This window comes from Glycine max, chromosome 18 (assembly GCF_000004515.6).
Source record: "Glycine max cultivar Williams 82 chromosome 18, Glycine_max_v4.0, whole genome shotgun sequence".
Taxonomy (NCBI): domain Eukaryota; kingdom Viridiplantae; phylum Streptophyta; class Magnoliopsida; order Fabales; family Fabaceae; genus Glycine; species Glycine max.
In genome coordinates, this window is record NC_038254.2 from 45,336,178 (window position 1) to 45,408,266 (window position 72,089).

The 72,089-nt window shown below is 32.8% G+C and overlaps 2 protein-coding genes and 2 pseudogenes across 2 annotated transcripts in view; all 4 read left to right on the plus strand.

Annotated features, from left to right (window-relative positions):
* The first annotated feature begins 33,595 nt into the window (after nucleotides 1-33,595).
* Nucleotides 33,596-34,473, plus strand: LOC100306421 (uncharacterized). The gene has a single exon (NM_001251656.3). The coding sequence runs from the start codon at nucleotides 33,803-33,805 to the stop codon at nucleotides 34,085-34,087; it is 285 nt and encodes a 94-aa protein (NP_001238585.2). The 5' UTR covers nucleotides 33,596-33,802; the 3' UTR covers nucleotides 34,088-34,473.
* Nucleotides 34,474-41,771: 7,298 nt separating this feature from the next.
* Nucleotides 41,772-45,141, plus strand: LOC100787889 (WAT1-related protein At3g28050-like; annotated as a pseudogene).
* A 25,293-nt stretch (nucleotides 45,142-70,434) lies between these two features.
* Nucleotides 70,435-72,089, plus strand: part of LOC121172679 (wall-associated receptor kinase-like 20) — a 2,745-nt gene continuing 1,090 nt past the window's right edge. The window contains exons 1-2 of the mRNA XM_041011823.1: nucleotides 70,435-70,473; nucleotides 70,756-71,503. Of these exons, the coding sequence (XP_040867757.1) occupies nucleotides 70,435-70,473; nucleotides 70,756-71,403 (687 nt within the window). The 3' untranslated portion in view covers nucleotides 71,404-71,503. The remainder of the gene's footprint in view (nucleotides 70,474-70,755; nucleotides 71,504-72,089) is intronic.
* Nucleotides 71,704-72,089, plus strand: part of LOC100788422 (wall-associated receptor kinase-like 20) — a 2,467-nt pseudogene continuing 2,081 nt past the window's right edge.

Below are 72,089 nucleotides of genomic sequence, written 5' to 3' on the forward strand. Positions count from 1 at the left end.
CTTCATTGAAATAGCAAAAGACTTGATAGAAACTTCGAGGAATATCATTTATTGTAGCAACAAGATTTATACAAGAGGAAATAAAAAAAAAAAAGGTCAACTAACACTCACAAGAAAACACTCCTAGAGAAAACATACTTTTTAGAGAAAATTCAAACTGAAATCTAGCGTACTAATCTCTACATGAGACCCCTTATTTATAGCACTCTTTTACAAATATAATAAACACTCATGTTGTAATATTTTATTTGAACAGTAATATTTTGAAATATTTCTTAAAACTTAAAGGTAGTAGTTGTTTCCATGATGACTTCTTTTGAAAGGAGGAGTCTCGGTAGATTTGGGACTTGAAATGTTGTCATTAGGACTGCATGTTCCTGATGAAGGGATAGAGAATCTTTGTTGTATGTTAACAACAAAATCTTGTGCATGAGAGAGAAACTTTTGGCCTTATGCAAGGTTGAATGCTCTTGGTATTCAAATTTTAAAATCTGAAAATGTGTATCCTTACGTGGTATCATTTGGGGTCTTGTGGTGCCACGTAATTTTTACTTAGGTGTACATTTCATAATAGTTATCTTCGTTGTCTTGGGAAACATTTTCAGGGCTTGATAAGGCCTTATCCCTGAGGCCCACCGATGGTGTTGAACTCACCTCCTTTAATCTTTCTTGTCATCTTCTTCAGAGGTTGGGAAGGCCAAGACCATCATTATCTTTTGTTTTTTTGCTAAAAATGATGATCCTTTATTGGCTTGGACTTTTATCTCAAACCTTTGTTGGTATATTTTTACCCTTCATCAATTTTTTTCTTACCAATGAGATATCAAATTTGTTACATCATTTAACTCGATCTAGCTAGGTATTGAATGTCTATCTCACTAAAGAGTTTTATCGAGTCTTGAATCATATCATAATCCCAGGATATAATCCATGTTATGCCTTGGCTGGCTACAAATGATATAAACCTATATCCTTGAACAAAAGTGATTTTTTTCATTAAAATATTGATAATTGTCTTTAGCTTGTTGTGGGAATAAATTAACAGTGTGCCCAATATCGTTGAACCACTTGAAGAACCATTTTGGAAACTTGAGTGAAATTCCCTTTTTGAACCAGAAAAACCACGAACGTTGAAAAGGCCGAAGGTAAAAAGTATTGTATCAAGCATCAATATAATCATAATAATTATATGATTGCAGAGAGAATTGTCTTGAAAAGGCCTTGGATTTATAGAGTTCTTGATTCCAGTTTGAACTAAGAGTACTTTAAAGATCTTTGCTTTTGAAAATATTATACCTTGCCCCGTTGGGTCATCATGATGTATTTCTATTGAATCAATTAGGATAAACTTATAAAATTTTCTTGTTTTTTTCTCATTCATGAGGGATGTAATGGTATTGAGGGGGAAGTGCCCTTTGAGCTACTTCTCTAGGGTGAAACCTCGACCATTCTTTTTCAATTATTATCGGCATAAGCTCTAGTTTTTCTTGGTAGTTTTAAGATGAAGAGGGTTGGCTTCTAGTGAGGTCAGAAGGCTTAACTAATGGTATTGAAGAGGGGTAAATTTGTTGTAATGCAGGATTAAGAGATTTTGCGAGGTTGTCGGTTTTCCATCTATTTTAACAGGAGGTTTTTGAACAACTTGAGTCATAGTGGGTGACTTTTGGAAACAAGTGTTGAGCTTGGAGGAGAAATCGGTGTTGAAGGTCTTATAGGTTGTAATGATATTGGGAGGCTACCACTTAGTGGAGGACCATATTGATCTCTTGACATTGCTTTACTACTCATTTTGATCCCTACAAAAAATCTCTTGTTGGAAAATCTGGCAAAGAATTTTTATTCCCTTTGATATGAATAATATCAAAATCAAAACATGAGAGTAAAGATTGCCATCTGGCAAAAATGTGTTCAGAAACCAAGTTTTTTACATCATTCTTTAAAACACTCGGTGTTGCTTTACAATCAGTCATTAGTAGAAAATTATTGCTAAATAAATCATCCTGAAATTTGGTAAAGCATAAAATAATGGATAAAATTTCCTTTTTAACCATAGAGTACTTTTGTTGAGCTGGATGCCAAATGTTCGAATAATATCTAACAGTTTGTTCTTTAGAAGAATTTTTTGAAACTTGCTTTAGGATTCCTCCATACCCTATGTCCGAGGCATCAGTTTCTACAATCAAGGAGGCTTCTGGATCCGAAATTCCTAAACAAGACAGATGCTTTATAATTTGCTTAATTTTAATCACTTGGGTCATGTCAACATTTCATGGTGGTAGATTTTTCTTAATCTTTTGTATAATGGGGCACAAGTGGTTCTAATATTTGAAATAAAATCTGTTACATAATTTAAGCATCCTAAAAATCCTTGTAATTGTTTTTATCTTTAATTTCATTTGGAAATTTTTCTACAAACTGTAGAGATCTTTGGATTAGGGTAATCATTCTTTGGTATAATTCATATCCTAGAAACCTAGTCTTTTTGTTTGGAATATTTTTGCTTTTTTTGCTGAGACCACCAACCCATTTTCTTTGATTATTTCTATAAAGTTATTTAAATGTGAGATATGTTGATTTATTCCTTTTGAAAAAAATAGTACATTGTCTAAATATACTGCCGAAAATTCCATATATTGGTAGAAAATATCATTCATAATATTTTGAAATTCACTTGGCACATTCTTTAAGCCTTGGGACATTTCATTCCATTCGTAATGTCCAAAAGGGACTACAAAAACAATTTGGTATCTATCCTCTACCATTGAAATTTAATAATAGCGTGACTTCATGTCAAATTTAGAGAATATAGTTGCGTCATGCAACCTTTTTATTAGATCAAATTTGTTAGGTAGTGGGTATCTTATCCCTTTTAGTACTTTGTTTAGAGGCTTATAATTTTTTACTAACCTTGGAGCCCCTATTTCTTGTTATGAAGCATTCATTACATAAAATCCAGAACAACTCCAAGGAGACTAGGATAGTCTAATTAATCCTTTATCTAAATAATTTTGGATTTCTTTTTGCATTATTTTAACTATTGTTGATTCATTTGTATTGGTCTTGCTTTTGTTGGGGCATCATTCTCATTAAATTCTTCTTCGTAAGCTATTGAAACTTCATATTTTCCGACTCCAAAAGGCTATGGGATTCGTATCAAATTTCTTTTTCTATTTTCTCTTCAAATTCTTTTACTATTTTTTTAATGTTAGGAGTTTTTAGTTGTTCTTAAGTTCTTTTATATTGTATTTCTTTATTTAGCATATTTATGTGTTTTTGTTTCCTTTAGATTAAATTTACTTTAGTTATAGAAACTTCTTGTAACATATTTAATTCCTTTAGTCGGGGGTGTTGAACAAAAATCAAAACATATTTCTTTTTCTAGGGTTTTAGATATTATTCCCTTTTTAGTCAGCTTAAAAGGATATAATATAGTTAAAAAATGGTGTTCCTAAGATTAATTGTGTGGTCATGTGAATAGTAAAACAAAAATTAGAAAACAATCTAAACCAATAAATAGTTAGGAACACCATTTTTCAAAATAAAAAACCCAAAAATACAATATTATAAGGGAGCAGCCTCTATTTCTAGGTCCCTCATTTGAAGTTTTATTCCTTCTAAGGGAGGATACTCAGATTCTACTATTTTGTTGCCTAAAGTTTTCCAGGGTGTTGATATCTTTGATAAAGGGTTTAGTTCTTTTTTCCTATTAAATGGGTAATTTAAATTATTTATTTTACAATAGTTTGAAAACCAATCAAAGAAATATATGTTAATTTCATTTTCTTTCATGTATAGATAAAGCAAGTTCTCTAAATTGATTTGTTTCATCTTTTGTAAAAGTCGAGAAAAACCAATCTCTTACAATTTTATTATATGGAGCTTCAAAGTCATCTCTTATTCATTGCTTATCAATTTTAAAGGGTGGTTCTCTTGTAAGGGTGTTAAGTATTTGAGATGTGGTTGGAGAATAGGTAGGTGACCCATACCTTTTTTTCTCTTCATATACAAGTCTAGAAATTTTTGGTACAGTGTTGTCTAATCCTTTCAGATCAAAACTAATTGTTGAACCATCAACTGAGTGTCTAGAAAATCCTTCTCTAACTAAGTGTTGAGGTTCCAATGCCTTAAAAGATGTTCACCTATTCATTCTTAATTTGATATTAGTGTCTTCTTGAATTATTTCTCTAAGTTGAGTATTAGAAATTTTTTCTTCCTCTATAATGTCTATAAATAGCCAATCTTGTGGAATCTTATCCACTACTTCTTTGTGTTTAAGCTTTTTAGGTACTTGAGCGAAAGATTTTCTTCTACAAGTATAGTTTCATTTTTAGGTGATGATGTTAAGGCCTTAAAATTATAATTTATTTTCGTTACTTTATAATATATTCTATATATTATTTGAAAGGGTCCAATTTTTTCATCTAAAACTTCATTTGGGGATTTTCAATTTTTATGGTCATCCTCCCCTAACTATAATCAAGCATATGAATTTCTTTGTCATAGGAGGATGACCATAAAAATTGTTGTTCGTAAACATCACATTTTTTTAATAACGGGTATTGACCAATGCTACAGAGCATTTTCAATTTTAGCAATTTGTGATTCAATAGGAATTGTTTGATTTTCTTGACTTTGTGAGGCAGAAGAAATATCTTGAGATGAGTGTCTTACTACTATCTTATTTCTTCTTCTTAAATTTAAGTCACTTAAAATTCTTAACAAACTAGTCATTTTACTTATCTTTGTTAGTGTTTCTTGTGATGGGACCACCTCGATTTTTAACTTAGCTGACCAACGGGTTTATTACTCTTTCAAGATAATTATCGAGACCACTAAGTCTTGAAGCTGACCAATGTCCTAACAGCTCTCATTGTTCCAATTAAGACTATCAATGAATAGTTTTTTGACTAATTTATTTTGAACTCTTAGCTTTCAGAGCATTCAGCCTTGGATAAGGCCAAAAGCTTCTCCCTCATGCACAATATTTTTCTATCCACGTAGAGCCAAGATTATCTATCCCTTCATCATGAACATGCAATCCTAATGACAATATTTCAAGTCCCAAATCTTTCAAGACTCTTCCTGTAACATCCCATTTTTTTATAAATAAATTTAAATTTTTTTAGTAAAAATAAATAAATAAATATAGAGCAAATAATAGGTTGAGTACCCTAGGTATAAATAGCTAGGTTAAGTCAGGTGCCTCCTCTTCGCCTCATTTTCGTTTTTCTCTTTTCTTCTCTCAAAATTCTCTTTTTCCCGCAGATCACCAACCTGGTCTTAGAAAAACAATGATCTCGAACTCATTCACCGTTGGATCATTGTGAAATTTAAGCACCTGATTCGCAACCCAATTCTGAGCATTCTCACTGTTGGGAATTTCGATATCATGTCTGAGCTTATAGAAATACCCTTCGTATCGTAGCCTTTTCCTTTCCCACAGAAACCTAGAGTTATCTCAGTAAAACTACGATCTCAATTTCATTAACCGTTGGATTGTCGTGAAATTTTGATATGTTGTTTAAGATCCAATTCCACACACCTCCACCGTTGGAATTTGAAAAAACATGTCTGTGGAGGGAGAAATATGCATCGCATGAAGCAGTATAGAATGGAGGCTTCAATCCCTTCTCCGTCTCCCTGACATTTGGGAACTCTATCAGAGCAGTCAGAGGAAAAACTAGAGAAATCTCAGGGAACCGTTAGAGATGCCGCTATTGCTGTTTGAAGACATGTGAGTCCGCTTAGAGGTAAGGGATGAATTATTTACAATTGGGGATTAGTCAAAACATGTGTAGGGATTCTTAGAGTATCAATTGGAATGAGTTTTGAGGTGTTTCTGCAATTTTTATTTTGTCCTTATAATTATAACTGAATTATATATGTTTGATGAACCATTTGATGTCCCAATGAGAAATTGTTGTGAGATTAATGTGTTCTTGTGTTGAGTGTGAACCAAAAAAAATTGAGCTCTTTTTATTAACGTGAATTATATTCTAAATGATATTATTTTTAATGACTTATTTTATATGAATTATTATCTTATTCTATATTTTTCCACGATGATGATCAACATGTTGTGTGTATATATTTGTTGTAATACTAAAATATTAAATTAAATAAAGTTGTAAGATTAATGCCTAGTGGTAATTTCTTTTGATGTAACATTAAATTAATTATTATAAAAACTCTTTTGATTAAAAATAATGTAGCTTGATTTACTATATATATATATATATATGTTTTGTGTCATGCAAATATAATTATTGTGGGATGTGCATATGAATTATGAGATGTTAAATTGTGGGAATAATATTTGGTTGCAAATAAGTGTATGTGTTTAACACTTATGTGACAATGATTACGTTGTGAGCTATGAATTGTATAATAACCCGACCAGTGTTGATATTGAAAAAAAGTGTTGATGCGCAATGTTAAAGAGAAATTGTATGTTTCCTATTTAGGAACCAGTGTTAAATTGTAGCGCAATGTGTTAAACGTGTTTGAAAATACGAGTGTGAGATCGTGGGTATTGTATAATTCATGAGCAGTGTCTATGAATGAAATATGTGATGAATTGTGGAATAACATGTTGCTTTGAGATTATAGTATTGTTATTGAGATTATACCGTTGTGATTGAGATCAAGTGTATGTGATAAACTGAGTATGCAAGTGATTGAGATTTTGTGTGCATTAAGTTATGAAGTATGAATTGTATAATCATACGACTATAAGTCTCTTTAAGGGCGACGAGTTAATGTTAAGTCCCTTTTAGGGCGACGAGTTAATGTTAAGTCCCTTTTAGGGCGACGAGTTAATATTAAGTCCCTTTAAGGGCGACGAGTTAATGCTAAGATCCTTAAAAGGTGACAAGTTAAAACTATTTTGAGAACAATTGAGGAGTCGTGTGTTTTGTACAGTTCATAGATAGAGTTTGTGAGCTAAAATGATTTTAGGGGTTGGACCTGAATCAGGAGGGAGAGGCCCTGACGGACTCTTCGGAGTGTAGGCCTTGGGGGTCACCGAGTTTGAGTGCTCCTTTAAGCCTATGCTGATTCCATATGGTTGGAGCATTCTTGCAAAACATCGTGATCCTGACTGATCTCCCTATGATCTTACTTAGTGAGAGTGACCTGACAAACCCATTATGTGGTGTGTCTTGTTATGTACTCCTAAGTGTCCCAGGGTGGTTTTTCATTGACATGGTACCACATTGCATATAGGATTGAGTCTTAGCATAAATGTTGCATATGCTTGCTAATTGTTTATTTTGAAATTGATGTGTTATTATGTCTTGATCAGAGTGTGTGATTCTTGTGTAATGTGATTGATGATTGAAGATTGAAAGGTGAATTTTGAATGACAAAGTGGTGGAATTATGTGAGTTATATTTAAGTAAGTTTTATTTTGTTTATATGATATGTGTATCTAGTTGTCTTGCTTCTCTATTAGTTAGGAATGTGATAACTCACTCCCTGTGTGTTATTTGTGTTTGGATCCTGTGATGATCTTGAACTTTGTGTTCGGGGAGCAGATGACTAGGTGAATCGCTTTAAGGAACCTTATGCTGAAGGACGTCGGGACACAATGCTCTGATAGGATGTGACAGTGGGACATAAGTTTTTATATTAATTGCATAATGTTAGTCTATTTTATTTTATCTCACTGATTTAACCAAATATTTTTGTAAATTTTGACGGCCTTATTTTGAGCCGAATATGTTTTAATAAGTTTTAATTGATAATAGTGAAGTGAATGTGAACTTTTACCCGTGTGAATTTGGTTACCGATATTTTTATATATTTTGTTTATTTATATATATGTCGGGGTAGAGGGTGTCACATTTCCTTTCAAAAGAAGCCATCATGGAAGTAACTACTACCTTCAAGTTTCAAGAAACATTTCAAAATGTTACCATTCAAATAAAAATATTAGATAGTGTGCAACATGAATGTTTATTTTATTTGTAAAAAAGTGCTATAAATAAGGGATCTCATGTAGAGACTAGGTCATTAGATTTCAATTTGAGTTTTCTCTAAAAAGTGTGCTTTCTCTAGGAGTGTTTTCTTGTGAGTGTAAGTTGGGTTATTCTATTTTTCTCTTTTATAAACCTTGCTACTACAATAAAATGATATTCCATTGAAGTTTCCATCAAGTCTTTTGTTGTTCAAGATTTCTTATGCTTCTTGTAAGTATCTCATTTCATTTTGCATTAGTTCATTCTTTTGCTTCAATTATTTGTTTACTCTTTAGAGTTGAATTGGACTTGTTTTATAGTAACTTTTTATTAAGCAACTACCAGCTCTATTTCTAATGTATGATCCATCCGCTCTAGTATCAAAGCCTGAGTCGTGGGGAATGCCTTAAAAATACTTTAGTTAGGGTTGCTTTTAGCTAACATTGATCACCACTATTTTTGGTCGACTTCAACTAGGGTTATTTTTAGTCGACCAAAACTATTTTCGGCTAAGGTTGAAACTATTTTTTGTCAAGTTTACTTAGGGATTTTCGATCAATGTTGGACGGAGATGTTTCTTGGCCAATATCAGTTGACGCTAATTTCGGCCGACGTTAGGGACAACTATTTTTTTGGATGACATCAGAAGGTGTTATTTTTTGGTTGATGTTGACTAGGGTTTTTTTCGATTGATGTCGGTCGAGGATATTTCTTTGTCGATGTCGGCTAAGATTTTTTTGGTCGATGTTGGTTGATGTTTTTTGGCTGACTTCAGTTAGAGCTATTTTTTATTGACATCAGCTAGGGTATTATTGGCCAAGATTGGTTATTAGAGGGAAATATTTTTTTACCAACGTGAGTTAGGGCTATTTTCGTTGATACGGGTAGGATTTTTTTAGCCAAAATAGGATGATGATATTTTATAGTTGACATCGACCAAAAAAACCCTAATCAATGTCAGCTAAAAATAGCCTCCATCGTTGTCAGCCATAAGTAAGTCACCCTAGTTGATGTTGGTGAAAAAAAATACATTGGTTGATGTCGACCAAAAAAATCTAGCCAACATCAGTTTCAAAATAGCATTAGCTGAAAAGTAGCCTTGGTTGATGTGGCTCCAAAAATAGTCTCAATCAACGTCAACCAAAAAAATCTCTAGTCGATGTCGATCGAAAATAGTCTTAGTCAATGTCGGTCAAAAAATATCATCAACTGACATCGGTCGAAAATACTCAAAACGACATTAACCAAAAACATCATCAACTAGCATTGGTCGAAAAAATTCTAGATGATGTCATCCAAAAAATAGCCTCAATCGATATCAGCTAAGAAACATCATCAACAAACGTTGGCCCAAAAAAATTTGATCGACATTTGTCGAAAAAAAAGCATAAGTCGATGTTGGCCCAAAATAGCCTTGACCAATGTTAGCCAAAAATTTGTCTTTATCTGACGTCGACCAAGTTTGTTTCTAGATGAATGCTTTAAAATTTGAAAATCCAATAAAATATCCAATTCATATCCAAATTATTGAATTGGATTTAAAATCCAAAAACCTGGATTTGAATATAAAATCAATCCATTCAAATGGATTAAAAGTGATTTTTTGGATATGATCTGTTATGAATTGATTCTATATAACTGAATTTTTTTTAATACCCTCTGGATATTATCTATGGGCATGTATTGTCCTTGTAAGTTGGTTATGTTTTGGGTTTTAGCTAGGTACCTTGTCAATTGTCATAATGATATATTTACTTGCTGACAAAAAAGAAATAGACTAATATACTACAAGAAAAATGACCTATGCCTACGGACGCCTTTTCCCACAAACATGAATTAGTGTAGGTAAATCTCAAAAATATTTCTACCTACACTTGACTAATGTAGGTAAAACTCAACAGTTTGTACCAACCATTATTTGGTGTAGGAAAATTCATTAAAACTAAAAAAAAGACTTCTACCTACAACTATATTGTGTAGGTAAAACTCCAAAAAAACTTGTGCCTATGATTGATTAGTGTAAGTAAAACTCAAGGATTACTACCTACAAAAGAACAATGTAGGCAAAATTCTAAAAAACTTATACCTACAACTGCATGATGTAGATAAAACTTCATAAAACTTATGCCTATAATTGATTGGTGTAGGTATAACCTCAAAAAGTCTTATACCTACCATTGGTTGGTGTAGGTATAACCTCAAATGATAGTTTAAAAATTATAATAATATAAAAGTTATACATTTCAAACTTTAAACATAAGTTACGTGGGATAAAATTAACTTAAAAGTTAATTAAAAACTAAAAAATTAATTTATTAAATTATAAAATCATAATTTATTAAATAAGAATAACTAATAAATTATTAAGAGTAAAAAAACATAAAAAGTTATAAGTTAACATTTTAAAAAATACTATTTCAAGTAATATTTTTAAAACACTCATTACAAAAAAAAGTTTTCCTTATAAAAAATTAAGCAAATTTTTTAGTTAATAATTTTTTTTAAAAATTGAAATATTTTATTCAACGTAATCTTATTATCCGTGCAAGAGAATAAATTTTACAAGTTAAAATAAGATAAGAAAAAAGAAGAAAGTAAAGGAGCAGGGTTTGGGAGATAGAAAATGGTTTCCCTGGCATTCTGTTAGAATCACTTCCCTTTGCAGCTATTGTTGCTGCTGCTTTTGCCTTTGCTCCACCACCGAACCACTTCCCCTGCAAATAGGGTTTTGTTTGCGCAAGGTGCGTTTCGATCACCGATTCTGCGATTTGTGTGTTTCACCTTATATTTTGGATGAATTTTTGTGCTTACATGCTGTTTTTGGTTACTGGATCTGTAAACTTCTGTTGTGTTTTCTAGATCGAAATTCTTTTGACCTCCTTTGCTCTTGTTGATGTGGATCTACTTCGTAGCTGCATCTTGTGTGTTTAGGTTTCGATCTTTGCTTAATTTTGTGGTGAGATGTTTTCTGATGTGGTGAGATGTTTTCTGATGCTTAATTTTGCATAAAAGAATAAAACCTACATACAATATTTTAGGTGTTTTTGGTATTGTATTTTATGTTTGAAAAGAAAGGACCTGAGTGGGAGGAAGTGAATAAAATTTGTAAGCACACGAGCACACTAGGAAATGGTGCAAACTAAAAATCTGAGGACTATAGTATGGAAGAGTGAGGGGTCAGGGGAAGTGGGACAGTGAGAATAAGGTGCATAAAAGAGTCTTATAAGAAATATGAATGGAAACATGTGAACCTCATATGTAGGGTTCATAAGCCTCTAGTTTTTTCTAATAAATGGGCTTATACCAAGTTAATGTAAGTTGGACTCTCATGGCTATTTTATTTATTTATTTTTTAGTATCATTTAGAAGCTGATAGTAGTATAGTACGAGTACTATATATTATTTGTTTCTTGTGGTGCATGTCTTTAAATAATTGTATGGGGTTGGTATGGTTTTGGTTGTTTAATTATTTAATAGGTTGATCAGTAGTTTTTATTTTTATTTTTGCGTCGAACGCCACACCTGGTATGTTTGCTTAATCTCCCTTCATAATTTTATTGTTACTCTAGATTAGGAGGGGAAAAGGGGGACAGGAACCTTAACTTTCAATTGGAATGTTACTTAATCTTTGTTCTGTTATACAGTTTTCCATCACCATGTTGCTGATTTTGTGATGTTCACCCTTTCTAATCTCTTTCTTGTTCAGTGTCACCTCTGCATGTATTTACAAACTTGTTAGGATTTCAATCCTTAAGTTTGAAAAGATTATGTCTATGAGAATGGAGCTGAATGATTTCCCCAAATTAGTTGGGGATTTTAACCTCTAATTTGGGTTGTAGGATATATTGGTACTGGCCTAAACTTTAGTTAATGGCCTTTTTGAAAACCTTTTCAGTTCACACTGTTTCTATTGGCCTAAATTTCACATAATGGGAAAATTTAGGACATGATAGGTGGAATAGTGAATGACTCAATCAATAAATTAGTGCTATGACTCATTTTCTTCTCAATCATTTTGTTCCAAGTTTTTGGAGGTTATTAAGAAACTCTACATGTTTAGTTATTATTGTTCTCGTCTTTGGTTTAATCTATTAGAAATAATGAAAATCTACATGGTGACGCTCTCTCTTATCCAAATTATCTCAATAAATTCACAAGGCTATACTTTTCAAGTGTGATTGGGTTGATATAAACAGGGGTTGCAAAATTGATAACTTCAGTATGACATTAGTGAATTTCAATTATTTGCAACATACATGGAATGATATATGTGACGATCCATTTGTTTTTCCATCTCAAGCTAAGAAAGTATTCTATGTGGAGAATAAAACACAAAATGGTTGGCTTGTTGTTGTGCATGCTAAAATCAGAGATGTATATGATATGGGTGATGAGCAATCCAATGACACGGATCAAGGGAATGAACAAGTCTTACAAGAGATAAATCATAATGATTTGATCAGACCAGAAGTCGATGATAGTGATGATATCATTGAAGTTACAATACCTATGGAGAACATTTTATCACATGACAAGGATGATAATTATATAGATGATGATGAGAGTGATGCATACTTCTTTTGATTTGTTTTTATTTGTTCTATTTGAACATTTGGTTATATTTTGAGTATACATGTATTGAACATTTTGTCACATTTATATACTCTTATTCCTTTCTTTAGTTTTTTGTTCTTATTATTCATTACTCTTGTGTTTATTTTTTTGTTATGTATAAAAATCACTCACAATATAATGATGTTATTCGTTTTTTATCAAAATTTGTTTCATTGTTTCCTCAATAGTTTGATTCTTGGTGATTGGAGATTGGTGAAAAAATAGCTTACAAGCAATCTAAATTCGCATTTTAGGTAATTACTTTATTCTTCTTTTATTTTTTGGCATGGTGTTTAAAAAAATCATAGTCAATAATGTAGTTATATCTAATTTTTATTTTATTTTATTTTTTGGATTGGTTTATTTAGCATACTATGGGAAAGCGCAGAAAGTTGAATATCATTCAGAATGATGGTCAATCACAAGTAAAAGAGCAATCAATTGAAAGCTTTACTGAAGTGAACCAAAATAACAACTCTATACTTGAAGAAAATGCACAATTTGAAGGAGGTATAAAGATTTTATTAACTTAATTTCTTTATTTTATATTAAATTATTTATAACACAATTGTTTATTAACTAAATCAACAATCACAAACAGAACAACACATACAAGAAGATAGTCATGTTCAGTCTCATACTTCTCTTGAAAGTGCAAGTGAAAGTTCAACTAAAGGTATTTATACACATATGCTTTTTTGGGTTAGAATTATATGTACAATTCTGTTTGAGTTGAATATCTTTTAGAATATGATAAGATTAAATTTACTAGTGAGTTTCTTTTTTCCATATAGTTCAAATCTGTGTGTGTGTGTGTGTTTGATAAATGTCATATCCCTGAATGATTTAGGTTAAAAGAGAACCAGAGGTTATACACATATGCTAGATGTGTGGGACTTTCCAGATGGAGAATTCATACTTGTTGAAGTAGATCATTGGGGCAATCCTATGGATTGGGAAGGGAAAACTCTACTGAATGCAATTGAGAGCTTGGTAAGGAGACACCAATGTGCTCCTATCAATTTTCTTAGCTGGAAAGACATGCCTAAGGACTATATTACTGACATGGTTGAATTAATTCAAGTCTGGTATAAAACTTTATAATTGTTGTTTCATCTTGTTTCTTGTAAAATTTTATGTCTTCTAATGTCTAACAAAATGATCTTTTTTGTTTGTTAATGATACTCATAATAGAGTAAATTTCGATTTGTTCCTGAATTAACTGAACAAACAAAGAAAATATTGATTGATGACATGAGTCTGAAATGGAGGCAATTTAAATATGAACTGAAATCAAAAGGATATGATGAGAGCAAAACTAAGGAGGAAATGGTTGCTCACATCCCAGATCCAAGGGTTGATCCTTCTCAATATCGTGATTTAGTATATTATTGGTGTTCTGAGAAAGGACAGGTATACATGACAATGTCACCAACCTTTTGCTAACATAACAATTATATATTATATGTTTATTTTTATTATTGACTTTTTATATTTGTTGGTTATAGAAAATAAGCAACATCAACAAAAGGAGCCGCTCAAAATATGAGGACTTGCATTGTATGGGAACCAATAATCTTCCAAAATGGATTCATGAGATGATTTGTCTTTTTTATATTTTTTATTATTAAATTGCTTAATACAAATATGATGATTTATTTTTTTAACTAATCTTAGACAACAAAGGCTAAGGGAGTGCAACCTTCTAGGGCATAAATTTATATCGACACTAGAACTCGAAAAGATGGAAGCATTGTTACTGAAAAGGCTGCTATTGTAATTGTAAGAATTTTAATTTTTATTTCAATACTTTTTCTTTATTTTGCTCAATTTTCTAATAGAAGGTTATGGGGTGAGGGGGAGTAACTAATGTGAAGATGAGTTTTGTTTAGTGATATTGAAGTATTTAGGATATTGATGTATGATAATAATTTATAAGGTGTATTTATGTAGGATGAACTAAAAAAGAAAATGGTTGAAACAGAGAGTTCGCAAAATTTACAAAACACCCAAGATTCTACTAATTAGACAAATGATATATATTCAAAAGTCAAAGGACCTGAAAAAAGAGGATGTGTGCATTGTCTTGGCAAGCTTCCACATCAGGCAAGTTCATCTCAAAGCTCTTATGCAAACAATGGAATTCAAAAGTTGGAGAATTTGCTTGGAAACCTTGTAGTTGTGCTTAAAGTACGATTTGCAGAAGATCCACAAATTAATCAAATCTTAGAAGCTATAGATCAAGAGGTATGAATTTATAATTCTACTTATTCAACGATTTAACTATGATATGATACTTTACAAAGAAAAAACATTCTTTTAATTTAGGTACCTACAAATGGTTCTACCAGTAAAGATCATCAAACTACAAACAATCTTAACTAGAGGTGAGTTGAAATTTAGATGGTAATGAAGATGCGAGCCGGTGACAAAATGTTATTTCAGGAACATGATTTAGATGGTAATGAAGATGCGAGCCGGCAACAAAATGTTATTTCAGGAACATGATTTAGATGGTAATGAAGATGTGAGCCGACGATAAAATGTTCAAGTGTTTGGTTTTTACTTTGTCTATTGGTCCAGCAACTCGAATTAACTCTTTTATACATTTAGAAATTTAGAAACTTGTTACATTTTAGTGATGATTCCCTCCATGTAAAGAGGGTCATGGTGCACCAAAAATATACACTTAGGAAGGACTATGCACATGGTACTAAAAAACAAGGCAAAGTGAATTGGAAAATTTTCTATAGCACTACTAATGCTAGATCATTTCAAAATGACAATGGATCAAGGACTGCAATATGTTAAAAAGCACACAATCTAGTTACAATAATCACAAATTAGGCTAACAAAAATTTAATTGTATGTAGCAGGTTGTTGTAACTTTTCAAAGGCCATGTTGCAGCAGATCTCTAACTTTGTGCAGCATATTAATAAGCTCATGTATATTTAATTAAAAATTATAATCAACAAAGAGTGTAATTAAGAACTAGTTTTATTATTATTATATGACATTTACCTACAGAAGATCGTATGTACAAGTAAATTGACTTTTACTTAGAGTTAGAGATTATAGGTATAAATTAATATCTTTTACCTACACATTTGAAATAGTAGGTGTTACCTATAGTGATAGTTAAATTTGACTGTAGGTAAAAATATATCCGTAGGTAAAGCCTATAGTGACAGACTATTAGTTGTCACTGTATACCCCTCAAAGTTGATGCAAAACCGTCTGTAGGACAAAGTCCTTTATACATCTACCTACGGATTTTGGACTTCTAGTGATAGATTTTGACTGTAGGTAAAAGTCATTTTCCTTGTAATATATGATGAATTAAGGAAAAATATAACGACAATGGTTTGAAGTAAACCTAGAGCGTCTTATAATTCATTTCCATCCATGTGATTGCTGTAGGAAAGATTATATTTAAGAGAAAATAGATTATGTATTAATAGTGTAAAATAGTATATTGTCATTAATCATAAATTATTGTATATTATAAATTTATTAACTTTTATAATAATTATCTTAAAAGTAATATCAATAATTATTTGTAATTTGTTGTTACATTTGTTATGTTTAACAATTAAACTCTATATTTAAATGTTCTATTTGTAACAAGGTATGTGGTGGGTCAAGGGTTTTGAATTGGTAGTCTGTTACTCAAACTCAAAGGATACTGTTGAGTTGGTTGAATATGAGGTATATATCTGTTTTTCATTAATTATTACAGGGAGGGAATTCGGATGATTCAAGATTATGAGTGTGTTTAGTTTAGAAGATGGAAATAGAAAAGATAAAAGTAGAATAAATTTTTGAATTAAGATAAAATATAAAAGATGTGAATTCCACATAAAAAAATATAATTTTTTTCTCTTATTTTCCTCCTCCCACCTTAATTTAACCGCAGAAACATAGGATACATTTTAGGTTCATAATCATTGTTGTTGTTGAATTTTAACCTTAAAGTACATTAATTAAAATAGAGAAAAATGTGATTTTTTTTCTAACAATTTTGATATAAATTGCTAACATACTGTAATTAAAAAAGAGGTGACAGGGTTAACAATTCTCAAACATATATATATATATATATATTCCTTTGTTTCATTACATTTGAAACTTGAGCAAATAATTTAAGTCGGCAACTATTTATTATTCTGTCCAAATAATTGAGTTAAGACGGCTGTTATGATGCATATATGTGCGTCAAACAATAACTAATTTCTCTGTATTTTAAAATACATAAAGTGAAATTCAATGACCGGATTTGTACTGGGAGATTAATTAAATATTCTTTGTGAATTACTAATATTATTAATTTATAATTCTTGACTAGCTAGCTATTAAATAGATGAAATCTGCTAAACAATTTTTAATTTTTCTTTTATTTCTTGATAGAAGTCTTCTAGTTACGATTAATTATCAAAATGAAGGATTTGATCATAAGATTCTTTGAATTTACAATTAATTAAACGCCAGAGAAAAAAAAAAAGTAACTAGAAGGTACTTGAGGGAACACATGCATGGTACAAAGTGCAAGTTTTGTAAGAAGTAATAACTAGAAGACATAGTACTTACTTAAGCTAGTTTAGTTCATTTGCAACTAGGCTATTAGGATTAAAGTTTGAATAGGCTAGGGGACGTTTATATTAGGTTTTTTTTTTTTGAGAAAATATTAGGTTTAGTTTAGGCAAGAAATGAATTTGAATTTCAACGATTCAAGGTTTGATCATAACGAGGTTTTAGGAATTTTGTCAACAAGATTTTGTTATTCATGACTCAATCAAATGAGTTTATGACTCGTTTAAAAAGACTTTAAAAATATCCTTGAGACATTCTTTTTTTATCAGGCAAAATTAAATATATATTGAAATAGGACAAAAGATATAAGGGATACCCAACACTTACAAAAGACAGTGCCATATGCATGGGTACAACGTACAAGGGGTACTCAATCCTTTAGACATGCTAAGGTATTTAAAATGACATCCATCACATTCCCAAGTAATAAAGAACCATGCATGCCTGAGGGGATTGTATCTAAAGTCACCAGTTTGGTGTTAGACTATAGCTCTTTAAGCTAAGATGATCAACACAATTATATCCGTCACAAAGTATGAATTAGTGCTTACACACTCTCAATCTCGGCCCAATATTAGCCTTTTGATGATGGCTATTTTATTGTTATTGATAATAAATATTTAAGTTTGTGTGTTTGGATTACGGTTTATAAGACATTAACTAAACTCTTGCTCGCTCATTTTGAAGCTAAAAGGTAAAAGAAATTATATTGGTAAATTGAGAAAAACACGAATTAATTATGTTCAATTTAACGTTTTCCCAAACAATTAAACTTTAAATGTAATGTGTGCATCAAGTCCGAAAAGCTCTTCACCTCCGGTAGTCCATGTCTCAAACATATTTGTAACCTATAGAGCAGAACCATAAACTTGGCATGCATGAAGGATATTGGATATCCCAACACTACCAAAAAAGCTTAATTGTAACAAAGTCCGTGATCATCAGAATGGTCTCTCACCAAGCTACCAAACCTTGCTTGACTTAGGGTTCCTCAAGGTACGCACTACTACCATCAACATTAAGAGCTACAGAATCTAATGCAAGCGCCTTGCCAGCCTATCTCACGAGTCACGAGGAACCATGCTTACGATTTGAGATCCCTGCCATGTTCATCCTAAAATTTGATTCAAATAATAGAAGACTATTTTATTATTTATTAAAAAAAATCATTATGTCTGGCATTAGTTGAAGAAACTTAAATACTGATTAAGTGCATTAAGAAAGTAAATATACTCTTTGGTTGAATTATAACTAACTAGGAAACATATGTTGATTTAATATAAAAGCTTTAAAAACATATGTTATAATACTGAGAATGATATATGATTATGTGAGAAAATAAAATGTGTAGAAATGATGATATCACTTTAATTAAAAACTGAGAATTCACATTTATAATATACTATAGATAAATATAAGAAACTTCATGTATTCATGTAATGCATGCAGATGGCTCTTCTTTGGGAAATCGATGCTGGTAATGTATGATGGGGCAATGGAAAACTATGTATGTAATTCTCAATGGTACCACTGGTACCCTGTTTAATGAAATTATTCTTTGGGGCTGACCAAAAAAAAATATAAGAAACTTTTACAAATAAATTATAAAATCACTCAAAATGTTTAAGCCTTAAATAAAGCTTTAACTTTGAATCTAACTTATATCCTAGAGAGAAAAAATGTATACTTAAGGAGTCCAGCCTGTGAAGATTTAATTAAGAAAATTATATATTGTTATTTTGAAAGGAAAAAAAAGACTTATAAATTAATCATAATTTCTAATAATAGTGTAAATTTTAGTGTACGTAAATTAATGTTGAGAGGAACACATTTATTTTTTTCTCTCATATTCTTTACAAATAATTGAAAAACCGTAAATTAAGCATAAAATGACAAATAAATTTCTTAATCATTGAATATTTGTACACATGTCATAAAGGGAATAAACTAAAGTGGAGGATATAATGAGCGGAAGAGAAGGGTGACGGGTGGAGGAGGAGGGAATTCAATTCAAGTGTCCAACAACAGTGATGCTTATGTGTAATGTACGGACCAAGACAATGTGATGGAATTGAAGACGCTAACCTAAAGTGGTGTTATTATTGGAGAGAGGTTGTTGTTGTGTGAAGTGTTGAGTGCAACATAAGGCACAGACCAAAAGAGCATAATTTTGGACTGAAAAAGAGAGGCACTTGAATGGCCGCTAACGTCATCGCCCTCTCACTACTGTTTCAGTGTTTCTGGCTTCTGAAACTCTGCATTCCTTTTGCTTTATTTATTTGCTTGTTAGTTAGAGGCCCATACGCACTTTAAGGAACTCGCACACGCGCCTGCATATCCAATCGGCCATTTTCTTTCCCCATCGGAGTGAGTGAGCGAGTGACCCTTCAATGGTGAGGTGCTACCATGATACTGCTAAGGCTGATCCTGGACCACACCTTGTCCAATTCCAAAATGATGGGTGTCTCACGACAACTCCAGAAACTTTTGCTGCATTTTAAGAGTGCAACATTCCAGTGACGTTGCACAATTATTCGACCTACTTAGTATATTTATAAATATAATTTATATATTTTCTTTGGTGAATCGGATAATTTTCTATCACATGCATCAATCCAATCGTATCAAATCTTTAATCAAATCCTTAAGAGATAATATTATCCATTAATTTTGTCATATTATATTGATAATGTAATTTATATATGCACAACTCTGAAGTACGCACTCCGACACCGACACTGTGATACCAACACCGATTATTGTTAAATCTTAAAACATAGGACACGAGGACACAAAATATATATATATATATATATATATATATATATATATATAATAAGCATTAAAAAATTATATTAAATAGCACAATTATCATTGAAAAGAAATTTTCATAAGGCAAGAACTTTGTCTTTTTAAAAAATAATCTAAAAACAAACTTGTTAATATATTTAATAAAGAATTTCACTTAAAAGAAGTATCAAGATAAATCATCATAATTGAAAAGATAAATAAAAAAACTATTAATCCTAATCTATCTAGGTTATTCCTCTTCCTTCTTGATCGACATAATTGAAAAACACAACTTCTAATTTTAGTTTATCAAGAAATAAATTAGCAATTTCAAGAATTTCATTCTCATCAAGTGATCCAAGCTCATCTCCTGCAATGTCCCACATTTTAGTTTCTTCTTGATAATATTGTGGGAAATTTCTTGAAAGAAGACGAAGATTACTATGAACAAATATTAGATCATCTGCCTTATGATGTGTCATCTTGTTTCTTTTGATTGAATAAATGAAAGAGTAGGTATCTCAATTTCTTTCACAACATGATGATGAACGAGGTTGCCCTAGTAACTTAAGAGCAATCTTTTGAAGTGTTGGTGCATGAGCACCATGAACTAGCCACCAAGACTTTGTCTCTATTAGACCTCTATCCCTTAAAGAGTCAATTTCATCAAAGTCTTCTCTTTCACCAGAAAAGTTTGCAAACTCTACATTTACTTGCCCTCTTTCATTATCATCATCAAAATACTTTTTGAAGCATTTTAATCTTTCACAAGTAAGTTCTCCATCTTGGTGTGGAGGAATTTTATTTGAATCTTCACTTAGTCATTCATGACTATAATATCTATAATAAAAAAATGATTATAAATTAATATAACATATAGAAACGTATGGAAAAAATACACTTTATAAATGAAAGAATATAATGTATCACCTTGGGTTTAAAGAATGAGCTAAACAATGAAGAAGTGAGCTACTCTTAGTCCAACGGTCAATTAATATTTCATGTACTATCTTATAAAAGGTAGATTCTTCACCTTCTCCCTTTCTTTCATGTCGGTATATGACCTTATTCACATTTTCAATCATTGAGTCCCACATTTTATACACCAAATGAAGACAAGCAGCATCCGTATCTGTTTTTCTAAGAACATCATAGATATGAGTAGTGAAAGAAAGTATATAATCAACCTTGTCCCACCAAATGTCATCCAACAATGTCTTTTTCACAGATTTTGCCTTGTTAATATCATCTGCCTTATAAGAAGACCACTGCTCACTAATAACCATCTCTTAAAGTCCTTTTTTCAAATGTTTAAACCTCTTTAGCATCACTATGGTGGAAGCAAATCTTGTGGGAGCAAGAGCTAGCAACTTCAATGTGTTGAATGAATTGAACATTGATAGTCTCATAGAATAACCTATGATAAAATTTCTAACATACATGGCACCGTCAACAATCTGTGTGATCCAACAACATTCTTTATAAATCTCATTATTTTTTTCTGTGTTTTTGGCTGCACATATATTTTTCAATGCAAGATTTAAGGTGTGCACAACACAAGGAGTCCAATAGATGGAAGGAAACTTAGCCTCTATGATCAAACCTGCTGCCTTACATACAAGTGTATTATCAGTAACAATTTGTACTACATTCAAGTGACCAACCTCCATAATTACATCCCTCATTTGTTCAGCTATGAAATCCCTATCTTTTACCTCATCAGAACAATCTAAGGCCTTTAAAAACATTGGTCCACTCTTGGTCACAACCATGAAATTGATAAGAGGTCTTTTTTGAGGATCACTCTGCCCATCACTTACAATGCTCACACCTTTTTCTTTCCATGTATTTTTTATTGGTTGTAATAGGTTCTCTACATGTCTTCCTTCATTTACAAGTAAGGTTGTTCTCAACTTATTGTAACCTAGAGGTTGATACCCAGATATACAATTATTGTTGGCAGCAAAAGAGAACGCCTTTCTATAGTGAGGATTCCTTACTAAATGAAATGGTAGTCCTGAAGAATAAAATATTCTGAAAATTTCATAATCAAGGGTCTCTCTAACTTGCATATTAAAAGAACCTTCAAGAGTCTTTCTGTTTCGGATCAACATTGGTTGTCTCTTGGTTAGACACCGGTGGTAAAGAGACAAATTTTTTCTTTGACCTCTTTATTCTTAATGCAGCCTCATTATCCATCTTTGTAAGTTTCGCAAGCCTTGAAGGAGTTATCTTTTGACAACTTGAAACTCCTTTTCCAGTGATTTTTAACAAGTGTGCCCTTACTCTAGTGTAAGACCCATTAAAAACTATTTCACGGAAAATTAAATCTAACTTCAAAATTTCCACCGCCTCCACTTACACCTTTAATCTGTGAAACATAATTCCATAAAGGTTTGGTGTCATCACCTTGTTCTTTAACTTGATTAGAAGTACTCATCTCTACGATTAATCAATATAATAAAATAAAATAAAGCACAATGACCAATTTAAAAATATAAAAAAAACTATGAATGATTAATTGTTATATTTAAAAACTATTATCAAAATAGCATATAACATTAAAAATCAGAAAGTATTAAATATATTAGTAGATAAGAAAGTAAATAAAAAAATATTAAACTAAAAATTCTTACGAGCCTACAAAAGATGAAGAAAAAATTATAAAAATTGAAAAGTAAAGAAAATGTTTCAAAGGTGAAAACCTTACAAAGTTACAATACACCCAACCAGAACAAAAACAGTAAGTCAGAGGTCAGCAACCACAAACACAACAAACAACAAGTCAGGGTCAACAATCATAGATGCTTTGAAGATCATAAGTTGAACGAACAAAGGCAACAACAAACTCAAACCAATAATGAATAGACATGAATGAGGGAACTAGTGAAGACATACGTGAATGAAGGAGTGGCACAACTGACGTGAATAGGAAGGGTTGTTATTCTAATTTGATTTAATTTAAATTCTAATATGTTATTATAATTTAAAATATAATGTTTTATCTTTAAGATTTAAAAAAAAATAGGAAGTGTAAACGACGTGAAGAGGAAGCGTGAAGAGGAAATAATAAAAAATTTAATCTATTATTATAATTTAAATTCTAATCTTTTATCTTTTAAGATTTAAAAAAATATGATTTTGAAAAGAAAAAAATAACAAAGGTCATGTCGTGTCTGTTGGCTCCCCGAGTCCAGAATCGTGTCGAAGGTTTTTTTAAAAAAAAAGCTAGACACGGCAAATGCGCGTCCGAGACGTGTTTGGTATGTGTTCGACGCGTGTCCATGTTGTCGACTTGTCGGAAACGGGGACACCGCTGTTTGGGCCCGTGGCGGTGCTTCACAGGCATAACTAGGTTATTATTTGGATTTTGACAAGAGTACCAGATCGTTCAAGTAATAATAGTTACAAGTAATGTTGTCTCCATAGGAACTTATGTGATAATTGGGTAATTAATAGTAAAATATAGACCATGAGAATTGAATAATTAAGAGTAACTAAAAGTAACTGAACCTAAATTACAATTTGCATAAAGATAAAGAAATTAAGGGAAGAAATAAAGTAAATTAAGGAAATAAATTAATAGAAGAATTAAGGAAAGAAATTTTAGTTTGAGAATTTTCACAAACACTTGACGTGCACAGTAAATAGAATCTAAATCAATGGGAGAAATTCATTGGTTTTAACTTCATCAAACCATCCTAAAATGCAATCACTATTTTCTTATTCAAAAAAATGTTGTTATCATCAACTCACATGTTTATTCAAACCTTAATCCCTTAATCCCTTGAATTAATGTAACCAAAGTACTTGCATTAGGAATAAGGATTTTAACTATGCCCAATCCTTTATACCTTATCTCAAGGCATAAAAATTACTGGGTGCTCCCTATAGTTATCAATTCAATAAAATTTCCCAATTATAATTGAATAAAAAGATTCATGCAATTGGGTGATCAAACCAAAAACATGCATTAAGCATAGAAGAGAAGCAATAACAATTTTTTATTGAATAATAAAAAGAGTAGTTATATGAAAATATGTCTAATTACATTAAACTCCAAGGAAAGATGAAATTAGCTATGCATAACCATCGGGGAAGAAGAAATCAATGAAGAACCAATTGCAGAAGAGCTCGCAAGCCTAGAAGCGTTGCATGTTCCTCTCAACATCAAAACTCTTCCAAAATCATACAAAAACGAGACCCCTTAGTTTGTCATGATCCCCCGTTAAATAGTACTTAAGTTTTCAACAATTTTGACTTTTATGACTTACTGGCTTAAGTTGTCCCTACAAAAGTTTGCTTAAGTTGTGCCAACGACACTCTTTTTCTCCAAATTTTTATTAGCTTAAGCCATCCCAAATGTGACTCGCTTAAGCCAGCTCTACATCTTCACAAATCCACTTTCGAAGCTCTAAATGGTGACATTAATGCTTCTGAAATATCTCTCACAATTGTCCTTCATGAATTTCACATAATAAACATAAAAATTCCAAAGATCACAAAGAAAAAGCAATAAAAACTAAGCTCCTAACTAACAAAGATATTTATTCAAAACTAACTAAAAATGAGTAGGAACATGGTTCAAAAGCATAAGAAGTATCTAATTATTGCACTGAAGGCATTGTAAAATACAAGTAATGGTGGCAATTACCAATTATCAATTGGGTCTAGTAGAAGGGTTAATCTCTAGTGATGCAACAAATGAAGGTCTAAATTTTCATGAAAGAGATATTCACATTTAATACTTAATTGTGTTTTAGATATAATTGTCTTTAAAAGAATATATATGCGAGAAACAAAAGAAATATATATAGGAAAAACGTATTTTTGGTCTTTGAACTTTCAGTCAAACTAGATTCTGGTTCATATACTTTAAAATCAATGAATTTAGTTCTTCAAATTTTAAAAATATGTAAATTTAGTCCTTCTTCAAGTTTGAACTTAACATTCAATGAGAATTTTTTATTGCAACAAAGTTGGACGAGGAACTAAATTCACATATTTAATTTCAATAGTTAGAAGACTAAGAAGGTGTTTTGGAAAACATACCATATGTGTATTCCTTTGTAAAATCACATCAAGTAATGTAAGGTACCCTAATTTTTTTTTATTTTGAAAAATGTGGAGAAAGACAATGTATGTGTATTGCAAAATTGTATCGAAACACACCCTAAATTTGTCAATATGAAAATATAAGGACTAAAATTAAGTTTAATTGAAAGTTCATGAACTATAAACTCGTTCACAGGAAAAAGAGAGATAGAGCATAATGAAAAGTGTTGATAAAATATTTAAAATAAAGGCATGTTCTAATATTATTACCCTTTATAATTGATATATCAAAGGTACTAAATCTATTTTACTTGGAATAAAACTATTGAAGAAAGTATTACATGTCAAATTTATTATATATATACAAGTTTTTACTTCTCTTGTAAATTTTTTCCTCGAAAACCTTCACCCCCTTTTTTCATACATTTTTGTCTTTCTATATTCCTCTACTGACATTTAATTATTCATTACTCTTCATTTTCATCATAATTACCTAATCAACTATTTTGAATAGCTGTTTTGGACTCTTTAACTTCTTTTTCTAGCCTATGAAAAACATTGTTATTCATGCTCATTAATAACAACACATTTATCTAAATGGATAGTCACAACCATTCAACTTTTTTAATGTTAGTGTCTTTTCTCCATCTCACCTTATTTCATCCATTCAATTTTCTTTTAACTCTTAATTTATTCTTCAATTTTCACTCTCATTTTCACATTATCCATCCCTTTTCCAATTGATATTTCATTTTCTCTCCAACACCCTTAATTATCAACTCAATTCATTTCTTTCTATTTTTGTGTTAATGCTCTGGTGAGTTTTCTCCACCTACACCCCATGGAGGTACTATCCATTTTTTCTTCATTCAGTGCCTCTCTTCAATCGAATGGTTTGTAGCATTTTTTTTTTGTCTCTTTTCAAATAAGCTAACTACATCAACTTCTACAAGATTGTCACATCACCAATTGCATCTCAATCTAACATTGTAGGGCATGCTCTGACATTAGGATCAATAAGAGGAGGTAGAAACCATTGGCAACAAGAGAGAACATGTTGGAATATGAGAAACAAAAGACACTTCTACATTTTTAAGTTCTTTTCTGAAATTATTTTTATCGGTTAAATGTTCCATATTTCACTAAGTCATTGTTTTTGTAACAATTTGAATTTAAAATTTAGGCATTTAAGCGTATCAGGTTGAACTCACGTAATGCATCTTTTCTTCATTTGCGTATCGTTTCTTGGATTTTTTTTATTCTACTAACCTTCTAACACCTTTGTTTTATTAATCTCCATATTATCTTTTAATTTATTTGCAGTATTTGTCTCTTTACCTTTATCAAATTGCATCATCAAAGGCTACTCAAGTTATTCAATTATGTGATTTTGAAGGCCAAGATGGATTTGCAAATTCCAACCATTTGCATTTTGATGTTCCATTTGATTCTAACATCAGAATGTTTGATTATGTCTTTTCTTGATGTTCCCTTTAATCAAAGTTTAAGGTTATTTTTTTCTTTATATTACTAAAGAGTTTTATGAGATGTAATGAGTAGCCCAGCATGTGTTGTTTTAGTAACAAACAACAAATATAATTCACAAAATTAAGTTACATGATGCATTGAAGAGCTTTGGACAATAAATTTATAATTCTAAAACATCGCATTAGTACGTACAAAAATATTGATTGTAGTATAGTATCGATGTATAGTGAGAAAAATATGGATTTCAGGGGTCATTTTTTGATGGACTTGGTAATAATGGTGACTGAAAAATGTAAATTTTTGTTTGTTGTTGGGAGCAAACACGTATATACACAATTTGTGTTTTTTTAATCTTTTTTAGGATAAAATATTGTGATTGTGTTCATATTTGAATTTCACTTATGATGATGTTAGACATTTAATTGTTATCGCAAAACAAGTATTAAAAAAAAAACCCGTACGTCGGATGGCTACCTAGCTAGTTATTATGCTTTGTTTTCTGCTCAAAAACTTTAATGACATTGTACTCGTGCAATGTGTAAGGGTTCTAGTTTTATTAATATGAAGATTGACTGTGAATGAAATGGGAGAAGAATCTGATCGTATAACTGGGAAAATTGTAGTAGCTTGAGCTCTGGACAGGTATTCTTTGAAACTGCACAACTTTTTTTTTTCTCTGAATAAAAAAACGATGAAATTAGGTATCTCAATTTATAATGTTTTGGGTTTGTAAAATATAGATTTAATTTTGCTTTTAGTTCTTTAAATTTATAATATGTGTAATTGTGGTGTCTCAATTTTTAGTTGATTAAGTTTTATTATTTTTCAAATTAGGTAAATTTATTTCCCAGCTGTTTATTTTTCAACTTCAAACGATAAAATTATTATTATTATTATAAATACTAGAGATTGATGAAAAATTAGATTGATGAAAAATTATAAATACTATAAAATTGAGAATTTAAAAGTATTGAGTTTTAGAGACTTACACGATGATATATTCTTGTTAAAAGATCAAGAACATAAATGATCAAATAAATTAAGTAATTGATTTTTTTTTCAAAATTATCTAAATTTTATTTGAGCTCCCTCCACTTTGGGCACTAGGTCATCCAACCCTGGGGTAATGGTCCATGTAGAGTGAGTTGACTATGAATCTCAAAATTGTGACCCACAAAAAATTAGAGTGTCGAGTCACATTAGGTCACAAAAATTGTGAGCAATAAGAAATTTTGGTCAGATCGGACCAACCCACTTTTCATGCTTAGTTTGGGCCAAGCTGAACAATTCATTTTAATATATCTAAGAGTCAATAGAAGGCATAGGAAGAACTTTTTTCTTCAAAATTCAACCAATTCCTCCTTGAGTTTGAACTTATGTGAGTCACATGAATCATTATAACTTATAACTGGCATTATACTGGTAGTGATGACTTACTTTGATTAGTCTAACATACATTATATTTAGGATTAGGATTTATAGCGCATAAAACTGTTTTATATAATATAAGATAACTAAATAAGAAACTTCTTTTTCAGAAAGAAAATCTTTACTCATATTACGTAAAGACTAATTAATAAAGTTAGCAATTAACGATAAATTTATAAAGTCAAAAAATAAAAATTTGTGTTTGGCCCGTCTTGCTTGTCAAGATTTACATAACTGATCTATACTTCTCAAATATTTAATTGAAGGCAGGTAAGTAACAGTCAATGTAAGCAATACATATTATCTGCATTGAAATTTCGAGAACAAAATCAACATCCAATTGCTTGTAGTTGGGAAACTGACTGAAAGGTACAGGATATATGAGTAGCACTTGCGAGTTGATTCTGCCAAAAGAATAGCGTACGCAATATATATGATGTTGCCTGCATTTTCTGTTTTTTTTTTTTTTTTTTTTTCTTGGAGATTACGAGTGTCTCATACTTTATCGGGACAAAGATTAATTTTGGTATGTGATTGTCAATGATTCAAAGAATTTTACATACGAAACATTATTTCACTAAATAAATCATTTCTTACATTTTTGAATCCAATGTAGTTTTAGGTGTATACCATTACATTAATCTTATGGGTTGCATTTTGTTGTTTTGCAAGCTGCTTCAATTTTTCTTTTCAAAAAAAGAAAGACATTAAGAAAGAAGACATACAACACCATATAGACCATATTGACATCACGTGTTCTCCCATTTTCATACAAATCATCCCACAAAACTCAGGCGCACGCGGTTTATGGCTTTTGAGTAGCACCTGCAGCCATGGTGAGGAAATATTTTTCTAAAAAATGACATGGAGAAGCAAAATGCCATATGGTGATAGGGTGTTGATGAATTAATCAGGATTATAAACACATAATATTAAACTCTACGATTTTCCTCATGATGTAAACCATGACTTCATATACGATTGAGACAGTGGAGCAGATACGGTATTTAAATCTGAGAAATGCTAGCATCCTTTCTCTCTTTTAGACACTCTTTTTTTAATATTTTTTTGATTGACTAAAATTTATTAAAAATCATTAATTTGAGTGGATCTTATTTATCATTTATTGAATCTCTCTTTGGATTGATATGAAATTCATCAAAATTCATAATTTTAAAAAATTTCAGTCTATCACAAAACAGTGTGTTGGCATGGTAAGTTTAACTTAGGCTGCAGTCATTTCTTTGAGTCTATATTTGATATGTACGTGTATCAGCTGTAATTCTCAATATGCAAATATCTGAGCATTTTGATTTGGCCATGTCAATTACGATGTGCTGTTATATCCAATGCTCTTGTTTTGAAATGTTGTAAGGATGATTAATTTGTTGAGCTTTTATATCTTTGTAGTTCCACATTTTGAGAAGATGCTTTATGATCAAGGGTAGCCTGCCAATGTTTATCTAGATGCGTTTTCTATCACAAAAGATACATTTTATTTTTATGTATTACGGGATATCCTTGATTATTTAAGGAGAGATATGATTGGTCCAGAAGGTGAAATTTTTTCAGTAGAGGATGCTGATAGTGCAGAGACTGAAGGAGATGCAAGAAAAAAGGAATGAGCCTTTTACATATGGACAAGCAAAGAGGTATTTCATCCATGTCCTATTTGACTTTCCTTAATATATTTCTTATGGATAATAACATTGTAGGTTCATGAAAAATATACAATTCTTCATTATGGTCCCCCCAAAAATAAATTAGTGCAAGTAGGTCATTACAAAATTTATATCTTTCAATTGGGTCCATGTTAGGAACTAGAATTGAATAACCAGAAAATTGATGGTATTAATTACTAAAACCAGCTCAAGGAGCTGTTACATCCCGAAGGTGAAGTCCAGAGCACAAACTTTGTAGTTGAAAGAAAATTTGATATAAAAACAATTTGGCTTGTGTAGCAATAAAATAAAATAGAATATGCATATTAGCTTGCAGCTTTTGTCAAATCATTTGCCACTGTTTTAGGAAATATAATTGAATCAATAAATTTGTGGTTTGTTTAGGAATTTTCTAAGACAGATTTTTTAAAATATTATCTTAAAAAGTTCACTTTTTAAAGATGATTTTATGAAAAAGTGTCTTATAACATTTATTTTTTAAAATAATTTTTTTGAAATAACTATCTTATAAATGTTAATTTTTTTAAGATTTTGAAAATATAAAAACACAGACGGTTTGAAAAAGAATTAGATTCTAGGACGGTTTAAAAATTATTGTAAAAGAACCAATCGGAAACGTTTTTTCTAATATTGCTGTCTCAATCAACATATAAAAGTATGAACAATATTTTATTGTAAAACATTCATGAACTAACATAATTAAGCAATCTATTAATTTCTATCACAAACATATTTTGTAAATTTTGATAAACACAAATAATTGTGTTGTGTAATAACAAAATGTCTCTATCATGAACGGAATATTAGAAGAGAAATATTAGAAGAGAAGGTAGTATCTAAGATTTTTCATATTTAGACTTTCTTTTTGTTTATTTTTCTTTCTAGATCATTGACTAAATTAAAAATTAAAATTAAACATAAAGTAATGATTTCGCTAGAACTTCCTGCCGTTTACTGCCAAATTGGTTTTGAAGAACTTATCGCTTTTGAGTTCTGACGGTTTATGAAAGACAGTTCAATCGATCGAACAATCTGTCGCAAAATGATAAGTATAATGTTTAGATAAACTTAAATGAAAGAAGCTTCTAACTTTTGAGCTTGTAAATTGATTCCGAATTTAATAGGGTATTAAAATTTGCTTTTAATCACTATGATATAGCATAAAATAAGAAATTGAGCTCATTGTACCTCAATTGACCCTGAAAACTTAGGTTTGTGTAGGGGTGAATTTCTCTCAACCACTACCATCAAATTTAAACTTACTTCGTTAGACCTGTCACTATAATAATAATTATAATAATAATAATAATCGTTCCATAAATATAATTCTGACCTTAGCTTAATATTGACATGCTTCACAGATCAACGTTTTATATATATATTGCCCATCAGCCTATTTCATTTTGTATATAAGAAAAGTAATCCAAAGTGTTGTTCTTCACTGATTTTTTTGTATGAATTTACTTTGTCTGTTAATCATAAACTAGACTTTGGGTTAAACCAGCGTTACTTTTTTGTTAATCATAAGTTAGACTTTCAGTTAAATCAGTGTTACTTTTTCTGTTAATCATATATTAGACTATGGGTTAAACCCGAGTTTGAGAAATATTTAATAGAAGTAAAATATTATTATATTTATACTAAAATAATCATATAAGACCTTAATCCTTCATGCTATTATTAGTATTGGGATATTAAGTAAGGATATATTTTTAAAAAAATTAATTAGATTTTAAAATTTTAAAATATCAATTGTTTTGGGATAAAAAAAATGCTAAAACATCTAAAAATACGAAAAGGAGATAGTATTTTTTTTTCCTAAAATGAAAATCTCAATGTATCGTTTAGAAATTGATTTTGTACCTATTTCAGGATATGATGATAATTTTTCCTTATTGTGCCAAGCTCTACCTGTCTATCTGTCGTCTTCAATTGTTCTCTATCATATGCTAGAGGGAGAAAGTACTTGCAAAAGCACTCTGAAACTTAAGTTAAATATCACCGGATATAGTGATGAGAATAATAAAATGAGAATGACTAGTTGTGTTTCCTGAAAAATCTTATCGTATTTATAAATATATTTTAGTGGGACTCCTATTTTTGGATTTTGCCTTAATTTTATCATAATGTTAATCCTTCATTATCGGGTGTTTTACGCTTAATCCACTAATGATATTTTATACTATAATAGGATCCTTACACATATATCCATGTAATGTTTGGTGGGCCGAGATCTATTCGGCTCATACAATTTCATATGGTTAGGCTGAGAGGTTATCGCCCCATGGGATATAAATTTGAATCATAAACACATGCTGGTCGTTTGTTTTTTTTTTTAAGGAATGCATATGTAGTGATCTTGGATTATAGAATAATTGCTTATTTTTCATAGTATATATATTCAAGGAGGGATATTGCTTATGCTTTAGAATAAGATAACATATATACTTAAAATCAATAAGCATGCAAAATTCAAAGTACTGAGAACTGTAAGGAGATGTAATGAGATTAGTTTACTTAAACTCTTCCAAGCATGAGACTATTATTATCTTCCCTTCTTGTTTTTCTAGTTTTTCCTGTTGTCTCTATCACTGCTGTAACATCGGATGTCAATGTGTAATTAAGCTTGATGTATGAAGGGTGCGCAATGGGTCTGGTGGATGGACCTTAAACCTGCGTGAAATCAACCTTATAGGGAAAAGGTTTTTGACTAGTCTTGTGCACATGGGATGGGCAAGAGATACTTTGAAGGATCTGTAAGCTACTATTTGTCAAAGTGAGATTGCTATATAAACCTATGTCAGTGGCCTTTTTTTCATTATAATTATTATAAAGGCCCAAAATCTAAGGGGTATCAACCCAAATCAACAATCTATTAGGAATTAATGTCATACTCAAAACATGTAACTGTAATTTATAGTTACATGTTATTATAGTTACATGTATTGAGTATGAGATTAATTCCTAATAGATTGTTGATTTGGGTTGATACCCCTTAGATTTTGGGCCTTTATAATAATTATAATGAAAAAGTCCACTGACATAGGTTTATATAGCAATCTCACTTTGACATATATATATATATATATATATATATATATATATATATCATGATCTTTAAATGTACAAACCTATATTAAATTGAAACAAAAATGTAAAATTCGATTATCACGTCAAAAAATGATTACAACAAATTTCATTACTTCAAGTAATAAGGATTTTGTTTTCTCTCCCATTTGTTTTTGTACTCTAGTCTAAACTCTAAAGTATACAAACGATTTTAAATAGCTAGGAAAATAACATCTCTAGATATGGATCAGGAAGAAGAAATAAATTAAAAAATTATATCATGGTAGAATCAATGATATCAATGCCATTGGTGAGGTAAGGAAGGTAATGCATGTATAGAGTCAGATATGTTATGTACTCACCTATTAATTACAATATTCATTTATTATTTAATTATAACTGATTTCATCTTATTTTTCATGCACCTACATTCTAATTTAGTCACCTACCAAAATGTGAAGTGATATGTTTCATGAAAATATGCATCTACCAATTTTCATATGCAAAACATGACAATAAATAAAGATCTTATGTCATACTCAAACATCATACACAGGTACAGGTGGCCGCCATTGAATGAACAAATTATTAATTTACTACACATCTTACTTTAAGAGAACATCTAAACAAACAAATAGAGTCTGCATATAATATTCAAAATAGAAAACTAAACCAAAGTACGAAGAAACCAGTGCTCTGTCATTAGTTTCTAGGGAATAAAATAAATTCAAACCCCATCAAACCCAAACCATCCAACCTAGCTTGTTCCAAAAGCTCAAACCCATCAAACAAAAGTTACAAAACAAGCTACACAACACAACGGTAATAAAAGAAAGAAAGGAAAAAAATAAACAGTTTTTGCTAAACTTGTGTGCTATGATTCTATATATGAAGGTGTTGTTGGTTCACACGTAGCTTTCAAGGTCATACGTGTGAGCTTGCGTTGAAAATTTCCTGGCTTTGCGTGAAGAGCTGGACTCTCATCCAAAACTCCTTTATCCAACGTCATCATTTCCTTCCAACCCTTTTTTATACCCAAGAAAATTGCTCATTATTCTCCACTCACATTCATTCACCCAAAACCCAAAAACCTTTCTTTTACTTTCTCTCCAACTGACACATAAAAAATGGAGGGTCTTATTCCTTTTGTTTACAAGGCTATCATGCAATACAAGGGTGACAAAGACGGTCATCCTATAGGATCATGGCTTTGTGAGTCACCTTCTTACTCATACATGAGACTTCCTGCTGGTGACTCAGGTAGGTTTCAAATTCAAGCACCTGCTTCTTCATTCTCTGCAGCTTCACCCTCTTCCACCAACCCTAATTCTTCTTCTGCTACACAAATCATTGTTTCCTCTGGTGTTCAGTCCCCACATCAGTGTCTTACACATCGTCGAATTGCAGCATGAACATGAACAATTCAAGTTTGTGTGCCTGAAGAAAAAGTTGAAGGTGCTTATTGCTTAACTCAGGAGTTCGAGTTTGTGATTTCAAGTAGTGTTGGGAATCTTGGTTCTTTGTTTCATCTTAATTTGGAGTTGTTGTGAGCGTGTGGAAAACAACCAAAAGGGTCTGTCTCATACGCTTAGGTAGTGGTGGTATTTGTAATTAAGTTGTACATATGGGTTTCTCATGCTTAAGAAATTGTTCTTGTTTTATGACCAAATGGTCACTTGAACTATGAGTTTTTAGGCAAAATAATGAACAAAATGTAATGGTTTATTGTAGAATAAAGCATTTGATTAGTCTGCAATTGTTCACCGTTTATATATTCTATTTTCTGATTTCATAGTTCTATTCTTCTTTTGATATTTTATAGGCGTTTGAAGTTTGGTTCTGCGAGAGTTAGGTTATGTTTAGACTTTAGATAATTGTTTTTTTTATTAAAAGTTACAAACGAAGGAAATAAAAAAAAACATAAAATGAGTTTTTTTTATATACTAAAATTAACTTATACACTTAATTATTACAGAACTTCTCTCAACTTTTCTAAAAATTAAAATATATGTTAATTTTAATTTATAAAAGAAGTTCAATTTACTTTAACTTTCTATTTTCTCCTGATTATGGAAAAGTTTATCTGCAGTCTAAACATATTATTAGAGATTGTAATAAGAAAAAAATTATGATTTTATGTACGTGACCAAATTAAGGAGAAATAACTACTGGCTAGTTATTGGAAGTATTAAACTATTCTTCGTTCTAATCAGTAAAATAATTGTGTGGTTGGTTTGTTTTGAGCCCATTTGGTCAAATTTTCGCATCATTATCATCCAACAAGATATTAATTTAAAATGTGTTTTAACTAATAACTTTACGTTTTGTCTCGGGGGCGGCTACAGCTATAGGGGAAATGTCATCTCATCACCAACTTCATTTCGACAACCTATCCAAAACTTCCAATTTGAATATTCTCACAATTCGTTCTTATTTTATCATAATAATTAATAAACTTAATTTTGATCCTTTTTTTCCCCTACCCATAGGATAGAAAACGATATACGTGAGAGGCTGCAAATTTTAGAGAGCTATACCAAAGTATATATTAACACTAGGAAAAAAAAAACCTTTTCAACGAAATCCGGGAATATTTCTAGTCTAGGGGAAAGCCAGAATATCTTTTTTTTTTTATTATTTACAGAGTCTCTTTCACCTCAAAATGGAAACTCCAATTTAATCAGAAGCATCACCCAAGTGATGCATACTCAGAAATTCATCTTCTGAAATCTGAAGAAACCTACTAGTATTCCTCAATCAATCCAGCCCTTCATCTTAGCCCTTCATCTTGAAGTTTTATACACATAATTTTTTTTAATCTTTTTTGGTGAATTTTTCGGACATATATTATTTGAGGGGAGAAGATCGAAGTACTGGGCCCTTTGGGTGCATGTCCTGGGTTCGGTGGTCTTTCTTGGGGATGCTATTGGCCCATTGAAATTGCGTTTGACTCTTATCAAGTGCCTGATTTCTTTTTTTTTTTATTTCAAGAATGTCCTTATGGAATTATGATTTCGTTGTACAATCAAATTTGTGTCCCCTTATCACAACAAAATCATGATTTCATTATTATTATTGTTGACACCCCCTTATCACAATAGAATCTTGAATCCGTTGTTATTTTTGTCCACATTAGAATCGAATCATAATTCCGTTGTAATAAAAAAAAACTTAAACGAAATTTGATTCTGTTGTACTATTTTTAAAAAAAAATGAATAAAAAAGAAAAACAATACATTTTGTGTTTTTATTAATTGAACACTGCTCTTCCTGAGACGTATTGACTGAACACTGCATTTAGTGACTGAGCTTTGCTTTTTCTGAGACGTATTGACTAAACACTACTATTTTCTTATACACATACCAATCGTATTAAATATAGATGCAGTCTAAACCGTCTATATTGTTGGTGTGATCTCAATTGTTCAGTATGGATCACGGGAGAACAACAGATCATTTGATATAAATACCAATAGGAGTTTGATGCAACTCAATACCTTTGCTTGATATTCATCATATTGCTTAAAACATGAAAAATGTATCTATTGTTGTGTATTGTGATGGTGACATATTTCATCATTTGAAGGGATATAGTTTGAATGTCCTAAGTGAGAACATGTCGCTTGATACTTTAAGGAAAACAATTATGAGCACCATTGCAGGTTACAAAATTTTACTTGATCTTTTTTATTGGCAACCTATTTATCTAGGTGGTGGTTGTGTTGAATACAAATATATGGAGCTTAAACATGATGATGATGTGGGAAAAACATTTTTCATCTTTTCGAAATTTAGTAACAAAGGTCTGGTCGAGTTGAATGCAATTTTTGGCCGATCTCTAGATGAAATATTTGCCCTATTGCACAAACCAAGGAATCCAAGATTTGCTTATGAGATTATTGCTCTAATGCATGATAAATCTATGTAATCATGTTTTTACTTAATAAAAATCGTGCATTGCTTCTTTTTTTTTTAACCAAACTTTGTATTATCAATGCTTCTTTATTTGTTGATGTTAATGTTTGTTTTATAAATCAATTGAAGTAACAATTGTTATTACTAGGTCCATGTTGTTTAAACAATTGATGAACACAAAAAAAGTAATTTAACCACAACATAAACTAAAAAAAAGTCAAAACAGCAAAAATTGTGCACAATACATCAAAAGACACCAATAATGATAATAATACAAAAAGTCAACTACGTCTGCCACCTTTGCCACCATCATTGTCAATCCTCTTCCTGGGTCTCTATGCCTCTAAGCTGCACCCAACTGATAAGCCCTCCTACTACAATTCCAAAGCTTGTTGTATGAGTTGATGATGAGTTGTGCCCTTTGGCACAACTCTTAGGTCTAACAAGCTCTGCATAGCTTCTAACGCTATCTGGAATCAATCCTACAATAACAATTACATTACAATTAGTAACTATTTTTTCATTGACAATTTAGAAAACAAAATCAATAAAATCCAATTTGCATTACCTGGAAACAGTAGTCTCCACCTCATACATAGTCTACATTGGCTGCCCAAGTTGTGGTTGTACTTTAATGGGCGGTAATCGTACAAGACCACGTGGCGGCTATCCTTCCTTTGGTGGAATGACATAGGGATGGGAAATCTTGTAAAATCAATGCAGAGAGTCCTAGGTGTCAGCCTAAGGAGCCACAGGTGGCACAACATCCCCAAGAGGAATAATATGTTGTTGCCACTCCTCTCATGCCCAATCACAAAGTTGATACATAGGATGGGAAGATGGCTGGCATGGAATCATCTAGACATGTACAAACTACCTCAGCACCCTCTCCGAACGATAAGGCCTCACGTGAGTCCCACATATGATGAAGCCAAAGAAAAGGGATTGTTGTGCAAAAGGCCTCACATCCCTGTGGTCCTCATGTGTACACCCCATAACAACATGTATTTGTAGCTCATCCAGTCTCTCCCTGATCGGAACGGCACGCCCAATATCTCTCAACGGTTTCCATCTGGTGGCTATTAGGTCTTCCATAACATAATCCTTTGACTCTGAGTTGCCAACAATGGGCAGATGTGCAAACACCCATGATTGTAAAAAATATTAATTATAGTAATTAAAAATATTAAAATACTAAAATAATTTACTTACCATGAGTAATGTCATACAACCTCCACATTGCTTGTTGTTATACTAGCTCACATAGAAAAGATGGTTGTAGAGGTACACTAGTGTAGCTACCCCATACATACTAGTGGCAACCATCTAGGTTGTTAAGGTACTTGAGGTAGGCGACATGGACATGAGTCGAGGACTTATCGGTAAATATCTTACTGTCAATCAAGTGCAAGAGATAAGTCGTCACAACTCAAACAAACAGGCCTGATTCAATGTAGCAGTGGTAAAGGTCTTTTAGCCACATCAACCTCACCTTGACACTTGTGTTTGCTACCACAAAAGCCTTTGTCACTGTCAAAATGCCCAAATGACTCATCATGAGGATCTTCACCACCTTTCTATCAAAGTGTGAAAGGACATGACCAATAGGTCTGCTTGTCATAGGCAATTGTAGTAGGCGAGACATATCATTTAGAGTGATGATCATCTCTTCAATAGGCAGGTGGAAGGAAGATCTCTTGGTGTGAGCTCTCCAAAAAGGTCTTCACCAAGCCATAGTTTGTAGTAGGATACCACGTTGTAACTAGGCTGCTAACCTTGACCAATCCACGTATGTTCGGGGTTGTGAATGAATAGGGTACGATAACACCAGAGCACCGTGGCTCACAATCTTCACCTCAGACCACTCATAACGAATCCAAATGTGCCCAACACAATAATCGCTATACGACTGAAGAAGGGACAAATCAAATGGACTTCCTCCAAATGGAGGTCTAATGATCCTACTATAGTAGGTGTAGTTGTGGCTCTAGTTTTGACTTTGGCTTTGTATGTTGTTGTTGTTGGCGCTCGTCATCACTATGCTAGCATGCTAACACAATCATTTTGTGATGTGTCTTTGTAGAATCTTACCCTTGTTGCAATGGCCTTCATAGGAGGGGTCACATCCAACAACATACGACATCTGCTTCGTGTAAGCCATCTAGAAAAAAAAATAAAAAAATAAGTCAGTAATCCTTCATAGTAAACAATTATATTTAATAATTTTATTTATCTAAGACCATAAAAAAATATTACATTTGTCTAAAAGTAATAATAATAAAAAACATATAATGGAATCACGATTTTGCTGTGTGTTTCATCATGATGCACAACATAATTGTGACTCTAGAAAATAACACAACAGAATCACGATTCTGTTGCATGATTCATCATGATTAGGTTGTGTTATTTTCCAAAGCCAAATCAGAATCACAATTCCATTGCAGTTTTTTTCCAAACAAAAAAATCAACGGAATCATAATTCCATTGTGTTAAAATACACAAAGGAATAGTGATTCCATTACCTATTTTTGCCTAGAAAAAACTATAAACAAAATAACGATCTCGTTATAGCTATGTGTACAATGGAATCACGTTAACCATGAACTTGAGGGGAAAAAAACCCTCAAAATGAGTTGGGAAAGGAAAGGGAGAATGGTTAGGTTGGGCACTATTGGGTTAGGTTAGGAAGTGAAGGAGGAGGGTTGGGAAGGAGAGGAGTTAGGGAAGGGAAGAAGAGGAAGAAATAAGAGTTGGGAAGAAGGGTAAGGGTTTGTGTGCAGAGAAGGGAAAGAAAAAGGAGGGGGTGAGGGGGGCATGGATAGAGGGAAGGAAGAAGAAGGAGGGGGGGGGGGTGTGAAGAATTTGAATTGGAGGGTAGAAAAAACTTTTCACCAAGTGGTACGGGCCAATAGCAAAAGTTGTAGCGGCCAATAACAACCTTCTTTAAACTTGGGCTTTGAAATAAGAACCTTTCTTAAGCGGGCTTTGTTAATAGTAGTCACAATATTTCTAAGTATACTCCTTTGCTTTAGTTTTTTTTACAAAAATACCCTTACAAAACATATTTTTGTTGTTAAGGACACAAAATAGAAACATGTTTCTTTTTTAAAATAATTACTGTTATGATATAAAGTGTAATTTATTTTTGCTGTCAATATAAATTTTTTATATAGACATCTAATTAAATTTGATCACTTTACGACATCATTTTATTTATTAATAAGATGTGACGATAAGGGAAATTTTTATTGTATGTATGTACAGAAATATTTTACAATAATATATATATATATATATATATATATATATATATATATATATATCAAGTATTTAATCTTTATGTAATGTTAATGTAAAAAAATATTTTCAATAAATTTTTTTAAAAAATTATTATAAATATCAATAATTTTATAGTACAAAACAATAAAATACCTTTAGTAAATTTAATTTATATTTATTAGTTAAACTTTTTACGTCTAACACTTTTTTCAGAAAAATATTATTCTCGGGCACAAGCATGTGTACTTGTAAAACATTTTTAAAATTAAAATCTCACAAAAGATTCGATTTCTATGTAGGAATTGTGTAGATCCTATGGAAGCTTGGAGAACTATAAAATTCAAGAAAAAAAAAATGAAGCTCAAAAGTCAATGGCACTTAAGAATTATGCTACGTATAAAAAATTGAAGTATATCATGTTATTTTTTAAAATTGTTTACATTAGTATAAATATATTTCTCCTATTAAATCAATTTTAAAATATTTTTACTTTTTTTTATTTGTAGGATTCAAAGATAAGTATTGAGGTTCACAGTAATTCATAGAGTTTGTTTGACTAACTGAACTAGACCTCATAAGTAATATATATATATATATATATATAATATTATTTTTACTTTAATTGAAAACAAAATTGAATAATAAATCAATTTAAAGAAAAGAAAAAAATCTTCAGAAAAAATAAAGAAAATCCTTTTCAATCAATGTAAAGGAATAAAAAAATAATATGAAGTAAATAGTTGAAAAATTGCTTTTATTTATTTCTTTTCTCGTGTAATTTAACATTTTATGTCTTTTCCTAAGAGGTACAATAAATTGTAAAAATAAGTTACGTGAAAGAAACATTCTTATATAGAAAATACTCAATAATTTGAATTTTTAAAATATTTTTGCCAGAAAGGTCTTATTCTTTTTTCTTTAAACTAAATAAATGACTTCGTTAAAATAGGAAAAAAAATACTTTAATTACTATTTTTATTTTTTTATTTCAATTCCATTTTTTAATCTCTCTTGTGTTATTTTATCCTTCATCTCTTATTTTAATTTCAATTTCTTCCTCTAACTTTATATCATTTTTTGTATAAACAATTTGATTTGATTTGATGCACTAAATATTATTTATAATATCAAATGACATAATTATGCTCTATCTTGGATATATAAGATTGGTCTAGTAATGAAGAAAAAAATGAAAGTGAAGAGATCAGTAGCATTGGGCGTGCCTCCCCATTCTACCACTTTTTTCACACACACAAAAAAAAGTTTTTAAAACTATAAAAGAAACTATAAACTTTAGCATGTTATATTGGACTATTCTTATTTTCTTATTGAAATTTTAGATTGATGTTATCATTGTTATGAATATGGATTGTGAAATCTATGATTATGTTACATAATTTCAGTTAAGTTTTAAGAGTGGTTGCTATTTTTGGTTTCATATATTTGAGGGCATCATTTTTTCTCTGTTCCTTTGTTTTATGAAAGTATTTGATGAAATTCGACAAATTATATTAAGTTTGCATTATATACTGTGTTAGGTCATGAAAGAGATAATATGAAATTCTGTGTTAAATAGTTCAGTTGCCACAATCAGGAACTTGAAATACTTGGTTTCGCTTCATATGGTTTGTGTTGTTGTGCTTATAGTTTTGGTCATTGCTCTGTATCCAGCTGAGGGAAGTAAAGCAGTTGCTGAATCTGGTCGAGCCACCCCAGGTAAAAGTACAAAGCAGTCTTCATAAAAGAAAGGTGGTCCTTCTAGTGTGTCTCCTGTGCCCACTGATATAATTTAGTTTGCAGGTTTTGTATTTCCATTAAAAATTGCGTTGGTTTTCATTTGGGTACTTCCAGTTTGATTAGACAAGTTTTATCTGAAAACGGATGGATGAGAAGTACTAAGCACCTTTTTCTTCTGCACCAGAAATTCCTTCATCGCCAAACACAATGAAGGACCTGGGCGTGGTTGCAATCCTGTTGTCAGTAGAGTTCTTTGACGTGATTGTCTACACTGTAAGCAAAGCAGCCATGAAGAAGGACATGAATGACTCTGTGTTTGTCATGTACTCCAATGCCTTCGCAACTTGCCTCCTTCTTCCCATAACTTTTATCTTTTATAGGTATCTCCATTAAGACTTCTTTTTCCTTAACACTTTATAGTAATGAATTCTAGACATTTTTCATCGCCCTCTTATCTCTCTTCTTTCTTATCGTTTTGACTTGGCAGGAAAAGAGCTCTTCCTCTACTCACATATTTCATAGTTGGCCAATTATTTATTAATGGCTTCTTAAGGTAAGTATTTATTTCAGCTACTGTATAAACTATACTCAATTACAATTTTAGTTTAACTTTTCTAATGTCTTGTGGATTTGGTTTTTTTTTCTTTTACTCCTTTATTTTTTTTCTGCTCTTTTATATTTTTTGGTGCTTGTGTGTCTTGCAGTTGTAGTGTTCAGATGCTCAGGTTTTTTGGAATAGGTTACTGCTCTCCCACTTTGGCCACTGCAATGTCTGATTTAATCCCTGCTTTTACCTTCATACTTGCCATCGTCTTCAGGTTTTTATTACTTCTCTCATTTGTAACTTCTGTTTTCTCTTGAAGGCACTCAAACATATCAAAGAGCATGTGACTTAAGATCTCAACAATGAACCCTTGCTAATTATTGCAGTGATAAGTGCAACCAATTTCCAAAGATATTAATTTGGAATACCTTATAGACTTAGTGATCAAGGTCGTACCCGAATCAAATAAATATTAAAATGTAGTAACTAGGAAGTGATCCTAGGTCGTTTTCCAACGAGCAATGATACACCAAATGTTCATAACAGATAGTAGGAAATAGTAACAAAGGGGGGGGGGGGGGTTGTTTGCTTTTGTAAATTAAACAGCGAGTAAAATTGAATTAGAATTTATCAGAATTAAAATACGTTGCTTCCCCTTGATTCACAAGCAAGTCTCTTATCCTAGGTTGTGAGAATTTATCCTTTATCAGTTCAACCACTTAATCCAACCCTAAATTAAATTACTAAATGAAATTTAACATAAAGCATTCATTGTGTGATTAAGCATCACACACACCAATTACTCATAAACGATCATTAAGCATGAACGTAAATTAAGCGTAGAGACAATTAATCAAGCACTAAGCATGCATGAATTAATAGCAACAAATTCAGAGTAATTAGTGAAGAGGAAAAACTGAACAGAATTTAACAGTAATAATAGAACCTCAAAGAGAACTGTGTTTGATCCTCAAGAGAAAACAACGCTGCGGACTTAACCTTCCATTAATCAAATAGAGAACGAAATTTTATTGATAAAACTAAAAGTCTGAACTGAAATTGTAAAAAAACAAAAATAAAAGAGAAAGAGAAGAGAGACTAAAACTAAAAACGAAAAATAGAAGAGAGAGAAGAGAGAGAGAGAGCTAAACTAGAACCTTGGTGCTGTTATATAGTTTTTTCAGCCCCAAAGCTTACAAATCTATTTTAAATCCAAGCTCATAAATAAAATAAAATCAAATCTAGATAAGATAAGATCTAGATGAAATAATATCTAGATGAGATCAAATCTAAATAATATCTAGATAAGATAAGATAAGATAAGATAAGATCTAATTTTGTAGAATAAATTAGTCTGCCCTCTTCAAGTCCAAGCCCAATGCTGGATTCAAGCCCAAGTCCAATTCTAGATTCAAGCCCAATACTTCATTAATTCCTGAAATTAGATTAAAAACATCAAATTAGCTGAATGAGCCCAAATAATAAAACTGCCTAATAAATTTGACAATTAAGACTAATCAGTATTTAAAATGGTGCAAAAAGGGTTAAAAAATAGGAGAAAATAATGACACATCACTTAGGCTCTGTTTGGTTTCGGGAGGGAGAATAGAAATTTTGTGAGTCCCATGTGGGACTTACACCTTTTACACTCAAATTTAATTAAAAAAAATTCTTATTTTTATTCTCTCTATTTTCATCCACTAAACCAAACAACCTTATAGTAGTAGTCTTGCATAATTTTCTAACTAATTCTCATGCTTATTTTTTGGTAATTGACCTTACAGGATGGAAAAATTGGATTGGAAAACTAAAAGTACTCGGGCCAAGTCCATTGGCACATTGGTATCAATCGTTGGAGCCTTAATAATTACTTTGTACAAAGGCCAAGCAGTCATAAAGAATCATCCATCAAATAAATTGTTCCCCAAAAAACATGTTTCATCTGAGCAATTTGACTGGGTATTAGGGGCAATGTTGCTTGCGGGTCATAGCTTTGTTCTCTCATTGTTGTTCATAGTTCAGGTAACCAATGCAAATCTCAAACACCATTTTGGCTTATTTGCAAACAAGACAATAAAAATGCTCGAAATCTCGATTTTACTTTTACTTTCTTTGATGTTTGTAGACATGGATAATCAGAAATTACCCAACAGAGCTTGTGATAGTGCTCACTCGCGGTACATTAGTTGCTATGCTATCTATCCCACCTTCACTGATTTCGGTAACGGATCTAAAAGATTTGAGATTAGGATTTGATGTGAATTTGATAGCTATTGCATTCCAAGTAAGAATAAATGGTGATACTATTTCCTATATCAGCATGAGTCTTTTATTTCTTGCTCTGAGTTTCAATTAACTTGATCTGCTTCTGAATGTAGGCAATTTTCGGTGTATCCCTTTGAAGTATTGTTCATATATGGGTCATGAGCAAGAAGGGCCCTCTCTATGTTGCAATGTTTAAGCCAATTGGAATCATCTTTGCGGTTATCATGGGAATTGCCTTTCTTGGTGACTCTATCTATCTTGGAAGGCATACGTTTCTTTCATGTCTCAATCATAAGAAAAATTGGAGGTGTGTCCACTTATGGACTTATGATTTTATTAATGGGAGCATTTTGTTTTCATGTGAATGAATGCAATTTAAAATATAGTTTAGTCTAAGGACTACAATTATGAAAGGGGACCTTTTGTTTGCGTGTGTGTGAATGCAACTTAAAAATACTTTAGTCTTAGAAGGAATACAATTATGTAAGTATGGTTTTGTTTATGTACAGTGTGCTTGGAGCAGCCATAGTGGTTATTGGTTTTTATGTTGTTATTTGGGGGAAAAGCCAAGAGCAAGCAAAGGAAGAGTGTGAAGTCTATGATGACTCGGAATCATACTCACCCGTTGTCCCTCTTTTGAAGAACAAGAGAATGGAGGAATAGAATCATATCAATCATTTAATTTCTCTAGCTTCAATATAAATGTCTCATGTAATATTTTGAAAATAGATTGAATTAATAAAAAAAAAATTTCATAGTTCGGTTGATTTGAAACCTTAGTCTAATTTTCTAACAAGATAATAAAAAATAATCAGCTTGAAACACACAACTAGTTTATAGTTTAAACTTGGCTATGTGCTTTTTGTCAACCTTTTTAACGTGTTTTTCCTTAAAATAAAAATTAAACCAACAATTTGGTCCTGACCAGAGTTAAACCCTATTTCCTTTTGCACCTATCATATAAACCCACCATTATGTCATATTCACAATTTGATATAATTAGTGCATTTTATGTATTTATATAATCCTTTTTTATTGGATTTATAAAATGCATATTAGATATTTATTTGGTAAAAGTTGCATGTTTACTCTTCTTTAGTTAAGCATGTAATATTGATAACTGCTAATTATGAGTATATTTTGGAGTTAAATTATATAGAAATTTGTAATTTTTTTCTCCTAATACTTCCTTTTTGAACAAATAATTGTTAAATTAATATCATTTAATTTTTTTTGCAGAGAATATTAAAAGTGATGAATTTATAATGTTTAGTGAGTAAAATAAAGTCCAAAAAAGCAAGATAATTCAGGAAAACAGAAATAATTAAGGAAAGCAGACTAATTCAGAAAAGTAAAGGCGGGCTTAGCGCGAGAAACCTGTAACACCCATTTTTCATAAAATAAATTAAAAAAGATTTTGATTTAAAAAATAAATAGAGTTTTAGAAAAATGATGAGGTTTTTTATAATTAAATAAATAAGGAGAAATAAGTTTATTAATTAAAATAATGGTTTGAAAGAAAAAAAAGGATATTTTATTTATTCATTTGATAGGAAATAAAATAGAGCTCTTTTTTATAAAATAAATAAATAAAGAAAAATAGAGTAAATAATAGGCTGAAAGTACCCTAACTATAAATAGAGACATATTAGGTCAGTTTTTAGACTATGATACATCTTTACATTTTTTTTTCCTCTCAAATTCGTTTTCCCTTCTCCGTCTTTCAAAACCCTCTATTTTTCCCGCATACACCCAAACATGTTTCAGTAAAACAATGATCTTGGATTTGTTAACCGTTGGATCATCATAAAATTTGAAAACCAGGTTCGAAATTCATTTCCACAAATCTCGACCGTTCGGATTTTTAAATTAATGTATGTGGTAGGAGAAATAGTCATCACACACAGACAGTGGAATGAAGGTTTCAATCCCTTCTCATTCTCTCTAACGCTATCACTGAGCAATTTTCTTCATCTAATAAATCCCTTGCCAACACCCTTATAATGTAGTTCTCATCCATTAGGCTCATTGGGATACGAGGAATGCATGATCACATCATGCACATTAGGGATATAATGGCTTAAATAAAAGCCTTGGAGGTTACCATGTTTGATTCTTTCCTGGTACATTACATTTTGTGCACCTTGCCTCATCAGTATGCCCTCTTTAAAATCTATTATAATACACATAAGGACACATGGTCTATTAATGAGCTTTTAACCATGTGTGTTCAAGAAGAAGAAAGGTTAATAATGAAAGAGAGAGAGGGTGAACTAGACTACTTTTGGAAAGAACAAGAAAAGTCAAGTTAATCACAAGGGAAAGATTCATGTTCAACCAGTTATAATGAAGGAGTCAAAGTGTTTCTTTTGCAAGAAGAAAGGATACATGAAGAAAGACTGTCCAAAGTTTAAGAGTTGTTTTTGAGAAGAAAGGTACTTTATTTGCTTTTGTTTGTTATGAGTTTAATATGGTTAATGTTAATCATAACACATGGTTGATTGATTCTGGTTCTACGATCCATGTTTCTAATACCTTGCTGGGTATGGAAAACCTAAGGAGGCCAATAAGAAGTTAGCAGTTTAGGGAGTAAGATGAGCTCACATGTAGAGACCGTTGGCACATGCAATTTAGTTTTAAGCAGTGGTTTTATTCTACGTTTAGAAAAGACTTTTTATGTTCCTAGTTTTTGTAAGAACTTGATTTCTATTTCAAGACTCACACCTTTGAGATTTTATTTTAATTTTTTAGATTATGGTTTTACTTTGATGAATAAATATGAAATTATTGGTTTCCGTGAACCGTGTGAGGATCTTTACTTTATTAATTTACAAAATAATACTACTTATAATTTTATGCATGTTTCTACTAGGTTAAAACAACGTGTTGTGAATGAGGATTCCTCTATGTTGTGGCATCAGAGATTAGGACACATTTCCATTGACAAAATTAAGCAATTAGTAAATGATGGGATACTTAGTACTTTAGATTTTGCTGATTTTGAGAATTATGTAGATTGCATTAAGGGCAAGCAAACTAACAAGTTTAAAACTAATGCAAAGAGGAGTTCACACCTATTGGAGATTATTCATACAAATATTTGTTGTCCAGACATGGGCGCGAGTAGTCTGAGATACTTTATCGCCTTCATAGATGATTACTCATTATATATGTATCTTTACCTACTTCATTCTAAGGATGAAGCTTTGGACACCTTTAAAGTTTTTAAGGCTAAAGTAGAGAAACATTGTGGAAAACAAATTAAGATTGTGAGATTAGATAGAGGTAGAGAGTAATATGGTAGTGTCGCAACCTATCCTTCGACGGGAGGGCGAGGCAGGAAGAAAAAGGCACATCTTCCAAAAAGGAGAACGCGTGGGAGTCGCCACCAACATTTATTCGAGGAAAACGTTAAAAAAAACAAAAAGAGATCTACGGATTTTGAAAATAAGGGTTTGGGAGTTGCTTACACATAGGGAAGGTATTAGCACCCCAAATGCCTATCACGAGGGGCGGCAACCTTTAATTGAGTGTGCAAAACATGACTTCAAAATTATTTACTTTTCCCTTTGTATATCTTTTTATTTTTTTGAGGTCGACAAGGGTGTTGTCCTTGCTCCTTCGTATCCTCAGGTGCAATGATGAATTTAGACCTACGTAGTTCTTTAAAGTGAGAAAGTTTGTGTGTCAAATTATTTTTATGCTTTTGAAAGGTTCACTTTTAATTAATAAGAACAAAAGAGGGTCATTAAGGCATTGGACCTTGAACGATCTCAAGTGACTTTGATGAAGAGAAAATCAATTATGCGTTGGTTTTATTAACTTTCAATGTCTTTAAAACACAATTGCGACGCTAATGATCGGTTAAGATTAAACTTTACAAAAGAAGATTACCGATGGTAGAAGGAGAAGATGAATATGCACAAAACAACAAGGGGGAACCCTAAGGGTGCATAGATCACATTCAAATCTTAAAAACAACACTAACCAACGGTCGCACGAAGAACACCGAACAAAGAATGATGTAGAGATTGATCACAGTCGCGATTCGACAGCACCTCGACTTCGTTTCCTCTTCTTTCTTCTTCTTCTCTCTTATTTCTCTCAATTTCCTTCACTAGTCAATGCTGGAACCCTTTCTCAGCCTCCCCTTCACGCCTATTTATAGAAAAAAAAGGCACTTGGTGGACTTGCAGCTTGCCCAGGCAAGCTAAGACTTACTCCTGAAGTAACTGGCTTGCCTAGGCGAGCTGGTTCCTTCACCCTAAAGTCATTTAGGGGCCCAGGCGAGCCAGAGGCTAGCCTGGGTGAGCTAGGGTGCAGGAAACTCAGTAAAAGACCCTTTTGCCCCTCATTTTTGGTATCTTTCGCATTCTTGATCAAAACATTGAACGATCTTTCATCTTGTGCGGTAATTGGTGTCGAAAAAGGCAGTTTGGCTAGCAAGAATCAAAACATCAGTGAATGATAGTCCCCAGACAAAATTAGGGTCTGACAGTTGCCCCTCTTTGCTTATCTTTTATTGAAAATGAAAAGGTATGCAAAGATAAGGGCACTAATTTCATTTGACCGATCTTGCTTTCCGACCAGCAACTAGTGAAAACCAAGGAAGTGAAACCTATAAAAAAGAACAAACGAATATCGATATGGAAGTATCAAAAGTATTAAGCAAAAGACATTGTACTCTTGCACAACAAAATAGGAGACATTGAAGTCTTCGGGAATGTAAAAGACAAAAGACATTTGAAGTCTTCGAAATGTTAAAGACAAAAGATATTAAAGTCTTTGAAATGTAAGAGACAAAAGACATTGAAGTCTTTTCAAATGTAAAGGACAAAAGACATTGAAGTCTTGAAAATTTAAAGACTGAAGACATTGAAGTCTTGAAATATAAGGACTGAAGACATTGAAGTCTTCGAAATGTAAAGACTGAAGACATTGAAGTCTTGAAATGTAAAGACTGAAAACATTAAAGTCTTGTAAATGTAAAGACTAAAGACATTAAAGTCTTGAAAATATAAAGACCAAAGACATTAAAGTCTTGAAATGTAAATACTGAAGACATTGAAGTCTTGAAAATGTAAAGACTGAAGACATTGAAGTCTTGAAAATGTAAAGACTGAAGACATTGAAGTCTTGTAAATGTAAAAGACAAAAGACCTTGAAGTCTTGTAAATATAAAGGCTAAAGACATTGAAGTCTTGAAAATTTAAAGACTGAAGACATTGAAGTCTTGGAAATGTAAAAACCAAAGACATTGACGTCTTAAAAATGTAAAGACTGAAGACATTGAAGCCTTGTAAATGTAAAGACTGAAGACATTGAAGTCTTGAAAATGTAAAGACTGAAGACATTAAAGTCTTGTAAATGTAAAGACTAAAGACGTTGAAGTCTTGAAAATGTAAAGACTGAAGACATTGAAGTCTTGAAAACTTTCACTAAAATGCTAACACGCTTGGTAAAGAAACAAACTCCCAAACTGATCAGAACAACACACATTTTTTTCAAAAATAATGCGACGAATGAGGAATGAGAGCACAAAGATAGAATTTCTCATGACCAATAATGAGATTAAGACATTTTGCATTTCGTTTCTAAAGGAGCATTAGAAGAAACACTGAATTTAAATTAGTAGAGGAAAATCGCTCAAGGGTGTATAAAGCTTCACACAGGCAAGTGTTTCATCTTAATTCCAAATCACATATACGTCATAAATTGATTTTGCAAGTCATTTCCCATCAAATTAGGGATAATGTGCATAATCATCATGGATCAATAGGACTTTTTAAGGTCGGACTTGTAGGAAATTTTGGCTTTGGTTGCTCTGGTATTTCCTTTTTTTCCGGTGTGAGTAGGAGAGCAGACATAAAGATTTGGCTAGTAACTAAAACGGGCGATCACTTCCTATCACCTCATGTCTTGACCAAGTTACTATCGTTTCCCTTCCTTTTTACCCTTAACAACAACTTTGTACATGGTTCAGACATTGTTTGTTTCAAAGAACTTGTCTTTCTTTTCTATTTTCCTTTTGCTTTTTTTTTTTCCACTTTTGATTGACTTTTTTTTCTTTGTTTTTATTTCCTTTCTTCTATTTTTTTATGAACATTTAACTTCCTTCAAAAAATCCATGACTAACCAAAAGATTATAGAAATCTCCCTTGGAAGATACCCCTGCTCTCTTATCCTAGGGTAAGGTAGGAAACTTTCATCCTAGGTCAAGGTTCTGGTAAAAATCAAGTGTCTGGCTCAAAAGGCTTGCAAATGGCAGAGAATAATGCATATTGGGACAGCTGTTTGGCCAATGGCTTAGAAAGAAGGAATGCCCAGATCACTTCCATGAATCATATGTTATGACAATTAGATATTCATGCAAACTCAATCATAGAACATATCCATGCGGACGCTCAACATAAAATTTGTGGTCACGTAATCACTAAAGCTTAGGGTTTGTTTCCACATTCAGATCAAATCAGTGTTTCAACAATTGTTCTTTTATTAGGTCCATGCAAAACAATTGTTCTTTCATTATCTTTATCCTCAAGATACACATTTTTTCATTTCTTTTTTTTCCTTTTCAAAAACCATTTTGTTGTGTTCTGATCTACAAATTTTTCGAAGAGTACTGGTGATTGTTCCCTTTTAAAAGCATGTTAGTTTTAGAAAAAGTTTGAATCCTAGACAAAGTTGTAATTCGAGACTACACTATCAAAAAAACAAAGGGCGCGCAAAAATAGAAATGAAACCACGCGTAAGTTTTTTTTTTAGTTCTTTTGTTTCAAACAATCCTCACAACAAAATAACATAACAAAGTATTGAAAGAGATAAATAAAATAAAGACAAGTTCACAAATTTAGAAGGTCCTGGTCGGGAGGCTCAGTCTCCTCAAAGGAAGAAATCCATCACATTTGCCATATCTCCATCCTCCTCAGCTCCGTCTTCATCTCTTTGGGCTTCTGTGGGACCTGCACCTCCTTGAAAATTAGGCCTATCCCCAGGCCATGCGACAATGGCTCTGAACTACTCGAGAGTAGGCCACAGGTAAGGGTTGGGGTCCTGGTGTTGCTGGTGCAGTGTATACTGATAGAAGCTATCGTTCAACTGCACTTGGCCTCTATGGTTTGCCACTTGCTGGTCGGCCAAATGTTGCATGTATGCGTGCATCTGGAGCTCCATCCTCTGCATATGAGCCAAGATGGACTCTAGGGACGGTGGCTGATGTGGAGGCAGTGGTGGTGCATTTGCTGCCAGCTGCTGCTGGTCTTGCCCCAACTGTTGTGCTTGCCTTGGCATGTAGTACTTCTCAATGAAGGACCTATTAATGGGGGCTGGATGAGCTTTGTGGGTGAGATTGGTACCCCATGGAATTGGCAGAGGCCTTTGATCAATGCTGGAAATCCCAGTGCCCTGTTGGACTTCTCTGGGTCCATTGGGTGTCTTAGAGGTGCAATACCTATGAACTGGTAGATGGCATTCGAGATAAGCTGTGCTACATGAACATTGATCAGGGTCAAGATAGCGTAGACCAACTAGCATTTAGGTAGCGGGAGATTAGAATTATGGTCACTAGGAAGGATGTTGCTGAGCAGAAGCGTCATCCAGATCTGGGTCAAAGTGGTCATTCTAGTGCGCGTGATCCGCACCCGCTTCTCTATCACACTCCATGCAAAATCCTGTCCCAAGGAGCACAGTAGCTGGCCTATGGCTTCTTCATCAAAACCTGAGACCTGGCTTTTTCTTTCGACGTACTCAAAATGTTGTCCCTCTTCCATGATCAACGGATGCCCCAGGAATTGGTTGATAACATCTTTATCATAGGGGATCCATTGGCCCCGCACCCAGGAAAGCTTATCCATAACTCCCTCTTCAGTAGGTAGGCGTTTGCATAGAACTCCATGACTATCTCAAGGTCATACTTAGCCAAGGGCTCTATCAGCTGGATCTAATGCCTTCTAGCAACCTCCTCCTGGAATTCTGGGTACTCTCCTTCTGCTAGTTGGACCCATCTTTCTTTGAGGAAATACCAATTCTTAATCGCTTCAAAACGGCGTTGATGCTCCTCGCTTTGGAAACGGTGTCCATCAAACTCAATTTTTGCTTGTGGGGCCGCACTGGATCCCTCCTCTGCGGAGGTCTTCCTAGCCCTTTTAGCGGAAAGCTTCTTCATGGCCATCACCTATAAAGACACATCGGTTAGTCGTCATCTACGACTAACTTTTGTATAGAAAAGTTTTATAAAATGTATATATTTTCCCCCAAATTATGGTTCTTTTTGTAGGATCATAAATATTTTCTTGTTTAGTTTAAATTGTGCTCAATAAATACTCTCCACATGGAATTAATGCAAATTTCACTTCAATTTCAGGTAAAAAGGAGAAAAATTGGAAGATGCCGCAGCTGGTGTCTCGCTAAGCTTGGCCCATGCGCTTAGCAAGTATCATCTGCTAAGCGAGGCATCAGCCCGCTTAGCGAGTAAGAGGAATCTTGAAGGGAATCTGCCATGCAAGCACACACTCAGCGCGTTATTAGCTCACCCAGTGAGTCATTTGTCTCTTCTGGCGCTTATCGCGCTTGGCTCGCTAAGCCAAAGTTCACTTACTCGCGTTAAGCGCGAAAATGGCGCTAAGCGTCCCTTCGAGGACAGAAAGCCCTTTTTAAAGCCTGAAGTGGAAAATCAGGAGGAGGGGAGTGTAGAGCTTTGAGAGTACGAAGAACAGAGAATAGAGGCATAAAACAAAGCAAGGAAGCAAAAACCTTAGTTTTAAAAGGATATTAGGTTTCAAAAGGTAAAGGAGACATCCCCACCACTATGTAATCTGTTATTTTCTCTTATAACCCACTTCTTGCTTGTGAAAGGTGTTGCCTTGTGATGGAAGGATAAACCCCTTTGTTGGGGAATTCTGCTGAGAACTTGATGTAAATTCTTATCCTATCTATTTAAAGTTGTTTTGTGTGTTCAATGTTTCTATCTATGCTTAATTTCTGCATGATTGTGGCTTAATCACCCATTTGTATGTAAAGTTAGGATCTTTAGCATTGGAAAATGCATTGCATCCTTAGAACTGGATAAAACGGGCTAGGTTATCGTATGTGTTGGATCAAGTGGCCTCGGAATAATTAAGAAGGGGGGGTTGAATTAATTATGAATGTGTCTTGACTAATTAAAAATCTATCCTTCTTAATGTTAATAGATTTAATTTGGCTTTTACTACTAAGTCAAGAAAGTAAAGAACATAATAGAAACTTAACCGAAAGTAAAAGCGATAATTAGAAGTACACAACGGAAATTAAAGAATGTAGGGAAGAAGAAGACAAACACAAGATTTATACTGGTTCAGCCACAAACCGTGCCTACATCCAGTCCCTAAGCAACCTGCGGTTCTTGAGATTTCTTTCAACCTTGTAAAATCCTTTACAAGCCAAAGATCCACAAGGGATGTACCCTCCCTTGTTCTCTTTGAAAAAACCAAGTAGATGTACCCTCCACTTGAACTGATCCACAAGAGATGTACCCTTTCTTGTTCTCAGTATAACAATCCCCAAGTAGATGTACCCTCTACTTGTACCACAAAGGATGTACCCTCCAATGTGTTGGGACAAAGAATTCTCAGGCGGTTAGTCTTTTGAATCTTTGTAAGGGGAAACAAAATATATCTTAGGCGGTTAGTCCTTTGAAATCTTTTGCTTAAGGGAAAGAGAAGAATTAAAAGAATTCTCAGACGGTTAGTCCTTTGAATCTTTTGTAAGGGAGAAGAGAGACACAAAAGAATTCAGGCGGTTAGTCCTTCATTCTTTTGGCAAAGGGAGAAGAGAATGAAAAAGATGAATATCAAAAGTTTTTTAACAAAGAACTTTTCTTGGAAGAGAAAGTGTTGATAAAAAACTTTTAGAAAGATGAAGAGAAATGAATCAGAAAATTCTGTAGAAAGATATTGAAAGATTGATTGAAAGATGTTGAGAGATGATGTTGTAGAAAGATTGAAAGATAGATTATTGTAAAGATTGATGATTATTGTTATTGAAACTCATGCCATGGTCACATATTTATAATCTCTTGATGACTTAAGTCAAAGCTTGTGACTCTTGGCAATTTCTTTAAAACTAGTCACTTAAAAAGTTGTGACTTTTGAAAGAATCTTAAAAAACAAGTCACTTGAAGAATTGTGACTTTTGGAAATGTATTTTTCGAAATCAGTCACTGGTAATCGATTACCGTGTAATCGATTACACATCAACATATGTGACTCTTCATTTTGAATTTTGAAAATTAAAACGTTTAGAAGCTCTGGTAATCGATTACAAGTGTTGTGTAATCGATTACACTAGTTTATAATGATTTGAAACTGTTAAACACAAGTTGTAACTCTTGAAATTTGAAATCTTAACATTTTAAAATAGTGGTAATCGATTACTACCTTCTGGTAATCGATTACCAGAGAGAAAAGCTCTTTGGTAATGATTTTGTGAAAACTTCTTGTGCTACTCAATGTTTTGAAAAACTTATTTAGTACTTATCTTGATTGAGTCTTCTCTTGATTCTTGAATGTTGAGTCTTGAATCTTGATCTTGATTCTTGATTCTTGAAACTTGGTTCTTGAATCTTGAATCTTGATTCTTGAAACTTGATTCTTGAATCTTGAATCTTGATTCTTGAAACTTGATTCTTGAATCTTTGGAATTTGCTTAACTCTTGATTCTTTGGCATCATCAAAATAACCTTGGAAGACATTGTTTTACGTACTTTGTGTATGTTTAAATTATTCATGCTTTACGTACTTTGGTCTTTTTTATGTTGCCAAAGGGGGAGAGAAAAATGGGTATTTTAAGAAATCGAAATTATATTTTCAAAATTTTAAAATTAAGCATAAATTCAAAAAGAAAGGGGGAGAAAGGGATGAGTGAACGGTAGAACAAAAATTGTATGCATTCTCTTGATTTCAGGATTGTCATCATCAAAAAGGGGGAGATTGTGGAAGCAATGCCTTCCAAGGTTATTTTGATGATGCCAAAGTATCAAGAGTTAAGAAAATTCCAAAGATTCAAGAATCAAGTTTCAAGAATCAAGATTCAAGATTCAAGAATCAAGTTTCAAGAATCAAGATTCAAGAATAATCAAGATCAAGATTCAAGACTCAAGATTCAAGAATCAAGAGAAGACTTAATCAAGATAAGTACTAAAAAAGTTTTTTAAAACATTGAGTAGCACAAGAAGTTTTCACAAAATCATTACCAAAGAGTTTTACTCTCTGGTAATCAATTACCATAAGGTAGTAATCGATTACCAGTGGCCAACATTGTTTTCAAAACTGATTTACAAAGCTGTAATTGATTACCATAATCATGTAATTGATTACCAGTGTTTTAAAACGTTAGATTTCAAATTTCAAGAGTCACAACTTGTGTTTAAACATTTTCAAATCATTTTAAACTTGTGTAATCGATTACACAATACTTGTAATTGATTACCAGTGTTTCTAAATGTTTTGATTTTAAAATTTAAACATGAATAGTCACATCTGTTGATGTGTAATCGATTACACTTTAAAGGTAATCGATTACCAGTGACTGATTTCAAAAAATAAATTTTCAAAAGTCACAATTCTTCAAGTGACTTGTTTCTGAAGATTTTTCAAAAGTCACAACTTTTTAGGTGACTAGTTTTCAAAAAAGTCACAATTTTTAAGGTGACTAGTTTTAAAGAAATTGCCAAGAGTCACAAACTTTAACTTGAGTCATCAAGAGATTATAAATATGTGACCATGGCATGAATCTTTCAATCAATCTTTCAACAATCTTTCAATATCTTCTTTCATCTCTTTCAACAAAACTTTCTAATTCATTTCTCTTCATCTTTCTAAAAAGTTTTTGTTCAACACTTTCTCTTCCAAGAAAAGTTATTTGTTCAAAAACTTGTGTTATTCATCTTTTTCATTCTCTTCTCCCTTTGCCAAAAGAATAGAAGGACTAACCGCCTGAATTCTTTTGTGTCTCTCTTCTCTCTTGAAAAAAGATTAAAAGGACAAACCGCCTGGGAATTTTTTGATTCTTCCCTTCCCTTGTGTCTGTCTTCTTTTTCCCTACACTCTTTAGTTTCCGCTGTGTACTTTTAATTGCCGCTTTTACTTTTGGTTAAGTTTCTGTTTTTGTTCTTTACTTTCTTAACTTTGTAGTAAAAGCCTAATTGAATCTAGTAACATTAAGAAGAATAGTTTTTTAATTAGTCAAGACACATTAATAATTAATTCAACCTCCCCTTCTTAATTATTCCGAGGCCACTTGATCCAACAACTTGCACGACTCGGTACACTTGCCAATAAGATTTCACATTTACAGTAACAAGTGGAGCCGATGGAACAACATCCAACTAAAATTTAGCATAAAAATTATTTTGTATGAAATACATAACTGTTATACCCTAATTTCATCCGAGGACTATCGCTCGTTGATCTTTTGATCCTTGCTAGTCGACTTACGATTTTGAATGCCAATTATAGTGTGAAATAGATGGTCATTTAGTGTTTTGATCAAGAATGCGAAAAATACCAAAAAAAGGGGGGGCAAAAAGGTCTTTTCCTTGGTTTTCTTGGACCCTAGCTTGCCTAGGCTAGCCTCTGGCTCGCCTAGGCCACCAAATAGCTTCATGGTGATGAAACCAACTCGCCTGGGCGAGCTCATTACTTCAACACTAAGTTTTAGCTCGCCTAGGCGAGCTGCAACTGTCCCAAAGTGACCTTTTGCCTATAAATAGGCGTCCTAGGGGTGTTTTAAAGGGTTCCAAGGTTCAAAAGTGAAGAGAATTGAGAGAAGAGAGAAAGAAGAAGAAGAAGAAGAAAGAGGAAACAAAGTCGAGGCGCTACTGAATCGCGATCGCGGTCATTCCTTACTTTGTTTCTTGTTCTGCGTTCTTTGTATGACCGTCGGTTAGTTTTGTTTTTTAAGATTTGAATGTGATCTATGAACCCTTATGGGTCCCCCTTGTTATTATATGCATATCGATCTACTCCATCTATCATCGGTGATCTCATTTTTTCTTTGTAAAGTTTAATCTTAACCGATCACTAGTGTTGTAAAGTTGTCTTTAAAGAGATTGAAAGTTAATAAACAAAACCAATATAAAACCAACTCATAACCAACTTCTTTTTATCAAATATCACTTGAGATCGTTTCAAGGTCCAATGCCTTAACGATTCTCTCCGCTTTTCAAAATTTAAAACATCGTTTCAAGGTCCAACGCCTTAAACGAATTTTTGTTCGCAATTAAAATAAATCTTTCAAAAACATAAAATCAATTTAACACACAAACATTCAGACTTAAAGAACTACGTAGGTCTGAATTCCTCATCGCACCTGAGGATATGTAGGAGCAAGGACAACACCCTTGTCGACCCCAAAAAATAATAAAATATAAAAAGGGAAAGATAAATAATTTTGAAGTCACATTATGCACACTCGACTAAAGGTTGTCGTCCCTTGTGACGGGCGTGTGGGGTGCTAATACCTCCTTTTGGTTTTTCTAATGCTTTCCTTGAATAAACGTTGGTGGCGACTCCCACACATTTTCCTTTTTGGAAGACACTCCTTTGGCTTTTCGCTCGTACTCCCATCGTAGGGTAGGTTGCAACAATAACCATATTATTTTAGTTATCCCAAGTATAGCAACCAAGAAGTCAACCAATTTTTGTGTAGTCTTTATTAATTGTAGGTGTTACTATACAACTGATAAAGATCACTACTCAGTGTGTATTATTTTGAAGGAAAGAATTTGATATTCTACAGCAATTTATGCACAATGTACCCACCTTGGTGTAGCAAGTTTAACCAAACAATTATGCCAATTCAATTCAAACAACTTTAAGCATTCATATGACTCATGTAATTGCATCTAAAGCAATGTCCAAAACTTCAAACTTAGTTCACACCCTTGGCATTTAATTTAACAACCCAAGTTGATCATGCACCTATAAATAGTGGCTGGACATGTGTAAAGATCATTACCCATTCAAGCTTCAAAATCACAGAATAGTCATTGTGACATTTCATCAAATAGTTGGTGTGCGCATGTTAAAACATGTATAAATGAGAGATAAGGAGCAACATGACATGCAAATTCATAAAAGAAGCAAAGATAGGCCTAGAGCCATCCAATACAGCCATCAATCCAAGCATTTTGATCATGGGTTTACACACAACTTACCTCATAAACATTGCAAAGAAAGCAACAAACAAAGCACCAAACATTACAAGGCAAACGTAAAATTAGATGGAGATGGCACTTACTTGAATGGGATGAAAGGAATGCAAAAAAATGAAACAAGAGTGCACAAAGGAAGCTTGATATTGCTGCCAATGGTGGTGCCTCGTGAAGCTTTTGATTTTTTTGGGGAATATGGGGTGAAATCAGATTTCACCCCTCCCCTTTTATTTTTTTGTCAGCCATGCTCGCCCAAGCGAGTTAAAATTTTATTTTATTTTTGCAAAAAAAATTTTGCAAAGTTTTTGAGTTATCATTATTATATATATTTCCCTTTTAAGCCTTATAATTATGTACAAACTCTAGGTAAACTTACGGGATAATTCAAGAAAAGGAACAAACCTGGCTCACAATGGAAAACATGAAGCATAAAATTAAAGAGAAAGGTTTAGAGATACTAGGTTGCCTCCTAGGAGCGCTTCTTTAACGTCTTTAGTCGGGCGCGTGGTCTAAGGTCGAGGCTTCGTTGTCTCATCCTCCCTAATTCTTTTGCTTGATTGTGAGCAAATTTGATCATGGACCTAGCACCTGTTAGCACCTGCCCTAATGCTTTGACAAAGAACATGTTAACACGCAAAATGTAAAGAAAATGCTAAGAGATGCCCGTATCACCTTTCCATTTGCCCCTAGACTTACCCAAGTTGGTGTGGTGCTGACCACCCAAAGTGACCCTTCATTCATTTTCCCAGTTGCAAAATACTTTGATGATAAGATTCAGATGCATGCATGTTTATGATCAAACTTTAAACCTAATAATTAAATGGGTGTTGTGATTTTTTTCGTTGTCGTGTTCAATTTTAATTAACGCTTACGGCACCCCTGCTGAACATGCCGAATGGCTCCAGAATACTGGTCATATGAGTGAGCAAGAGCGAGGGTGTACGTTCATGCTCAAAGGCAATGAAAAGTGCAAAGGACATAACACTAGAGGGAGAGATGCAAATCATTAATCCATATTTATTAATGTTGCGATTATTGTTTACAAAAAGCTTAAGATTTGGAGGTCCTAATGATTCCTTGAGGAGGTCCAAACATTAAGCCTTTGAATTGCCCCAAGTATTACGTGTAATATCGCTTGACGATGTCAAAATTCACAGACGAAGGTAGCTCTTCATCATCCATGTTCATAAGAAACAACGCTCCTCCTGAGAAAGTCTTCTTCACCATAAACGATCCTTCATAGTTTGGGGCCCATTTACCTCGGTGATCCTTTTGGACATGCGACACTTTCTTCAGAACAAGATCCCCCTCGCTAAACTTACACGGGCGCACTCTTCAATCAAAAACGTTTTTCACTCTGCACTAATATAGTCTCCCATGGCTTATAGTAGCCAATCTCTTACCCTCGATAAGATTTAATTGGTCAAAGCATGCCTGGGCCCACTCTGCTTCTTCCAATCCTAACTCTGCTAAGATTCTTAAAGAAGGAATCTCCACCTCAAATGGGAGCACAACTTCCATCCCATATACCAAAGAGAATAGGGTTTCCCTAGTAGATGTTCACACAAAAGTTTGATATCCATGCAGTGCGAAAGGGAGCATCTCATGTCAATCCTTGTATGACACAATCATATTCTAAATGATCTTCTTGATGTTCTTATTGGCAGCCTCAACTGCCCCATTCATCTTGGGCCTATAAGGTGTTGGATCAAGTGGCCTCAGAATAATTAAGAAGGGGGGGTTGAATTAATTATGAACGGGTCTTGACTAATTAAAAATTTATCTTTCTTGATGTTACTAGATTCAATTAGGCTTTTACTACTAAGTTAAGAAAGTAAAGAATAGAAACAATAGTTTAACCAAAAGTAAAAGCGGCAATTAAAAGTACACTGCGGAAATTAAAGAGTGTAGGGAAGAAGACAAACACAAGATTTATACTAGTTCGGCAACAACCCGTGCCTACATCCAGTCCCCAAGCAACCAACGGTTCTTGAGATTTCTTTCAACCTTATAAAATCCTTTACAAGCCAAAAATCCACAAGGGATGTACCCTCCCTTGTTCTCTTTGAACAACCAAGTGGATGTACCCTCCACTTGAACTAATCCACAAGAGATGTACCCTCTCTTGTTCTCAGTATAACAACCCAAGTAGATGTACCCTCTACTTGTGCCACAAAGGATGTACCCTCCAATGTGTTAAGACAAAGGATTCTTAGGCAGTTAGTCCTTTGAATCTTTGTAAGGGAAAACAGAAGATATCTCAGGCGGTTAGTCCTTTGAAATCTTTTGTTTAAGGGGAAGGGAAGAATCAAAAGAATTCTCAGGCAGTCCTTTAAATTCTATTTGAAAGAGAGAAGGGAGACACAAAAGAATTCAGGCGGTTAGTCCTTCTATTCTTATGGCAGAGGGAAAAGAGAAGAAAAAAATAGCACACTTTTGTTTTTTGCATAATTTTCACTTGCAGAAAAACAAGGTTTGGAAAAACAAAACTTAGAAAGCTTTTTGGCAAAAGAAGAACAAGAAGAGAGATGAGTAGAAAGGAATTATTAGAAGTTCTCAAAAATTGTTAAAGTGTTGTAAAAGTTCTTTTGAATGCAAGTCAAGGTCTTACTTTTATAGACTTTTCATGTCTGGTCAAGAAAACCATTGGAAAAGTTATAACCTTGAGAAAATCATGTCAAGAGTTACAACTTTTGACCTTTTATTCTAAAGTTATCATTGGTAATCAATTACTATAATCATGTAATCGATTACACAATACATTTTATGAAAAGTTGTGACTCTTCACAATTGGATTTTGAGTTCCAACATTCAGATACATTGGTAATCGATTACCAATATAGTGTAATCGATTACACCATTTGAAAAATATTTTGGAACATTGCAAATCAGTTAAAAACATTTTGAAATCAAATTTGGTCACTGGTAATCAATTACATGAAATTGGTAATCGATTACTAGAGAGTAAATACTCTAGTAACTTAGAAATTTTTTGAGAAAACTCTTTTGTAAAACAAAATTGTGCTATATTTGGATTTTTTGAAAAAATACTTCCCTTGTGAAGTCTTGACTATTGCTTCTCGATTTCTTCTCTTGAATCTTGAAATCAACTTCTCTTGAATCTTGAATCTTGAGTCTTCTTCTCTTGAATCTTGAAACTTAATTGTTCTTGAATCTTGAAACTTAATTGTTCTTGAATCTTGATTCTTTGAGACTTGATTCTTGAAGCCTGATTCTTTGGAACTTGCTTACCTCTTGATTCTTTGGCATCATCAAAATAATCTTGGAAGTCATTGCTTCCACATAAGGCATGGAATTATGGTGTTGGATTTTGATGTCCTCACACATTTCCTTCATCATCTTGTTGTTTAAATTGGTGGCATTATCGGTGATGATCTTTCTGGGTAACCCATATCTACAAATTATCTCCTTCTTAATGAATCTAATCACCACATTTCTAGTCACACTGACATATGAAGCTGCTTGCACCCATTTGGTGAAGTAATCAATGGCGACTAAAATGAAGCGACGCCCGTTTAAAGCCTTGGGTTCGATGGCCCCGATCACGTCTATGCCCCACATTAAGAGTGACCATGGTGCTGCCAATATGCTCAATGGTATAGGTGGAGCATTAACATTTTTAGTGAAGGTCTGGCATTTATGGCATATCCTCACATGAATGCAACAATCTTTCTCCATAGTGAGCCAGTAATACCCCACCCTCAGAATCTTTCGGGCCATGACATGTCCATTGGCATGTGTACCAAAGGATCCCTCATGGACCTCCACTAGTATTTGTTCGGCCTCTCTTGCATCACATCAAAGCAACACCACGTCATGGTTTCTCATGTACAAGATATCCCCACTCAGGAGGAAACCGGCTACTAACCTTCGTAATGTCCTCTTGTCATTGTCAGAGGTCTCAGGTGGGTATTCCTTGTCTTTAATGTATCGTTTGATATCGAAATACCAAGGTTTACCATCCTTCTCCTCTTCTATCAAACAACAATGTGCAGGGTCAACACGACATCTGAATTTGATGTATGGCAAATCTCCGTGAGGGCTCACTTTGAACATGGACGATAGAGTAGCAAGGGCGTCGACCATCTAGTTTTCTTCTCTAGGAATATGATGAAATGATATGTCATCAAAGAGTCCCATCAATTTCCTGATATAATCCGCTATATTGTTTGTGCAATCAAAACACAACCTAGCCATGATAGGTATATATTGCTTATCCGGGGAAACCAATATTGCCCCAATCCTGTGGCCTAGTGCATTAGACGCACCATAAAACCACACAATCCACTTATCCTTGTCCTCATTGTTGGATCAAGTGGCCTCGGAATAATTAAGAAGGGGAGGTTGAATTAATTATTAGTGAACCTTTACTAATTAAAAAAAAATGTATCCTTCTTAATGTTACTAGATTCAATTAGGCTTTTACTACAAAGTTAAGAAAGTAAAGAACAAAAATAGAAACTTAACCAAAAGTAAAAGCGATAATTAAAGTGAACAGCGAAAATTAAAGAGTGTAGGGAAGAAGAAGACAAACACAAGAATTTTATACTGGTTCAGCAACAACCCGTGCCTACATCCAGTCCCCAAGTGACCTGTGGTCCTTGAGATTTCTTTCAACCTTGTAAAAACCTTTACAAGCAAAGATCCACAAGGAATGTACCCTCCCTTGTTCTCTTTGAATAACCAAGTGGATGTACTCTCCACTTGAACTGATCCACAAGAGATGTACCCTCTCTTGTTCTTAGTTACAACAACCCAAGTAGATGTACCCTCTACTTGTACCACAAAGGATGTACCCTCCAATGTGTTAAGACAAAGTTCTCAGGCGGTTAGTCCTTTGAAACTTTGTGAAGGGGAAACAAAAGATATCTCAGGCGGTTAGTCCTTTGAAATCTTTTGTTTAAGGGAAATGGAAGAATCAAAAGAATTCTCAGACTGTGTCGTTTTGAATTCTTTGAAAAGGGAGAAGGGAGACACAAAAGAATTCAGGTGGTTAGTCCTTCATTCTTTTGGAAAAGGGAGAAGAGAGACACAAAAAGAATTCAGGCGGTTAGTCCTTGGCGAATTCTTTTTGGCAAAAGGAGAAGAAAATGAAAAAGATGAATAGCACACTTTTGTTTTCTGTGAAAGAACAAAGTTTGGAAACCAGAAAACTCAGAAAGCTTTTGGCAAAGGAAGAAGAAGAAGAAGTTCAAGAAGATGTTCAAAGAGATTCAAAGGTTGTAAAAAAATATATAAAAAAGTTATTGAAATGCAAGTCAAGGTCTTGCTTTTATAGACTCTTCATGTCGGGTCAAGAATAACCATTGGAAGAGTTATAACCTTGAGAAAAACCTGAAAACCATTGGAAAAGTTACATCTCTTGATTTTTATTCAAAACTTGTCACTGGTAATCAATTACCAAAACCATGTAATCGATTACACAAAGCATTTTATGAAAAGATGTGACTCTTCACAATTGAATTTGAATTTCAACGTTCAGATACACTAGTAATTGATTACCAATATATTGTAATCGATTACACCATTTAAAAAACAATTGGAACGTTGCAAATTCAGTTAAAAGCTTTTGAAATCAAACTTTGCCACTGGTAATCGATTACAGGAAACTGGTAATCGATTACCAGAGAGTAAAAACTCTGGTAACTTAGAAAATTTTGAGAAAAACTCTTTTGAAAAACAAAACTATGCTATGTTTCTTTTTTTAAAAATATTTTCAATACTTCCCTTGTGAAGTCTTCTTGATTTCTTCTCTTGAATCTTGAATTCATCTTCTCTTGAATCTTGAAATCAGACTTCTCTTGATTCTTGAATCTTCTTGATTTCTTCTCATGAAACTTAAAATTTATCTTGATCTTGAACTTGTTGACTGAATCTTGAAATCATTCTTTGGGCTTTTTGTCATCATCTTTGTCATCATCAAAACTACTTGATTCATCATCATGAAGCTTGCTTCTACACACATCTTTAACCTCCTCTTCAAACAAGGCCATAATATCCTCATCTAGGAATTCATCCCAAATGACATTACCTTATAGCATAAGGTTCCCCATAGAGTGATGTAGGTTGTCTTTTCCATATCCTCTTATGCCATCTTTATCTGATTGTAACCCGAAAACCCATCCATGAAAGAGAATAGGGCAAAACTGGTCGTGTTATCCACAAGAACATCAATGTGGGGTAAAGGAAAGTTATCCTTTGGATTGGCTCGGTTTAGATCCCGATAGTTCACACATATTCGCACCTTCCCATCCTTTTTCAGGAATGGCATGATATTGGCGACCCATTGTGGGTACCAAGCAGCGGCCAAGAAACCAGCGTCAAATTGCTTCTTCACTTCCTCCTTTATCTTTAGGGACATCTCGGGCTTCATTATCCTCAATTTTTGCTTTACTGGGGAGCATTTGGGATTTAAAGGTAGCTTATGTTGCATGATTTCTGAACTTAAACTAGGCATATCCTGGTAGGTCCAAGTGAAGATGTCTTGGTAGTCTCGCAATAGAGTCACTAACTCATCTCGGACCTTCTCAGACATACACGTGTCGACCTTGACCTCCTTTTTCTCTCCGCCAATGCTTAAGTTCACAACCTCTGTCTCTTCTTGGAGGAAAGAAATGACTCCTAATGTTTGCTTCTCCTGCTTCTGACCTTTGCCTTCTGTAAGAAATTGTATTCTCTGGAATATTTTGTGTGTAGCTATGTGTCTCAGTGTGTTTTTTTCCTTTGCTTCTTCCTTTTTTTTAGGTTAAGTCAGCTTAAAATTTACTCAACCTCGCGCTAAGGGCGACCGTCGCGCTTAGCGAGTGAGTCAGTGGTCACGTGCTTAATGCCCGACTCACACTAAGCATGCCTTCATGTGCTATTTTGCTTTTCCATGTGACTTCTTTACGTTGAGCGAGTGCTGCGCGTGGAGCGAGGGTCTTCAGATCTTCAATTTTTCTTCTTTGGGCTTTACTTTGTTTTTTTACGTCAATTATTCACCAAGCACTATAAATTCACAAAATTTTAACACTTTCTGCACAAAAACTTAAATGATGTTAAAATTCCAATTATTCACACAAAAAGGAAGAAATATGAGAGAAAAGTAACAATTCCTATATGATTTAATCCCAAAATTGACCTATACATAGCAGTTATCAAGTTTCTTTTTTTAAAAAAATGTTAAATGACTTTAACAATCCTAATCAATTTATTAAAACAAAAGAACTAATTGATTTTTTTTTTCCAAAACTTATGGTGTATATTGTTAACCTACTCCAACAAAAAAAGGATGAGAATATGTTAACAATCCCCTCTTTCTCTGTATATATATCAAATGTAATCAAAATGTCATGTTTTTAGGATGGTTGATATGTTTTTTCTTTCTTTAATTTTGTAACACTATGAAAAGCAAAGAGTTGAGAGGTTAAAAAAGAGGAAACATTATTTTAGTTTTTATGTTAAAGAAAATTATAATGGAAATATTTGTTGGCATGCAACACGTATAACATTTTTTATTTGATTGTTATATTTTACAACAAGAAAATGCAGAGAAAGAACTAACTTAAAGCCAACACTAATGGGTTTTCTCTTCGGCGAATTACCATTTATTTTTATATATATGAAGGTAAAATTGCATTTTTGATCCCCCTAGTTGTTTCCAATTTCGATTTTAGTTCCCTTTTAAATTTATTCACAAATTTAGTCCCCCAATTATGTCAAATCATGTAAATGTAGTCTCCAAGTCCAGATTTGAATGTTGACTGCCACAAAGAAATGTTGATTTCCATGTGTCACATTCTAATTGGACGATGAACAAAAAAAATGTTAGAGTTGACTCTTGTGTGCACCTTTTTATGTCCAATCAGAACGTGACACGTGGTAATCAACGTTTCTTTGTGTCAGTCAATGTTCAAATCTAGACTTAGGGACCACATTTACATGATTTGACATAATTGGGGGACTAAATTAGTGAATAAATTTAAAATGGGACTAACATCGAAATTGGAGACAACTAGGGGTCGTATATGAATTACCAATTAAGTGGTGCATCGGTGCAACACCATTTTTCAACACTTTTATTTATTTTTTATTCTCGAAAAGTCATTTTTACCCTCACTAAACATAACTATCCATCTGTACCAAAATAGATATGTAGCTCCCTTCTTAGCATCCCCCGCCTTCATCTCTTCCTCCGTGCTCCTCCTCCTGGCATTGCCTTGTGTGGTCCTCCTCCAGGATGAAGTTTAATGTCGTCAATGGCCATGACCATAACCTTGCCATTGATCTGCCATCATTCCTCATCCACCTCCTTGATTTGCCACCATTCCTCAATCTCCTCCTTGATTTGCCATTATTCCTCAATCTCATCCACGATTCGTCACCATCCTTAACCTCGTCCCCGATTTGCTGAATCACGACCTTAACCTCTTCCCACAACCAGAAAAAATTGTACTTTGTTCTCTTTTTTTAATACATGTTTGGAAAATTGCCTTTTTTGTTGTGCACAAGTTGGAAGAGCAACATATTTGTGTTCTCTTTGAACCTCGGTTTGTAACTCTAGATCTTTCTAAATGTTGAGTTTCTGGTTTTTCAGATTTTTATGTTGATTTTCAATAGATCTGGAGATATGGGTTCTCTTGTTCTCCTTGACCCTGGATTTTTAAATCTAGATCTTTTTGTAAATGTTGAACTTGTGTTTTTTAGATTTTTGTGGTTGTAATTAGAAATTATAATTGTCATGGTTTGGTTAGAAGGTTTGAGTAGAGGTGTATTTTGGGTGGAAAACGTTGTTTTGCTTTTGGAATGTTCTTTATAAATGATTGAAAGTAGAGGTGTTAAAGCTCAACCTTAGGCTATGTTTGGAGGGACGAATGCCTAGGGCCCAAGACTAGAGGGGTCTCATCATTTGAAATTGAAACGCATCATTTTCATACCTTAACTCTATAATTCACACAAGTAATTTAATTTCATTATTGGGCATCATATTAGGCTTTGTTGTCCCTAATGATCAAAAGATTAGAGGGTGATCTCACATATATATTATTGTTGATGTAGAAAGGAAATTGGATGTGACTAATAATGATGATCGTCATGTGTTGCGAACTTGATGACTGTTAGTTTTAAATTTATACACTCCACTTAGGACAACTCAAAGGCCTAAAGGTATAATATAGTCAAAACCATAAAAATGTACTCATTCTAGCTATTTATTGGAAATATCCTCTAGAGGCAATATCTTTTAAAGTTTATTTATGATTCAATATAGTTTTACTCTGTCATCCAATCATAAATTACCGTTCATATAAATTTTAAGAAAATTTTGTTAAAGTCATCAAACTTATCATAAACATTTGTTTCTAATTGGATGATAATATAAAACTATTTTATATTGTTAATGCATAGTCATTTTAATTTCTTTATCTTTTAGCATATGATTTTTTTTCCATGTTTCTTACCCTAAATCAACTTTGGCATGTGCTTCATTTCTCTAAAATTAGAAGATCTAATACGACATATCACACATACGATCACAAGAAAATAACTTTTAGCGACCAAAATATTTGGTTGCTTTGGTATAGATTTGTTTGCTAAAGTACATAGAGACGTACCTAGTAATCACCATATAGTGTTCATATTAAATTTGATGACTAGCGTGTTTAGCGACTAAATTTTGACATTGATAGCTAACATTTCCTTTTTTTTTTTGTTTAACCCTTTGGTTCATTAGAAGAAATGGATCCTGACTAATTCAAGTCGAGGTAAGTAAAACCTGACCAAGAATTATTTCCACCAAAGATCGAACTCATGTACTACCCGAACAATTCAACCTTAACTTTAGCACATTAACCACTTGTGTCCAATCACTTGGTTAACTAGTATTGATTTGCTATAATTGATTGTTAATTTTTTTTATTGGTATACAATGATAAACTTGGGACTCCATGCAAATGACCTAAACCTTCATCACTCAATTGACTCTAATGGGTTATTGATAACTAATTAATAATAAGTTGTAACATTTTTCTCACTTTTTATTTGGAGACCATATTAACAATTGCAAGTATGATAATTAATTCACTTGCTAAATTTAACTGTATTTTTAAAAAAAAATACAATTTAAACACAATCACTGATGGTCTCTAAATGAGTATCACAATGATGAAATTAGTAGTGACATTTGGTACAAACAGGTTAACACAAGTGATAACGATATGTATTCCTTAATCAAGTGATCCATGATTCGAATCTTAATTGATCTTTGGGTATAAAATAGATCTTGTTGAAAGGATAATACTTACCTTGTGCGCACTCACGATATCCGACGAAAATTTATCATTGTTTTCGGTGGGGGAAATTCTATATCAATACTATGGTTAGAAAAAAAAAGTAGTGGCATTTGATCGCTAACTCTAGTGCTAATTTTTTTTCTGTTTAAAAAAAATGTTTTTCTTACTACTGTTTAAAAATAATGCTAGTGTTCAATAGATTAGTACTTAATTTTTCTTTATTTAGATGTTAACTGATATCAAGAGAGAAAATATCATATGAGATGAGTGTATCTTATATAAGAAGAAAATGATTAAATTTAGACTATATAATCAAATATAAACAATTAAGATTTAATGTCACATGACCACTTAAAAATTATGTAAATTTTTTTAAAAAACATAAAATATTTTACATTAAATCTTAACTACATATATAGTTATATGAAATTAAATCTCATTCGGATATGATGTTTCCTGTGCCCTCTAACTAACATTATGTAGATGACTTCGGTCTTTCCCAAAATTATAAGGAATTTGTGTATAATAACACTAATGGATTGACTCAATTGAAAATCTAACATTATCGTTAATTCCTTCTATTTTTAATACAGGCAACAATAAGATTAAAAATTTGTACAAACTACTTAGATTCTTCGCTACTAGAACTCTATCTAGCTTCAATCCATAAAGTGATAAATAATTAAACATATTTCTTTCGGACCTAAATATAAGTAATAAATTTTTTTTAACATAAATATAAGTAAATATTAATTAATTTTTATCTTATTTAATGATATTATTCCTATTATGCCCTTCATTTAATAATTTTATTTTCCGTGAATCATTTATTTTTATTCTACAAGTACTATTATGAAGAATATTTTAAGAAAGAAAATAGATTTTAAATAAAATTTTTTGAATTAAATATTATTAATTAAATTTCTTAATCCACACGTCTAGTAGTTAAATTTATTTATATTTAAGTTAGAAGGGAGTACGTACATAAATTATAACTTAGCTATCTCATTTTTTGTCGTTTCCAAGTCTTTTATAGTAAAATTTGAGTAAATTACAGTAATATTTTTTGAAATTTTGTATAATTACACATAACCTTATTCTTTTTTATTTTCCTACTCTAACCTCCTTTTAATTTTAAAAGTATTACAGTAACACCTATTTATATGTTTAAAAACATTCACTGATACTCCCACAATCCTTATACTAACTTCTCATTCAGAAAAGATAAAAGTAATAATTAAAAAGGTAAGATACTTATATAATTATATAAAATCTCAAGAAGTGTTAATATAATTTGCTCTTAAAATTTTCCTCAAACATTTAATCCAGAACAAAACCACGTCTGATGATATGAATCTACGAAAACAATATCGAACCATCGTCAATTCATGCATGGTGAAAGAGAAACATGCATATCTTCCTTAGAAAAGAGAGACACTAGTATACTTTAATTTTAGAAAATCAAAATCAGCTACAGGCAATGTTTCCCAGATCGTACACTAATACGTTTAAAGTTGACTAATCTCGGCCCTTTTAACCATGTCCAACTCCTCTGCATCAAGTGGAATTACCATATCTGTACATTTACATAAAATTGCACAAATTTTTGGAAAAGCGTAGCTAATTTCACATTCTCCTACACACACATATGTGGCTGAGTGACAACCATTTGCTTATAATTTTCTCTTTATTAATCATTTCCCCTTTAATTTCAACTGAAAATTAAAATAATTAAAATATCTAACAAGTAACAACAGTCATATATAGCAGCAATTGTTTCTTTTTTACGATATGGTTCCATTAAGCACTTTCATGGACCAACCTAACATTACAATGCTAATATTCACAACAATAGCATAGTTTCTATCAAGCGCCGAGGCCTTGCGTAAGTGCGGGAATTGCGGTCCGTACCCGGTTCCGTATCCATTAAGCACGGGAACCGATTGTGGCAACCCGTGGTACAAGATCCGGTGCACCGAGGGTACACTGTGGTTCGATGCCCTAGCCGGAACATCTTACCCGATCAGGTCCATTGACCCGCTAGCCCGTAGGATCATTACCCGACCCGCATCGCCTGCACCGAAGTCGTGCGTGTCCACAGATTTTCGCAGCGAAGGCATGCACCTGAACGAAACCCTTCCATTTAGCATGGCTTCAGGAAACACCGTTTTTCTCTTCAACTGCACCGCCCACGCGCCTTCGATGAACTGCACCGCAAGCGGCGCGTGCCACAGCTACGTTAAGAAGCACGCGGATTTTGGCGCGTGTGTGCGCGTGGGAGTGTGTTGCGAGTACAAGAGTGGTGGGACCCGCAAAGAGTACGTGGTTCGGGTACACGATGGAGGGTGCGCGGCGTATCAGAGTTTGGTGGATTTAAACGGCACGACGGCTGTGGCGGTGGGAAAGCGGTGGCCGGAGCCTGGGGTGGGGATCGAGTGGGTGGCACCACAGGAACGTGTTTGTACGACGCCAATAGATTGCAAGGAATTGTTGAACTCCAAGTGTTGAGTAGGCCCCGCTGGTGGTGGGGTGCAAAGGTGCTTGTGCAATGTTGGATTTAAGTGGGACCGGATCAATGGTTCGTGACAACCTCAAACTCAGAAACAGAGTATGGCTCAAAGCTAATCTAATGTTTTATTTATTTACTAAGATATACTTTAAAATTTGATATTACTTATATAAAATGAATAAGTAGTAACATACTGTATTTTTTTTTTTTTGAAAAGAATGTGCAGTATTTTATTTTAAAACCAAAAAGTATTTATTTATTTTGAAATAAATAGTTAAGTTGCAACATGTATGGGCTCGAGTCCAGTGAGAATTAACCCATATACATGTGGGCTTATATATATTGGCAATTTAGTGCATGTTTGATTAAATGTTTGTACCTTCCAAAATTTTATTCTGGTCAACGGATCCAAAAATTATCTTCTGCGTTCATCTGTTTGATATTTATGAGAATGCGTGTCATCATAACTTCAACTAGAACTCAAACATGTCTTTAGTTTGCATATTGAATGAGTTTGATGTGTGGGTTTGTGATTTTTAACTCATGACATGCATATATTTTTTAAAATAAACATTTAATGTTATTAAAAGTATAATTCTGATTAGTTGAGACCTTTAGTTTGTAACCATTTGGGGTTTGAGACTATTTGATGACTATTTTTTATGGAAAACTTGATCAGGGATCT

Excerpts from the sequence above, each read along its gene's own strand:
- LOC100306421 (NM_001251656.3), top strand. The coding sequence starts at position 33,803 with ATGGAGGGTCTTATTCCTTTTGTTTACAAGGCTATCATGCAATACAAG.